This window comes from Gymnoscopelus braueri (genome assembly GCF_963280865.1).
Source record: "Gymnoscopelus braueri genome assembly, chromosome: 14".
Lineage (NCBI taxonomy): Eukaryota > Metazoa > Chordata > Actinopteri > Myctophiformes > Myctophidae > Gymnoscopelus > Gymnoscopelus braueri.
The window spans coordinates 27,931,089-28,003,177 of NC_137619.1; the positions used below are offsets into that span (position 1 = coordinate 27,931,089).

Sequence of the window (72,089 nt, forward strand, 5' to 3'; positions counted from 1 at the left end):
TCAGCAAAGTAGTAACTAAAGCTGGCAAATAATTGTAGTGGAGTAAAAAGTACAATATTTGCTTTTGAGTTGTAGTGGAGTGTAAGTATAAAGTATTGAAAAACGGAAACACTCAAGTAAAAGTACCTCAAAATTGTACTGTAAATGTACTTAGTTACTTCACTGCAGCACCACTGCTCTCTCTAGTGAATGAATGTACTTAACTTTACTGTACACCACTGATCTCTTTCGCTTTCTCTCTCTCTCTCTCTCTCTCTCTCTCTCTCTCTCTCTCTCTCTCTCTCTCTCTCTCTCTCTCTCTCTCTCTCTCTCTGGGAGTTGAAACTCAGGGGAGCTGTCATGGCTTGCTGCGCCCATACCAGGCTAGTTCTCACACAAGCCTCTCCCTGGGTGGGGCAGGCAGGGTGTGGGCCTCATAATAATGCATGACTCACAGCTGTTAGCACTAGCAGACAGGCGTGAGAGAGAGGACAGGGCGTGTAGCCTACACGTTATTCCTTATCAAAAGTAGGCCTATGCTTCACTGTAAAACCCTGAGTGTTCATTTAACTCAAATGTAACCAAATGGACTCTGAGTCTTTATGTTTACACATATACTGTAGTTACAAGAATGGATAAACTGAACACTGAGGATTTGTACTGTATTCTGTGTGTGTGTGTGTGTGTGTGTGTGTGTGTGTGTGTGTGTGTGTGTGTGTGTGTGTGTGTGTGTGTGTGTGTGTGTGTGTGTGTGTGTGTGTGTGTGTGTGTGCGCGCGCGCGCGTGCATGCGTTTGTGTGTGTTCTGTGACACCATGCCACAAGGAATGCAACCAGCATTGCTGTGACAAGAGCTACACTAACATAAGTGCTACAAATGCATTTTCAAACCAATCTCCCACAAGAGTAAGCAGTTGTTGCATTAGTTAAACTGTTTTTTGTATAAGAATTGACACTTTTCCAATCAGTGTGGGCATCTCTCTGCTATTGTGGGGGGCAGTTAGGAGCCAACTAAACCATATGAGGTCTGTTTTGTTCACGCTAAATCATTATTCATTCAGTCTTTTTTTAATGTCCTGTATGAGACAGCATGTAAACTGCTTTAACATCTATTTCAGTGACAATGGGCAGTGACCCTTGTAGGGCTTCATTTGTATGCTCTCATGAGATAAATTAACCCTGAGAATATTTGCCACACAGACATGAATGAAGACCCTATTTCTGAGAGGGCAAAAAGTATAGTGAGGGTGGTGCAAAGCAACAGTGCGACCAAGGTGCATGTAGCATGTGAAAAGTCACTAATTGCAATATTGTCCCTTTCCCTTCACATGATGCCTCTCTTTATCTCCTTCCCCCCCCCCCCTTTCTATTTCTCGTTTCCTGTCTCCTCCACTTCAATTGTAAACAGTGTATTTCACATACAAATCACTCGGAAAATGTAGTTGTCTCCAAAAAACTATCTTTATTGCATAAAAATACACACAGCTCAAAATAAATTCAAAGTACAGCAGAAAAAGAAAAATGGATGGTCTCAAGAAGTGGAAGGATGTTAATAATACATAGTAAAAATCCATAGGGTTAATTTATCTGCTGAGATTAACGGGTCCATTTGGTTATATTTGTACACTCTCTGACTTAAATTAACACTGAGGATTTTACAGTGTAATAACAATAATAGCTACCGTACAGCCTCACTGCCAGCATGGATGATTGCTGGTTTCACAGACTTCAATTCTATGTCACCCTTCAGCCTGTGTTGGTCAAGCCCTATTTACAGGTGTAAAAAAAAAAGTTACTTTAAAATCTAGCCTACAGGACTGAAGAGTGAATAGGCCTTAATCTGTTTTAGAATCTGCTCGGACCCGTAGATTTGAAGCAGATTATCAGGTAGATATTCCGTTTGCTTACAAAAATACAAATACTCTCTTCAGCTGGAAAAGATATTTGAAGCCAAAACAGTCACCTTTTTACACATATGAATAGGGCCTCAGACTAAACTGACAAATCTTAGATCAGTAATAATAATTACACCTTATTTCATTGTAATCCAAAATGCAAGCCCGGACCTGCATGAGCACAGCTTGTACGTGTGAACATAAAACCTTGCGATAGCTTAACATTTACGTTTCAAACGAAGACATCTTCTAATCTAGGGCATCGTTTCTCAAACAATGGGTTGGGACCCATTTTTGGGTTGCGGGCCAATTTGTTTTATTCATGATTAAATATCCCAAGTTTTTCAAAAGGATTTCATAAAAATAAAAAAAAGTAATCCATAAATGTAAATACATTTCTTTATAAACAGTGAAAATAGAAGATCTACAAGCTCACGACACATCGCATCGCGAGCTTGTACATTGGCTATTTCCACTATTAAATGGGGCTAAACAAGTTAATTCATGTATGTTTGTAAGTTTGGGTCCCAGAGAGACATCATATTTCTCTTTTGGGTCTCGAGCTACAACGTTTGGGAACCGTTCTAGGGTCCAATCCACTGAGTGTCAGTTAAACCAGGCCAATGAGTTTAAAATCTTTAAGCCATTTTAACAACAACTACACAACGGTCAACAAGTTAAGGCACAAGTTTTATATACAGTATACACAGTCAAATCCTTAGTGTTAGTTTAACTCAGTATACACATGGAAACATGTACCAGTCAGAGTTAAATTAACTTGATATTTAACATTGTGTATCGTGTGATTGTATGAAGCAAGGTGTCTTATGAAGTCAGTAGATAGATATGACAGTATGAGGGACACCAAAGCCCACAGAGGAATGAAAATATATATATTCATATGACCAGTTAAATAAAAACAATAGTACTTTTCAACTAAGGCCTCGGATGAAAAATGACTTATTGGGAGATGATGACAAAAAGTATGTCCATTAAACTGACTGTGAAATGTGTGTTGTTGAAGCATGAGTTCAACAAATGACATAAGTGAGAAAATGCTACACTCATGTAAATAGGCTGTTTTAAGGATGGACAATATACTAGACATTGGAAGAATTCCTATATTATTGACATCAATGAATATTGGTCGATGGCATAAAAATGGCTTTAAAACATACCCAAGGGCCATGAAGAAGCAAAAAGGAAATAAAAAAAACTTTTGATACCATTTACAAACTCACAATCATCATCAAACATCATATTTATCTATTTACCCATAGAGTGGGTAGTGTTCCCTAACAGACACAAAGACCACACAGCGATTAGCCACTGTCCTCCCTTTCATTTCTGAAGCAAAAAGACACTTTTCTGGATCAGCAGATATGAATGGGGGGAACACATAAAAAGCGTGGGGGTGAACAAACATCCAAATGCAGCCATTAAAATACGTATACAATTTCCTTGTCCTATGCAAAATATACTGTACGGATTACATTCAGCTTCCGAATCTATATCTTTTGTTCTGTGTTCCCTTTTATACAACTACCAACATAACACAAGATGTGTTAAGGATATATATGAGATTACGGAAAAGCTCCTCATAATACACTACACAAACTTAGCAAACAATCCAGCATGATCTATTTGTCCAGTCCAGTTACACAAAATATCTTACAGTGGGCTTTGAATGCGAACTGGACAGCTCTCACCAAGATCTCTACAAAGCTTGAAATAGAAATCATATTAAAGCTACAGTATGCCTTACGGAAATAAACTGAACCCTTATCTTAAGTGCACTTAGGTGATCTTGCATTGAAAAATTACAGGTAAAACCTATGCTATATGCTTATGAAAAAATGCTTATAGCAAAGACCAGAGATTTATGGGGCTGACTTAAAGAATATAAGAACAATTAAATCAGGCTGACATGACAACGTCCAATCACAGTCCAGTTCCAATAAGAGTTGTCTAGTACTTCTAGTGGCACTGCCCTCAGACAGTGGGGAGGGCTTTTCCACTGGCAAGCCAAATCAAACCGAACCAAACTGGACAGTGCTGTTCTGGCCAAGACACACATCCACCATAGCTCCTGGGAAACGGGACAATGAGAAGTAGAATGCTCAGTGGCCAGCACAGCACAGCACAGCACAGATCCAGCTCCATGTGAGAAGAGTGTAACTGACTGTGGGTTAGCGGTTTGAGTCTTTAGGCAGAAGAGTAAATGTATTTGGTCTTGGCCAGGCCTGTCAGCTCATCCTCATAGCGTGGCATGCAGCAGAAGAGGATGCCACAGCCGATGGACAGGATGGTGGCCCCCCAGCCGAAGCCGTAGGCCCAGGTGTAGTCGTAGTGGCCCTCAAAGATCTCTTCGCTGAAGTGGACTGGGTAGATGATCAGTGCAATGAACTGGAGAAGCACTGTATGGAAGGGAGGAAATAGAAAGGGTGAGAGGTGTAGAGCAACAGGAAAAGTCAGACACCTGACGTAGTAACCGATGTTACAATAATAGTCACATTGGGTTTTTGTTTAAAGTTCTACTTTTATTATGATTTTTTAAATAATCTTTTCTATTTATATTGTATTGTAAGAACAAGAATGGCACTGCGTGCAATGTTGCCACAGGTATAATGTAAGTGCATGTGACAATAAAAGCCTTGAAACCCTATGTAAACATCTTTCCCGACTAGGGCTGTCAACTTTCCTCAGAAATGATATTCGAATATTGGTCTACGAATTTGCAGATATTCGAATATTATTATTATTATTATAAAAAAATATATAAGAAATTTTTTTCAATTTTTTTTTTGGACAGAAACGGTACCAAAAACAATGTAGCGAGTGCTCGGATCCAATAAAACATATCTTTTGTTTGTTTTTATAACTTCATACATTGTTTTTTGTATTGTCCCTGTCAAATAAACATATATATTATATATATATATTTTTTTTTTCTTTTTATTCGAATATTAATTTTCATATTCAAATATACGTATTTTCCCAATATTCGAATATCGAATATTCATTTGACAGCCCTACGACTTATAGGCATAACCAACTATTCCCAGTATTTCCTATTTTGGTGTGCATGCAAACAAACGCAATGAGTCTGTTCATTTATTGTGCTTTAAGCACCTATTCGGGAGAATTTAACGACGCATAAAAGCAGCAACAGAAACTGTCAACCAGACAAACATTGAAGATGAACAAATAGAGGGGGTTATAACAGGCAGCCAATCAGAGATGAAGTCAGACAACATTAACAATAGTGCTCACAAGAGTACGGGAAATACTTTTGCATGAGAGTGTAACAGCAACATCCACACGTCAACATCTGTGATATCGAGGTGAGTCAGGATTCACCGACATTCATATGACTGCATCAGTATTCATAAGCATCTCTCCACGCAGCTGTTCCGGAGAAAGGTGTAATCTCTAACACCATGTCCTCCCTCATTGCCCTGTGTCTCACTTTTCAGTCGTAGAGAGTGGTGGTGACTGATTTATGATTCAATGCCTCCCTTTCCTTCCCTGGAGCACAGGTAGGGTTTAAGAAATGGTTCTTCTCAAAACAAATATTCTACAGTTCAATAGGGGCACATAATCCATATTTGGAACTGAGCACCATTAGATTGTTTGAGTTTAGCTTTTACTGACAATGTCAACCGCCATTCTTGACATAATAGTAGGTTCCAGAGAATGTTGTTCTGAATATGATAGAGTCTACGGAGACTAAATTGATATATACAGTGCAGGACTCACATACAACACCGGCATTACTTTGTTGTAGAGGAGAATGAGCAGTCCACTCCACAAATTAGCAGGAAAACAAAGAGAGAGACAGCATGGGGGCTCTGACAGGACTAAGTAGTCCTACATTGGCTTTACATGTAATATTTTATGTGCTGGGATGGTATAATAACATAATCATGTTTCGGAATACTTACAGTATACGTTCGGTATACTTTTGAGATTCTATCTAACATATGACATGACATGTTTTTTTGCCATATTTTTGCTACATTTGCCACAACTGCAAACACACTCTCTCTCTCTCTCTCTCTCTCTACACAATTTACTCTTGGCTCTTAGGTTGGACATTGAAATAACAACTTTTTCCAAAACCCATTAGGGTATATTAAGGCCCAGGTTACGGTTATGTTAAGCTTAGTCATAGTTTTGACATCATCGTGTGTGTGTGTCTTTCTGTTCCTATGATCTCACAGTCAGCGGGGTGAGTCAGTCAGATGGGCAGACTGCGTTGTTCCCATAGCAACGTCATATCCCCGTCCCTTTGCCTTTACACAGCAAACAACAGACTCCTCACTCCACTCCAATGGTATAGTGTACTTTACTTCTCTCTCCACTCCCTCGCTTCAGGACTCACCCACAATGCCTTATTCCCTCCCCTCTTTGTTCTCAGGATTGACGCTCTTCCTTACACTCATTACGTAACTCATTGCCCTCCTTCGCTCAGTTAAGCTTAAGATGCTCCCCCTTTTTTCAATCTAAGCCATGGCCTACATTCCCTTCTTCTTGTTCCCTCTCTCCCACTTTCACCCCTCTCAAAAATCTTCCCCTTCTTTCTCTGTCTCTCTCTCTCCCTGCTGCCCTCAAGACTCGCACTCCCTCGCAGTATGTCGCTCTCTCCTTCCAAGATTCACATACTCAGGTCAGCTAAGGCGATAAAACCGAGGAGCTGTTGATGACTATAAAGTCTGGTTTTGGTTAGAGTTGGTATGTATAACCATAGCTATGTTTTATTTTTGTACCATAGTTAACATAACTACATGACACTGTCTTTAAAAACAAACAGACAAAAAAGCTATCCTCAACACACTGATAGACCCTGTAGTCCATGCTCTGCAGGAAGCAGTGGTCAGGTCTGCAAGAGCTCTACGACGGTATGACACCAGAGCTAAGAGGAAAGACAAGAATAGTAAGGTGACACTTCCCACAAACTTAATGGATGCTTCCAACCGCTGCCCTCTGGCCAGAGATGCATTTCCTCAACTCACAACAATAGATGCAGGAACAGTTTTCTCCCAACAGCATGCTCCCAGTCTGCTCAACCAGGACATAATAACTGTCCCCTCCCTACCCCCCCTCCTCCCCGTAGGACAGATGACATTTATTGTACTCATTTTATTCTAAACACATATTTTTAGACTTTCAAACTGTGTTGAAATAAAACCTTGCCATGTCCTTGAAATTATTTTTTTCCCCCGCTAAAGCCCATTTTAGAACATTGCAGAGAAAAATCGTTGCTGTCTGAATCACCCTGTCGCAGGTTGGCTGACGCCGGCTGATTGAGTCTCATGAGATTACATTTGTCGAATTGCAAGCAACAAGTTTCAGAAGGTCACGGTCATTATAAAGATTTCTCTGTTCAATGATCTATCTGTCGCTCTCACAACGGTTACGTTCCCATATCCCTCACGGATGCTTTTCTAAAATCAGAGCACTGAGGTCCCAAACGGCATCGCTACATTAAATTAACATAGTATTTAGGAAACAATAGAACAGCAAAAAGACACAGTGATCTCTCCTCTGGAAATACAGTCAGATGTTTTTCATGCACGTTTTCTTTCCCATACCCGGGAGGGACAGGCCCATCTGCTGTTTATATCCCATAGCTCAGAGGGATTGTCCTGGAATTGATAGTTGGTTGGCTTCAATATAATATAAATAAAGCTGTATCTATACAATATAGATACAGTAGGAGAGGTTGTTATGCAGTCAGGTGATGGAGTTTGAGCCTCAAGGAAGTAGGTTGATGTGACATGAGAAGTACCGTTGCTATGGGAACGGAGAACAGTCTTTGTTAGTCGCTTTGGTGTGGACTGTCCAGTTTCAGAATGTAGCAAACCAGTTTTGGGGGGAGATTCTATTCCAAGTGTTTGCAAATTTCAACTCGCCTCATTGCGAATCTTTGTTCTGTACTAGGCTTGCTTAAGCTTACTCCTGATTGAATAAATATCCTCTTAATTTGCTTTATAGTGTTGAGGTTGTTTTGTGTCTGTGGCTTGTGATATCAAGGCTTTTACGCTGATCGTACAAAAACTATTTTCCACTGAATGTACATCAAAGGCTTTGAGTTGTTTGCAAATGACTGTAAATACAGTAGTTAGTTCGAAACACAGAACGCTACCTAAAAGCAACGCATGCATCAACACACTCGCTCTCTTGGTGACATTGTGAAATATTTCTCATGGCGTTCAGAGAGTTTGTTCTCTATGGGAGATGTGATGTTTTTGGTCTTATCAGAAACATGTGTGAAAAGCATGGTTCCGCTGGCTGGAGCCTCTAATTTCGTCACACAGCTCAAACTGCTGCTCCAGAGTGCAGATGGTTTCGGGTGGCCTGCCACGCTCCCTTTTCAATCCTAAAACTTTATTTCTTTCTTGTTTAATAAGACACTTTTTTTGACAACATCGGTATCAGCAATTATGGAGCCGACGTGTCCCAATTTGAACAATTTTCAACCTGGCGTCCCTATTTTATATTGACTTGTTTACGTGTTCATTGTGTAATTAAAGCTGAACGTTCTTTTCATATACTCGATTTTCAGGTTTGTGTGCAGTAGGTCATGTGACCGGCAGAGGAGTCTTTACCGTGTGTCAAGTGTGTGTTTGCCAGCCTTACCGACAATGAACAGCAGTAGTCCTACGAAGGGCAGAAGAGTAGTGTTGAGTGTGCAGCAAAGAGCCACGCAGGAGATGATGAAGGCCACGATGAGGATGAGGAGACCGATGATCATCAGAGCGGCCACAGCCTGGGCCCAAGCTGGAGACACACACACACAAAAAATGTAATTACATCAACGCACATGCCTGAACACCAACTGTACAGACTTCATCACACGTTACTCTACCTCGCTGTAGCATAGGGCCTGCTACATACTGCTACAGTCAAATTAGGTAGTTTTCCAATGCAGAACTTTAAATAAATCTATCCTTCCATATCAACCCAGGCACAGTAGGAGATATATCTGTAAAGCCTCAGTCAGCCTCAGCCTTCAGCAATTCTGCCTGTGTATAAAATAGGCTTAGCTAATCATTTCTGGCAATTAACAGCAGTTATCTGTGGTTTGTCCTGTTGTTGACATTCTGGACCGGTCAGCGCACTTAAGCAGAGTCAGTCAAAATAATCGAGAGCACATTCCAAAAGATTAGAACGTTGGTGTGGTGAAAGACAAAGACAGAGACAGCGTGAGACAGAGAGTTAAGACTGATTTATACTGCTATTTTCAGTGCGTGGCACAATGCACAACCAAGTATAAATCAGGGAATACAGTAACCCTTGGGAGAGGCCATGTGGTGGTGGCATTGACTGGACATACCACCCTAAACAAGATCACCTTGTACATGTAACAGAGTTAGTAATATCCTTGGATTAATTTCTATAAAATCGATGTGCTTGCCTTTGAATGTATTGTATAGGTTGCAAATTATTTGTTATTTACACACTTATCATGACCCGGGTAAAACTCTGTAATGATAAGGAAGGAGCCTCTGAGAACAATATATAATTTATTTTCAAAAACACGGCAGCACTTATCATGTGTGGTTTTAGCTCTTTAGCATGCCATGAGAAACACTGTGAATGCCCTGGCTGACATACAGCAACATGATGCAAATTATTCCTCATCCCAGAGATAATACTTAAAACCGGAAGATGGCTTTATTGTATTGGTTTCTGTCACCATGCTCTTTCCTGGGTACGGTATTCATGTAGGTTGTTTGTCAGTGTGAATGGATGGATTTATAAGAACTATGATCTATGATCATAGTTCATACAACTATGATGACTGGTGTGACAGGGTCTGTCAAAGTTATCTATGCAGTTATTTTCTCTTGCTCACAGGCAATCAGGTATTGTGTATAATTTATTGCTCTATATAAATGACAAGGGTGTGGAAACTCCTCCCTTAGAGAAAACTGTGTCTGGTTTGTGGTGTTTATGGTGCACACTTAAATTGTATTTTATGAAAAAAATTGCATCTGAACTCAAAACGTAGAGTTCTAATCTGACGATGCAAAAATGATTAAGCAAAACCCAAAACTTTTGCATCACAAGCCAGTGTGGACTTCTACAGTACGTCTCTTTCTCGTGGTATGCTAGCACCACTCTTTGATGAATAATAAAATTGCCTTAAATCTAGGTTTCATGGGCCCAAGGGTCACAAAACGTATCAATGAAAACATTTCTCACTGTTTCTTTTGTCAGAACACGTACACTTGTAACTAGTGTCGCTACAGTTTCAGCACACTGCCGTACACAAACTATTATATAGAATGCTCAGCTCAGCTAAATTATTCACATCCCCATGTGTGTGTGTCTGTCTGTGTGAGTGAGTGGTGTATGGCAAGAGAGAACATGATAAGTCAAATGCCTGAGGGTGGGGAGGGGAATGCTACCCTACCATGGAACACATACAGTACACACACACACACACAGACACACAGACACACAGACACACACACACACACACACACACACACACACACATACACACACACACACACACACACACACACACACACACACACCTAACTAGTTCAACTGGTTGACTTTCCTATGATAGCTGTGTCCTTCATGCTCAATAACACACATACTATCTCTTGATTCTACAGCCCTAACAACTGTTCTTAACCAAATAGCCGATCTACAAACTCACAACGCATTTCATGAAATTGTTTTTAAATATTTGAGCATTTTGAAATATTTTTGCTTATAATGCCCAAAATAGGGACGGAAAATACACACATGTATAGCCTGGGACCCAAACTATTAACCTGAATCTCACCGTGGGCCCCAAGCTCATTCAAATGTATTACTCCCATAGTAACAAGATTTAGAACCCGATCCACGCTGTTCTATTGAAATGCAAATGTGTGCAACGAAAGTGGTTTGTAAACACAATCTACAAGAGCGGCAGTCCTGTTTTATAATCAGCATAATGATACATGAATTATCCCACAGCTTTTTACAATACCAAAGTTTATTTTAAGATCCTTTACATCTGGCCACAAATCCAGACACCAAATAGTGTCAACACAGAAATCCACCCTCTCGTTTTTTTTGTGTAACAGACTACTGGATTGTGTAACAGACTACTTACACAATCCAGTAAGCAATTTTACGGGCAAATCTGGTAAAACCTTGTCATTGCATGTTTTTCAAAATAATAGGGTTTATACTGTTGGAGGAGTAGCATGGCAAACTTTAGTTTATCTAAAGAAATAAAGTCGCCCAAGTACTATACTGTGTTGCCTCTAGGGGTAACCAAACTAATAAACCGTATTATTACAGGTTAGTGTGATCAGCCCAGAGTATGTGCATGTTAGCATGAATGCATGAATCAATGCATGTATGTTTGTATCTGTATCTGTATCTGTATCTGTATCTGTATCTGTGTCTGTGTCTGTGTCTGTGTCTGTGTCTGTGTCTGTGTATGGGGGGCATTGAGGGTGACATATGTGCATTCTTAACATGACATTGTGTGTGTGTGTGTGTGTGTGTGTGTGTGTGTGTGTGTGTGTGTGTGTGTGTGTGTGTGTGTGTGTGTGTGTGTGTGTGTGTGTGTGTGTGTGTGTGTGTGTGTGTGTGTGTGTGTGTGTGTCTGTGTCTGTGTCTGTGTATGGGGGTGTGATTTTGTAATTAGGTATCATCTGGCTACATCTGTCTGTGCCTGTCACTCACTGTTTACCAGCTGTTGTCCCATTAATGATCAACTAAATATATTCAACTATACTCTCTAGTGACTAGTCTCTAATGGCTTAAATGTCCCTGCACGCACGCACACACGCACACGCACAGACACATTACATTACAGTCATTTAGCAGACGCTTTTATCCAAAGCGACTTACAATAAGTGCATTCAACATAGGTAGGGAACGAAAACTACAAATCACCAGAAGTCTTAAGTGTATTTTCTGCAAAAACAAGCAACCAAGAGTATACCTAGCGCTAAGGTAAGTGCATTATATCAGCTACCTATTTCCTTAAACAGATGAGACAAAAATAGCAAAATCAAATGAGCAGGAGCTAAAACAAATAAGTGTATCGACTAAACAAGATCCAATAAAACAATACAACAATAAAACAAGCGTTCGTACAACTAGTTAACAACAAGTAGGCCAGGCACACACACACACACGCACGCACGCACGCACGCACGCACGTGCACAGACACACGCACGCGCACAGACACACGCACACGCACGCGCACAGACAGTCACACACACACACACACACACACACACACACACACACACACACACACACACACACACACACACACACACACACACACACACACACACACACACACACACACACACACACACACACACACACACACACACACACACACACACACACACACACACACACACACACACATTCATTTCAATCATTTCCTTCTCCATACTGCACTATTGAGTACATACATTTCTATGGAAGACTTTGCAGCAGCTTCCAGGAATGGAAGGAACCACAGCGTCACTGTGATTCATGGAGAACTTTAGAAAGCACACTTATCTGCTCCCTACAAGTCACTTATACAGGTTCCAACATGTCAAATCAAATTTATTGTAGAGATGCTGGCATTGTGTATTTTATGTAGGTTACTTGGGGGTGGCCGGCGTGCGTGTGCATTATGGTTGTGTTCATGTGCAGTTTTTACAGCATGGCTCCTTAGAGGCAAGCCGTCTAGAAGAAGGTCTGTGTGTGTGTGTGTGTGTGTGTGTGTGTGTGTGTGTGTGTGTGTGTGTGTGTAGCCGACTGTTTTCATTGAAACGTCCAGCCACCATGGGGGATACGAACCCCAGTTTCTACGATGGTGGGCTGGGCAGGCTCTTTACCCCTGCAACACCCAGACATTTTCATTGAACTATGAATTTATTTTTTGAGCACAATTGTTTTATTTATTAATGTTTTTGTTTAACAATGTATTGTTTTAAATCCCCCCCCCCCCAGTCACTGGCAATTCCTTCCATGAGTCCATGTCTAAACCAAACGGTAGGAGGACACAAGTCCCTGCTGGCTTCCCACTACGGAAATCTACCAATTGTGTTCATTAGTGTGCCCAGCCACGCCAAAGCCGCCGCTACTGGGAATGGAACTATGGCCTCTGTGGTGGTGGGCAATGTTTTCACCTATACCACATGGACACCCCTCTCTGTACTTCGTTTATCAAATTCAAGTAAGGTAAAGGTAAAATATTTATCATCCCCAAAGAGGAAAATCGTCTGACGAATGCATTATTCTTCACCTGCACACTCATAAACTGTAGCACTGTGTTGTTTTCCACCTCATGCCTTACAGGTGAGTGTCTGCACCTCAGGCATGTGTCACTTTCACAACCAGAGCAGGGAGTGGCCATGAAACCGTGATAGGGAGGAGATTTGGTCTCAGGCCAAAAACTGTTAGACATCCTGACTCTATACGGCGAGGACGTAATGATATCAAAAACTCACAATACAATAATATCATAATAACAAGTGACCAGAGAAGACACTTGGCACATCACTTCCCAGAAAACCCTATTTATACAGTATATTGTGCAAAACATCCCAGTTGTCTCTCCACCACTTGAGTGGACAGTCATAGAGTGTAATAGATGTTTCTTTGCAGTACAAGTCTCTCTCTCTCTCTCTCTCTCTCTCTCTCTCTCTCTCTCTCTCTCTCTCTCTCTCTCTCTCTCTCTCTCTCTCTCTCTCTCTCTCTCTCTCTCTCTCTCTCTCTCTCTCTCTCTCTCTCTCTCTCTCTCACACACTCACACACTCTCTCTCTCTCTCACACACTCACACACACTCACACACTCTCTCACACACACACACACACACACACACACACACAAACTCAAAGATGCAAACACTTACAAGGCACACGTCCGCTCTCTCTGTCTGTCTCTCTCTCTCTCTCCTTCATGTAGGCCTACAGTCACACATTAACACACTCGACCACTAACCTCCCTCCCTTACAAATACATGGTTTTGCATCTTTGTTGCTTTCAACTTCAGCAGCCTGTTGAATACGTCCTGTCATTCAGGTCACACAGGCTCTGGAACCGGGAGTCCAACTTTCAATGTTTTAGGCTTTGTGTCACCTTAGCTTTTGTCTCTTCGTACAGAGCTGGTGGTAGCACTGTTTGACTCAAATACGGCCGCAATGGAATTTTATACTTCGGCTCCAGCGTGTTTACTAACCTCATAAATCCATCACAGAAAACAGCATTACGTTTTTGGCAATATATTCACAGATGGGTTCAAATCTATCCCGAGGCCCTTTGCTGCATGTCATTCCATCTCTCTCCCACCTCTCCTGTTTCTCTGCTCACGGTCACTATCTAAATAAAGCAAACATGCCGATAAAATGTATCTTTTAAAAAAAAACAATGAATCCATGATCTTTAGCGAGAGAGAGGTGCTAAGTGTTGGTGGGAAGGAACATGGGAGGTTGCAGCTTCTATGCCTGCCATGTTTGTCCAACCAACCCCTGATGTCCCACTGAGGTACAGGAAAAGAAAATCAATACATTTAAAAGGGGAGACTGACCAAGACACAGACAAAGAACAATGCTGTAAAACAAGCAAAATGAACAACCAAGAGATATGGTGTCCGGTTGGCGCAAGGGTAAAGTTCCACCAACACATTTTCGGAGGGGGAAACTAGGCAGGGAAGGAGGGTGCCGCTGCATTGACATAACACCAGCTTGGCTGGTAGGAACAACTCAATCATATCTCTGTGTGTTATCACATTTTGAAATCACTTTTGACAAACTACTAAAAGGCATCCATGTCTCCTGTGTACTGTTACTGCACCAAGGTGATAATCAAAGGTATGGTGACAGGTTTTATATTAATCATAATGACAATTACAATCGATCTATCAATCTATCTATCTAGTTTGGGGACAGTTTCAGCCCTATTAGAGCCCCTTTGACTTCACTTATTAAATTAAAGTCAAATATTTCCCAAAAGTATAAAACAAACAAAATATTGACGGTACTTCTGTGGCCTACTGGAAGTGTGCCCTAGAAATTTGGTGCTGATCAGTCCAGCGGTTTGCAAGATTAGCTCTGGACAGACACACATATCAGCTCTACTCTTATGGGTGCAGAACCGCACTGTAAAAACAATTAGTCTATATTCCAGAGTTTCTTTTCAACACAACACGTGATGTTCAAAAACAAAAGAAAGCCTAAAACATATAACAACTTTACTGTATTTAATGAGCTACCAATATATTTTATACCAAAAAAATATGTGGTAGCTAGTATACTAACAGTTGAGATATGTAAATGCTCAGTGTACTTTGGGCACTAATAATATATTATCATTATTATTATTATTATTATTACTATTATCATATCCATCAGTATAGTCAAGGAAGGTTGTCAGATACAGTACAATGACAACAGTAGTACTAAATGGTAATAATGATTTAATACAGCTCAACACATTTCATAGTCTATAGCATGCTGTGTGAGGAATGGTTAAGATAGGTCTTATGCAGAGAATTTCAGACACAATTGTGTCTGTGTGACCACCAGGTGTTGAGTGATGTGTCAGCTATAGGAAGCCAGTCAGTGACACATGGCAGTGGAGATAAGACAGATTGCTCTCAGCAGGGAATTGAATATCACTGCTGTCGGGAGAACATTTTTAATGACTAAAAAAATAGAAAATGGCCGATCTACACAAGCTCACAACACGTTCTGAGCTTGTAGATCTGCTATTTTCACTACTCTCATGCCACACTGTAGTATGATGAAGTAGGGCATTAATTTACAACAAAAAAGTTACAAACAAAAAGTTGAAATATGGAGATATGAGGTTTCTGCCCGATAGCAACGGTATGCGTGCTGGTCCAAATTAATTATGGTATCCTTGCTTTTTAAACAAGTTCGTGAAAAGTAAGACCAGTCGGAATTCTGGATGAAATTCCATCAATGATGCATTCCCTCAAAATGTTGGTGTTCTAGCGGTAACTTTCTAGAGCTATAGTCTCCCTGCTATGCTGGTTGACTTGAACAATAACGGCAACAATGCTGTCCCTTGTTGGTGACAGAGCAGGTTGTACACCCCCCCCCCCTCCCCCTTAAAGCAAAGTCAGTCAGAGCCATTACAGGTGCAGAGACAGAGAGAGAGAGGTTCAGTGCTCTGTGTGTGTGTGTGTGTGTGTGTATGTGTATGTGTATGTGTATGTGTATGTGTATGTGTATGTGTATGTGTGTGTGTGTGTGTGTGTGTGCGTGTGCGTGCGTGTGTGTGTGTGTCCTGCGAATAACCACCATTATAAAGCACACTCATTAAGAGTTTGTCTATAAATAGCATTGTCAACATGGTTTGTGGCAAGTATTCTATTGGCAGCCATCTTGAAGTCAGTATGGCATTCTTTTTGTGATCTCTTCTCACAAATTGTATAGAATCTGGCTGAAGATCATTTGAATACAGATGACAACAATAAACTGAGCTGAACTAAATTGGCTTGGGAGAGTATCTATTTTCATCCAAATTCCTAAACTATAGGTGAAGTTCTGCAATGGTTTTCTATTCACCTGTTTATGGTAATATTGAAAGTTGAAACCAAGTGGATTCCCAACAATGGAGCTCAAATGAAGAAATAACAATTATTATTATTATTAGGCTATTATTAAAATATAAATATGATTATAGTTTATTATAATAAATAGACACAATAACTAAAATTAAAGCCTTCAATTGTAAAGAGGACTAGAACAACACCAAAAGCAATGGTAACCAATACAAGGAAGAAAGTTAGGCTATCTCTTGGCTGTAAATGCAATATCTTACCATGATCTAGTATAAATCAGTTTGTTTAATTTAGTCTGAATTATTTTAGATTATGTGGAGTAGGTCTACACTCTGTTTTATTACAGTTCTGAATTAGGATTAGCTTTAAACTGTTTTTTTTAATGATAAATTATGAACAGGAATAGCGGACAGTTGGTTCAAGTTGTTCTCTCTGGAATAGAAGGTAGACTACCTCTACTTTGTTGCAAATATGTTGTTAAAATACCCAATTTGCCCGGCGACATTAAACTTTTTGTTTTCCTGGCTTGGGTCCCAGGTTGTGAAGACTGACTACTACTGAAGTTCAGTCAGTTCGTCCTGCCTCTTCCCGTAGGAGTACTCGGCGTAAAGTAGGCCCATTTCAAACAGCTTTAATCCCGCGTCCTTCGTATTAACAATGGACTGTGAATGTTTATTTTTCACACCGAACTCACCCAACAGACGAACATTGTCCTACATTACCATGGCGGTGTACATTACAACGTCTACTAGCCTACTTACAGAATTCCATAAGCGACTTGCAGTCCCAGTTCTCGTTCCTGCCTCGACACTGGCTCCACATATTGGCGTAGTGCGTCTTGGCGTCCTCGTCCTCGACCCATCCCGAACCGGCGGCGATGGCGACGATGTCGAAGATAATGGCGAAAAGCAGCAGCAGGGGTAAAATCCACCTGCATCTGGGATAGGCGATCCCACAGCGAAACATGACCGACCGATCTGGATCTGAAACGAGCCGAGAGAGAGATATAGGCTACGCAGCAGCGACCAGTGTATTTGTATGTATGTCCCGGGTTGCGCAGAAATAAAGACTACTGTATACAGTAGGTGTGTGTGTTGCCGCCTTGCCTTGCACCGTAAGATTCCTTAGAACTATAAAAGACACGGGCCCCACCCGAGTGCGTAATATGCGAGTCAACAGTGAACCTGTTTGGGAACCTGTAGGCTGGGCTTGCTGTCTGATCGGATGGGGCTGGCCCAGAGCCGAAGGTCAGACGAGCTGAGTCAAGCCCAACCCCATTGACTGTTTCATATTACACTGTAACTGTGACACATGCCATTTCATCAGCACTGCCTAAAAGAAAGTCTTAATAGTGTCGGCAGACTACATACATTAAAACGGACAATATGTGGGGAACAGGGTCAGGGAACCCCCTCCCCTAAAACCGTTTTCTTTATTATTAGCAACAGCAACAGGTATAACTAGAAAAAGTGCTCCTCGGAGCACAGGTTTCCGGCAGGTCAGGTAGGTTATTGTGGGCCTATTCGCCAATCAGGATTATGCAAAAATCTGCCTCCTGGTGGCGCTATAATATGGCAATTTTAATAGGGGGGCATTTGTTCCTCAATGTTGTGCGGATGTGCATGAAGTTTCACCGCAATCAGACGTTTTTTTCATGATTTGTGGCATTTTGTTCAAAACGGGCCACTCTTGCAAACTTTAGATGTCAATCTTAGCCAATCAGGATGGATTATGAAAAATCAAACAGATTCGTCAAAGTTTGACACTTATCGGTGCAGTTATAGTTAAAAACACAAAGGTGCAGTTATAGTTAAAAACACGAATCGGCCTGTTTTAGCGCCACCATGAGGCTGATTTGAAAAGTTTCAAGTGGCATTTCTTCCTCGGCCTAGTGGGAATGTGCTTGCAACATTTCACGGAAATCTCATGGCTGCGTTCATGATTTGGGGCATTTGGGGCAAAAAAATGTTTTACAAAAGTAGGCCTCCTGGTGGCGCTATAAAGGCAGATGTGAAAAATGCAGGGCATAGGTTTTTCCTTGGCCTCTAGGGATTATGCGTGCAAAGATTCACGCAGATCGGTGCCATTATAGGTAAAAACACAAAGCGCCACCTATGAGGCTGATTTGAAAACAATCAAGTGGTATTTCTTCCTCGGCCTAGTGTGCGTGCAAAATTTCACGGAAATCGCATGCTGCGTTTATGATTTGAGGTATTTTGTTCAAAACTGACTAATCCTGCAAACTTTGGAAGCCAATCTTAGCCTATCAGGATGGAATACGAAAAATCGGACAGATCCATCTTGATCACATGACTATAGAGATACTGTGACTTGTGTACCGATTTGGTTGATGTATGAAATCTGTAGGAGTGATATCAAAAAACGTGTTTTGCAAAAATTGGCCTCCTGGTGGCGCTAACAGGCCAATCTGAAAGATTTGTGCTCTGGCACCCAGGAAGTGTGCGTGCACCATTTCGCTGCAATCAGGTCAATGGTGCCGGAAATTAGCTGCTCGCAGACAGACAGACACACAGACTGACGGACGGACAGGGTGCAAAACATCTGCCACGCCTTCGGCCTGGCGGAGACAACGAACCGTGCATGTCGTGTGGGTTTATATTTATACAGTCTATGGTTTATACCTGAGGGTGGGTGGATGTTGGGGAGAGCAGTACATTGTATTACCACAAGGTGGCGGACAGGACATGCAGGTAATGGTATCAGGTGAGTCTCTTTGAACTCTTTCATACCAGCTCAAACTCACACCTTTACTGCATGAAGAGAAAATGCTATTCACAACGATACTGGATGTTTAGATTATAAAGGAATACATTAATAATGGACTCGCCTACAATGTGAAACTATTGTAATAGAATGAGAATGAGAGCAGATCTGTGTCAACAGAAATGTTGTAAAACATTTATAGGAAGTGTAAGGACTCCCTCTTGTGGTGTATACACAATCAAGATAGGCTACTGTTCACTATTAATAGTGCAACTGCAAGCTGACTTCAGATTCTTCAACATTATCTACTAACCACAAATAATTAGCTATATTTAGAGTATCATATTCATCTTATAAAATAACATTATCAAAACCACCACAAGCTGGCCTCATCGTGGCTTTCTGTCATCCCCTTTTCCTTTTAACTTTCCCCGTAATTTCAAGTGTCAAAAATCTTTTGAAATCATTTGGAGTGCTGTTGCATGAGCCTGATCTGGTTGCCTTGGCAAAGAGCAATCACTAATGTGGAACTGGTTTCACTGCTTTCTCTGTGCTAGGCAAAGCTCTATCATCATTCAGTGTCTGTACATGCCAGCCTGTCACAATATGTTTTCAGTGTGATTCACTTGGACTTCAACACCTGTTTCCTGATGTGCCCCTCTTCTGTCATCCCCTCAGTACCCCTATTGACTGCCTGTCTGTCTTTCTTTTCTTTTAAAGTCCTTTAATTATTTAGTTGATACTGTTGGTCCACTGACCACAAAAGACTGTAAAAAACATTAGATGATATTCAGGTATAAAAGATAGCATTCTTTTGTCCAATCAGCATTTTGATGCATCTTCTGGAGTTGACTTCTCTCATATTTTCTCTTAACAGAAGATTAAGAGAAAATATAAGAGAAATGTAAGAGAATTATGAGGCCCAATATGTTGTACTGCCCAAATGTCCTAAAAAGTTCAACTACTTTGAATATTCTAAATGATTCATTTTTAAATGAGGTCCAGACAGACCCAAGAGATAGTTTCTGTGAGATGAAGCATGAACTTTAAGCCAAGTGGTATGCTAGGCAGTCTAGGTTGGAATGTGAACATGGCAACCTGTTGAAATATGAGAAATATTCCCTGGCATTTTGTCTGGTCACAGTAGTGTAGATTGTTCATACATGTTTTGTCATACCAAGTAAACTACACTAAAGTGCTGCATAAACTTCCTACTCACTTTTAAAGCCCTACATGGACTGGCTCCCAGTTACATTGTGGACTTGCTAAAACCTCATGAGCCAGTGCGCCAGCTTAGATCCTCGGATAGGGCCCTCCTGCATCCTCCCACAACTCACTTCGTCACACGGGGGGACCAGGCTTTTTCGGCCCGGGCACATTTGCTCTGGAATGCCCTACCCTTGGATCTTTATTAGGTTAGCAGAGTCAGTGTCATCTTTTAAATCGCTTTTGAAAACACATCTGTATGTAAAGTGTTTTTCCTAAGGATTGTTTTATGGACTACAAATGCTGTTTTTTATGTTTGTATGTTTTTTATGTTTTCTTATTTTTTCTTCATATTTTTCTTATTTTATTCTTTCTCTTGCTGATGCTGCTGTTTAGGCATTTAACAGACACTCTTAATCCAGAGCGATTTACAGTAAGCAAGGACACAAGATAATACATCATAATACATCAATAATACATCAAATGCATAGAAATAGTAATCTAATAATAAAGTAATACATAAGTACACCAATAATCTAATAATAACTAATACATACGTAAACCAAGAACCTATCATCAGCCGACATTGAAACTATACACACTATAGGATGCCAGGTCAACAATGACCTGGCATCTGTCTACATAACATGCTATCTAAGTTACGTTTTAGCCTTTGCATAATCCTGCAAGGTTATCAAGGCTAGGGCAAGTGCTACGGGCTGAGGTGGAGTCTGAAGAGGTGAGTCTTCAGATGTGTAACTGTAACTTTTTTATGGAAGCACAGCACCCTCACCAATGCTACCACTAGGGAATGGAAGTCCTGGCATAATACAATCTGTACAAATTCAAGGTGAGCAGCAGGAAAATTCTTAATGGCAAATTGGAAGATGTTGACGTAGATAGCCACATTCCAATGCTAACATTTATGCCAAACTTGCTGGAGGACGCATATTTTAGTATTGGAATTCTGCTGCACCACCAGGAATGGACAATCCTGAATGAAGAGTGCCTCCACAATGGCCCAGATGTCCTTAATATAATGTCAGTAAGGAGACGCCTCCCTCTCCCTCACTGTGTGGCGTGGAGTTCACCACTATAGATGTGGAAGAAAGGAGGGAAGCACTTTAGACTATTAGACTATTTTAATTTTAGCAATTTTTACTTTATTAGAATGTAGGGTGCAGAGAGGTGGTCCGAGATAAGGAGAAATGTGAGACATGATGGAATTGGGATTAATACTCCATGCAGGCATGCACTAACTGGCTAAGCCTCCATGCATCCCTCCATTGGTGTTTTTATAAAGAGACCCTAAACGTCCCCATGAAACCATGGCAACTACTCAAAATGCAAATTGCCATTTCATCAATCCAAAAGTGTCAGGAAAATAAGGCTACCTTCCCAAAAGTGCAAAATCTGATATTCAGTAAAAAATCTGACAAAAATGAGGTCCTGCATGCAATCGCTAATGCCCCCACAGACATACATGAACTTGTATGCATAGTTGCATACTTATGTGCACAACAATGAGCAAAGTGCAACGGGTCGCTCATAGTAAGTAAAGTAAGTAAACTTCATATACAAAGCATCTTTTCATTGTGCACACAGGACAAGATGCAGAAACACAGGACAAGATGCACAAATGTGCACAGAAAAAGACACACACAAAATTAAGAGCAAAGTGTTAAATGCATAAGCAATCTAAGCATTTAAGTTAAGTGCTCTAAATTCTTTCAGATTGTAATTACCCATATATAAGAGCTTATCATTAGACATTACGTGTATAATTCAAACGATTGGCATTGCTTTTTCCTCCGGCAATACTTTTCTTCATTTGATTGTTCTTTTATTTAAGTGTTATTTAATTCCTTTCTTAATTGTTTTGATACATTCTATTGACTTTACTCGCCCGTGCTCTTTTCTTTCTTCATTATAATCATCACATTATCATCATCTTGCTCATCAAGCTCTTCTTCCTCATTGCCTTTTAAATGCATTTGTGAAAAATGCATACATTAAATCTTGTGAAACCTCAAATCTTGTGACCTATTATGTGTTCCCAACACGGCAGCAGTAGGGAGTCTCACATTCTTCTCCATCCTCCGGTACAATAGATTTCAGGAGGTCGTCTCTGTGTGCCTGTCTCCTGCCTGACAACAGCATTCCCCCAACAACCAAGCAGTGAGAATAGAGAGAGTCTGCAGGCCCTATAATCTCTTTACATAGCTGACAGATGAAACTCAACCACTGAACGATGTCTAAAAGACTGTGTCAGCGTTTTGAGTATGTCCTTATGTGCGCCCCTCCTGCATGCCATGAGCCATGTTGAGGGTTTGGTTGTTTGTGACAAATTGACAAACCAAGAAATAGAAAGAAACCTCTGCCTTCTTTGATGAAGTCATTGTGGTTTTCCCAGGAAGTGAAAACAGATGAATCAATTCACGTGAATAATTCAGTAAAGGTATAGAGCTAGAAGGGAAAGTGATATTGTTTACTCCGAGGACTGGTTGGGGTGTTGTAGATATTTCAAATGTTTTTCCACAAGGTGGATTGACCCATATTAGGTAATGTTAGAATAAAACAAGGCTACAACTGCTTAAAGGGATATTTAACTTTAAAACACTTCTGGGGTCATTTTAACATCTACTCTGGATTTTGTGTGCAACCCAGACAGTTTTTAAGTTGCTTGATTCAATATTTAGATATTTTATATTCGTTTGATCAGAAACGCCCCCTTCCTATATAAACTCATTGTAACTTCAAACTCAATTTTAACCATGTTAGACTCATTGAAAACACACATCCCTGGTTCTGGTGACTGATATTGTCCTTCTAATGCGTGAGAGGGCCCCTTTTTTTTGTTTTTCTTATTTTTTTCAATTACTTTTTTCATTTTATTTAAATGTATTATGTATTTATTTATTAAAATTGTCAATAACGTTTTTATCAAAGCCAGATGACATTGTAAGTTGGTATCCATTAGTTAATTACATTATGTCAAAAATAATTGCTTGGGGGATCCTGGTGGCTCGGTCATTTAGTGCACAGACCATTATGCTCCCAGCAAACACAAGGAACTGGGTTCGAATCCGACCCCCATTCTTGTCTCGAGGGTCTCTTCTCTCTCTCTGCCCTAAGTTTCCTGTCCCTCTACAATCTCCTTTTTAGGCACCACAAGAGGGAGTCCTCACACTTTATACACATTTTACTACAAACTTTCTGTGTACACATATGCTGGTAACCCTATTTACTTTAGGGGTCACGTAAAGTCCTGCCGGGATTCACTAACATTGTGTGGAGAGAGTTAAAAATTGAGCTGACGTGCTTCGCCTTTTTTATATGCAGCCATTCTAGTGTGAACTGTCGAAGGTTGCTGTTTTGTGCTCTGTTTGTATTAATTACTCCAGTGTCTCCACAGCCTTAACTTCTTCCAAAGTATCATAGTAGCTAGCCATGGTTCACATGACGCTTGTATACAAGCGGCATGGTGCCGAGTCCCCCTGGTCTAAAGTTGTGTTCGATTTTTTCACATTGCCATCTCTCACATAAACATAAACGTTCAGATTTCAAATATAAAGTGCTTACCACCGAGCCACGGATGTTACAAGGCGATGCGGACCGCGATGAGTACCCGTATCTCCCGTATTGTTCAATAAAAAGCATTTTAATCCCATCGCCGGCCATTTTCTCCAAATTGTCTCCGATACTTTCAACCATGCGACACTAATGGTTGGGAGGTGTATTGCACTCTTGATACATTACAAAACAAAAAAAAACAAAAAAAGAAAATGGCCGGCGATATTGAATTGATCAATAAAGGTTTCTCTTATCTGTAACATCATGTATACAGTATATAATATATAGTCATACACACAGTCACACACAGAGACACACACCAATTTGGAATAAAAAATAATAATACATATATATATATATATATATATATATATATATATTTTTTTTTTTTAAGAAATGAAACAAAAACTAATTATAGGCAGTTATAAGTTTATCTAATTTACACAGTACAGTGTACAGTGTTGATTTTGCTTCTTTAAATAACACTCTGTTGAAGTTCACTTGGGGTCAAGGAGTCATAATACTGATTCTTTGGCATTCTATATGCTAAAATGATCATTTTACAACACTGATGATGTATCCAAGTGCATCGGTCAATGTTTTATTGACTGAAAACTCTGGGTGCAGGAGTACCAGTGACAACCAGGAACAGAATGGGTGACGACCACGAAGAGTGTGGTGACATCTGGAGAGACAGAGGACGGCCGGAGAGACGGCGACCCGGGATGGAGAGGGTTGGCAGCCCAAACCACGTCTTCCGTGAGGAAGAACCTTTTTGCTACAGGCTGCGATGAAACCTGCAGGGAGAGTTTAATCCATCAGAGTGAGATGTTTGAGCCCAGCAGCAACGAACGACGACGCTACGCACAGAAAAGCTTCCATTTCTGGTCAGACGAGGGAGGAGCCAGGCCTGGAGCCAAACCACAGTGCCTAGAGCCTCCCAGTGCCATCTATTAGAGAGTTACGCCAACTCCGTTCACTTCTTCGGGCCAGGTCTTCTACATACACATACATTGGCGAATAGTGACAAATCCCTAAACCGGAAGTTCATGGAATGCATTGAAGTCTACGGCTCCTTGTCACTATTTCCAGCTACATGAACCACGTGACCGACGCTGTTTCTGACCCCTCATTGGCGCAACTCTCTAATAGAAGGCTCTGGAGCCTCCTAGTGTCGCCAACAGCTGCAACATCTCAACTTACCTGGCCTGGCATTTTCGGACCGATGGCGTGGATCCATGCATGTTGCAGGTTGTAAATGCAGCATGCATGGATCTGCGTAGTCAGTCTGGCTAGCACCTGGCTAACCCTAACCCCCAATTAGCACTGTCTCTTAACTCCCCTCAAGAGACAGTGGGGGCAGTAGCATGCCACTTGGACACAGGCCGGGGTCTGATCAGCCTCGGTCAGGTCGCCTGGAGGAGGGTGTCTGTTGCAAGACCCGAAACACCCAGTGACTCCAGGTAACAACACTGATGATGTGTCCAAGTGCATCAGTCGATGTTTTATTGACTTTAAAAGGATATATGTCAGGGACAAAATGGTGTAATTGTATTTGCAACATGAGCCTCCTTATTTAGCTAGCCAGCAATAATATGTAGGAAGGACACTTGTTTTTGCATGTTCGATGGTCATAGTCAGGAGACAACACTGGTTAACAGTGCAGTATGGAGACTGAAGATGTCTGATAGCTTAACATACTGTATGCTCATCCTTTTAAAATACTACAGAATATTAATCCAGACATTCCAGAGGTACTATATACCGTACATAGGCTAATATTTTGAATGTTACTGGGCTGGCTTTACCCTTTTTTAATCTTCACCCATTCAAAAAATAATGTATTAAGACTCTGTAGCCTTCACTACAACAAAATCCCATTTCAGTGTTGATTTAGTGTATTTTCTTTAATCCAAGAGGATATTTTCACAGTATTAACATCCTTCCTGCGTGGGTCGAGATGACTCGAGAGAGGAAAACTGATCTCTCCAATCTTTGCTTTCGTCAAAACCACCACAGGAGGGCCTTCTCATGTGTCCTCCCCTGTTGCTGTTAACTTGCCCCCTCATTTCCTGTCTACAGAACTTTGGGTCAAAACATCTTTTGAAATCATCTGAAGTGCTTAGAACTGTTGCTTGAGCCTGATATGAGGTGGTTGCAATTGGCTAAAAGCAACTACTAATGTGGAACTGGTTTCACTGCTTTACCTATGCTGGCAACTAGCTTGATCGTCATTCAGTGTCTGTACACGCCAGCCTGCCACAATATGTTTCAGTGGGATTCACTTGGACTTCCACACCTGTTTCCGGCTGTGCCCCTCTTGGGTCTTCCCCCTCAGTGTCCCTGTTTGACTGCCCGCCTTTCCTTTATTCTAACATCCATTCATAATTTAATAGAAATCCACCATATTCCATAAGCAGGATAAGAAGGCCTCATACATTATGCATTATGAAAAGCAGATTTTAGTGTTATGTATCGGCATTCGGCACAGTTTCAAACTCAATAAATCTGAGTTGTTTTCACACGCCTCGCTTAGGGCTATACGATATTGGAAGTACATTTTTGCAATATTGCGATACAAAAAATGAGTTACTTAATTTCAGGGTTACAGTTAGGGAGAGTGAGAGGGGCAGAGGGAAATAAAGGGTGTTTTGGAGGGAGAGAGGGAGCAAGAGTGCCTATAGCACCTACACGCAATAACATTTCGTAAAACAGCAACATCAGGGTAATTTTCTGCTTGTCTAGTTCAAATGTGAAATTGGCAGACCTTACTTTAAGAAAATGTGCATTGGTAATTTGTAGTTTGTTCATAAAAGTTTTGTCATACCAAGTAAACTACACTTAAGTGCTGTGCAAAGTTCCTACTCTGACAGTGGCATTTGGCCATCCCTTACAACTTTGGATGTGCAAGTGTAAAGCCCATTGAGGTATGGTAATGCCCCCCTCCTCGGTACCACTTGGCTTCCTCTTCTGTAACTTCTTTATGGAAGCGGAGTACCCTCATCAATGCCTCCTCTAGGGGCCCTGAAGTCCTGGCATATAACAGTCAATCTGTACAAATTCAAGATGACCACCAGGAAGTTCTTAATGGCAAAGAAGAGCAGCATCTGATGGAAGACGTTGAAGTAGGTCATGACGCAGAGTCGCACCACCAGGAAAGGACCATCCTGAATGAAGAGTGCCTCCACAACGGCCCAGATGTCAGTGCTGTACTTGGTCAGTATGGAGTCCGTCTGAACGCCTCCCTCTGCCTCAACGTCTGACTTGGAGTTCACCACTGTAGATGTGGAAGAGAGAAGGAAGGCACTTTAGATAGTGTATATGATATTCATTTTTGTGAATTGGAGGATTTCATTAGTGTTTTTGTTAATTTAGGCAAATTTTGCTTTATAATATAGTAATGTACAATTATATGACAGGGAATTGAGGTCAGAGAGAAGGGAAACAGTCAGCATGATACTCCGGTCCTCGTGACTCACAAGGAGCATGTGGTCCATACACTAACTGGCTGAGCTGCCAGGCATCCCTTCATTGGTGTTTTTATCATGTTTAATGTTTTTGATTGATTGAAAATTTTATTAGGCAAAAATCATGTAAAACAACACAGTTACATTTATAATACTTTTGTCTAAAAGGTCTGACCAAAAAAGTCTTTGCGGACTTGTTTATATATATATACAAAAAAGGGGAGGGGGGGGTCGTCTGTCTACAGGGAAACTGGTACTAGCTCCTCTTTTGGCCTCCAGAAAGATGAGTTTTTAGGGCTGTTTTGAATGGGCCCAGCAAACTGCATTTTTTGAGGGATGGGGTTAGACTATTCCATACCTTGGTGGCTGTGCTGTAGAAGGAGAATTTGCCCATGTTTGTTTTATGGGTGGGTAGTACCAGATTGTTGTTTACGCTCCATCTAGTTTCGTGACTGTGGGTGTCACTAACTTTTTCGAGGTATACTTCATCTCCACTCTCACATCCCCACCCCTAAAGCCTCCCTTCCTCCCTACCCTCCTCCCTTCCCTTCCTTCCCTCCATCATCTAATCCATGCATAACCAATTCCTTTCCTGACAGGTCCATCTCCTTCTTTTCTAAATAAAGAACGTTAAACAATGTTTGGTTTGAAGGCGTGGTCTGTACTCGTGAAATAGAGGGATTACTCTTGCCAACTTGAATTCTTGTGGGACGTGACACTGACTGAAGGATAAGTTTGTAATGTGGGCTACTATGGGAGCAATGGAGACCGCTGCGTCTCTGAGGAATCTGGTGGGGATGTTGTCAAGGCCGGTGGCCTTGTTTGGCTGTAGGACGAGGAGTTTGTTTTGCACATCATCAGTCAATACAGGTTTGAAAGAGAAGGAATCTTTTTTAGCCCCTAGTTTCTCATAGTGAGCTTGAATGTGGTCAGGGCCATACAGACCCGAATGCTAAGGGAGTTTGCTTACCAACTGGGTTGCAACTGTGGTGAAGAAACTGTTAAAACAGTCCGCTACCAATTACTTGTCGGTAGTGAGCGAGCCACTTGAGATAATGCAAATGTTTGTAGATTTTGTCTGAATTTTCCCGTTGCAGCCTAATTGTTTTAGTGCCTCCCAAAGTTATTGTGCGTGGCTTTTGTTTGCCTCTATGTTCTCATTTAAGACATTATTTTTGGCATTTCTGATCAATTTAGTAACTACATTGCGTAGTTGTCTGCACTTTTCAAGTAGCTGCTCACTTTTGTGAAACCATGGCAACCACTCTAAACGTAAATTGTCATTTCATCAATCCACAAAGTGTCTATCTGGAAAATAAGGCTACCTTCCCTTACGTGCAGACAGTGTATTAATTGAGAAAATTACCTACACACAAATACACACACACACACACGCACTCATACAAGTATGCATACTACACTGTAAATCCTCAGTGTTAATTACATTTTGTCGAGAGACTAGGGGTGTGTTTACATTCCTGTGCGCTCATAGTTGCCTGTGGGCTGTCTGTGTGCGGTTTGTTGGTTTAATTGTAAAACTGGTGTCAAAATCTTGCCAGAACAATAGAGCCCATATGCTGGACAGACATCTTGCACCAATTGCCTAGTTCCAGTCCATAGCCTCTGTGACATGGGTCTGAGGTGTTGTTTCACAGAAATATGAAATAACAAAGTTGTCAATAGTGCATTAGAAAATTATGCAGGGAGTGGTTCCTTGGCCTGCTGGCAGCGTGCACAAAAAGTTTGCCGTTGATCAGTCCATTAGTTTGTGAGATTTGCTCTGGATTCACAGACAGATAGATAGATAGATAGACAGGGGCGAGAACATAATCCCTATCCACGGCCTTTGGCCTGGTGGAGATCATTAAGAACAAAGTGGGTTAATTTGTAGAAGCATAAGCATTTTAGCTAAGTGCTCTAAATGCATTCAGATTTTAATGGTCCATATCTAAGCGCTTGTCATTAGACACTTTCACACTATATCTGCTTAAGGTTTATAATTCAAGCAATTGTCATTCTTTTTTTCCTCTGGCAATACGTTTCTGCTCCAAATTTAGCTGGGAAGCTGAAGCTGACGCTCCACAGGACGGTTCTTTATTCGAAAGTTTTTTTTTGTTGTCTTTTATTTGAGTGTTCTTTCTTTCTTTCTTTCTTTTATTTACTTTCCCTCCCTCTTCTCTTTCTTCATTATAATCATCACATCATCATCTTGCTCATCAACTTCTTCTTCCTCATTGTCTTCTATTAAGTGCGTTTGTGAAACCAGAGCAAATGCGTACATTAAATCTTGTGAAACATCAAAACTTGTGACCTATTCTGTGTTCCCAACACTGCAGCAGCAGGGAGTCTCACATTCTTCTCCATCCTCCGGTACAATAGATTTCAGGAGGTTGTCTCTGTGTGCCCGTCTCCTGCCTGACAACAGCATTCCCCCAACAACCAAGCAGTGAGAATAGAGAGAGTCTGCAGGCCCTATAATCTCTTTACATAGCTGACAGATGAAACTCAACCACTGAACGATGTCTTAAAGACTGTGTCAGCGTTTTGAGTATGTCCTTATGTGCGCCCCTCCTGCATGTTGAGGGTGTGATAAATCGGCATTTTAAACCAAATATAAGAAAGAACCCTCTGCCTTCTTTGGTGAGGTCATTGTGGTTTTCTTTGAGGCTCAGGAAGTGAAAACAGATGAATACATTTGGATGAATAATTCAGCAAAGGTGGAGATAGAAAGGAAAGCGATATCAGCTTGGCTGTTTTCCATTGTTTACGCAGAAGACTGGAAGGGGTGTGCTGACTTTTCTGATGTTTTTCGCCAAGTTCTAAACATGTTTTAGCTTGTTTGGATTGTCCCAGATTGGGTAAAGTTACGTACAATAACACAAGGCTATAACTGCTTAAGTAACCCTGATGCTTAATGTTAAGGACTTAACAGCGTGTGCACACACACACACACACACACACACACACACACACACACACACACACACACACACACACACACACACACACACACACACACACACACACACACACACACCCACCCACACACACACACACACACACACACTTACCGGCCAGCTGTAGAGGGAACTGTAACATGCTCCAGGTCCATACTGCTAAGATGATGTACACCAGCTGAGGACTGTCTCTAGAAACGAAACATATGGAAAGTACAGAAACATTGGGTTCTACGGTTTTCAATAAAATGTAATGGTTTGAGACTCATTTAAATGGAAGACATTGAGCTGACATTATGCCAGAACAGTTTCAAGGGTACTAGGCAAATGGGAAGATAGCTAAAGCATATAAAATGAACTCAAAACTGTGTGCGTGCGTGCGTGCGTGCGTGCGTGCGTGCGTGCGTGCGTGCATCCGTGCAAGCGAGCGAGCAAACGTGCGTGTTTTGCAAAAGGGTACAAAATAAATCTTGGTGAAATGAAGTGGCATTAACAGCTACCCACTTGACATCTAATAGCGTCTCGCTGGTGAACTCCAGGATGTCCGCTGCCGTGCCAACAAAAATGAGGAGGAGTTGAGACAGCTGATCCCGCGTGACTCCTCCCCCGATGGGGAGGAGCCACTTCCCCACAATGAGAAGGATGAGCAGGATCTGATGGAGAATCAGGATCCAGTCATTGGCACAGACTGTCGATAACGCCTGGTCAATATTCTAGAGGAGGGACAAGGACAAGAAAGTGTCATTTGGGTTAAGACCTAAAATAAGGGCAAGGGTATATATTATAATAATGGTAAATGGTGCATTTATATAACGCTTTTCTACAAAACGCTTTACCATGTGTATTACAGTGCATTCACACATCGATGGCAAAGGAAACCATGCAAGGCGCCAACCTGCCCGTCGGGAGTGTCTTGCTCATGGACATTTCGACACGAAGCCAGGAGGGGCCAGGGATCGAACCGTGAACCTTCCGATTCCAAGACAACCGCTCTACCTCCTGGGTCCTGAGCATTGAGTTAAGAATAATAGAGAGGGCACCCGGAAATCCCTGCCCATCCACTTGTATGGAGTTGCTCAACCAGCGCATATTCCCTTTTCACCCCTTCTTCCGGGTTGGGAAATGTGACGGGCGGGGGGCCTATGTGACACGTTTTGCGTCATGGAGGTGACACGTTTTGCGTCACCTCTGTGCGCAACCCCGTGCGCAAGCTTGTGAGTGGAGCACATTGGTCTGGCCCTAGCCGTAATAAGCTGCAGTACCTATGATTGGCCAGCATGTCCAATGCGCTTCATTGCTCCCTCTCGGTTCTGGGGGCTTGGTCCTGAGCATTACCATTGCCGTGGTCTACAATGTAGATTCTACATAGTAAGACACTCCCCCTGATACCATTTTTAATTGTGCCTTGAGGCCAATGTCACTGTTCTTGACATATGGATCCTATAGTTACTACAACATCATGACAGTGAAAATGAGGCTGGCTTGCAAGGGAACTACAGGATCTATAGGATCTGCAATCAACTGTAACAGTCATCCATAGGTGAGTGGGTAAAGAGGCCATCTTGAAATCAGATGGTCACCAGTTTGATCCGTGGCTTTCCCAGTCTATGTGTCCCTGAGACACTTCCTCCTGTCTGGTGGTTGTCTGGTATTCTCTAGTTCCCCCCCCCCCCGGGGAACAAGAGAATACTCCCTTTCCTTTCCCTATAGTAGATTGTTCTTGCCTTGACTGCATTTTCTAAATTTAGAACGTGAGATCATTTATAAAGGAAAAACAACCCTGTCTACAACACACAATAAAATCATCAGAGTATAAAAATGGACCCAGACTGACACGTAAGCATTCATTTACAGTGAGAAGCTGTTTTTTAAGAACTCATGTAACAGCATGTGTCATTGTGTTTTTGTCTCGTTCCCTCTATTTTTTCTCCTCAACTTAGAAATGACCAGTTAAGTGGAAGAAAAAGGGAGAAGCATTGTCTTTAAAACATGAAGTGGGTAGTTTGGCTTTATGCATTGGTAGGCATTCTTCAAACAACTCATTAATGCATCTTGGCTGTCTTTCAATGCATAACTGTGTTCAGGAGTGGAGGCATATGCTGAAATTGTCCGTCTGTCCACCTTACCTTCAGGTAGTCGCTGTAGGAGATGTTTTGTACCGTCCTATTACCCATAGTAATCACTCCTCGTACGTTCTCCCAAGAGTCCAGTTTCCTACACTGAAATGACAACATAGTGTCATCCAGTGAATGAACAAATGAATGATATGTAATTGTTACAAATAGTAGGTCTACTGTACATCTACCTACAGTAGTGGTAGACATTACCCGCCTCTACCCCACCAACACCCCATCAGCCCCTATCTCTCATATCTGTGTTAAGTGATTTGGAGCTATGAGAGAAATGTTTAGTAATACATTGACAGAGTGATGTTCTTCCATTTTTGTGGGGTACCTGAGGGTCGCTGGTTTTATTTTCCTGGTGGTGGAGCTCCAGAATCCAGATGGAGGGAATGATACTTATTAGAAACAGGAGGATTGCTGGAGAAAACCTGGAAGACAATCAACTGGAAGACTTTAATAACTGGGAACTTCCAGAGGGAAATAAAACATGATACACAGAGAATGGTAAATAGTGCTGGAAATAAAACCTCGGGATTAATTTAGACACCTACTGTAGGTGTCTCCCCATGCATCTCGCCATCTCTAAACAGAAAATATATTTTCAGATGGGTTGCCAATTTCATCCTACCAGGACAGAGTACATATTTATCACCTTCAATTTGATAGTGTTCCAGTTCCAATTTTGTCAGCTCATTTCTTTGTGTCATCACTTCCAATTTCACTTTTTTGTATCTGTATGCTGTATGAGCTCTCTCTCCTGATTAGATAAAATTGGTATCCTGGCCTGAACATATATTTTCTGTTTATTAGAGCAGGGGTGTCAAACTCACGTTTTGGGGGCCAAATGCAGCCCTCAACATGATTTTCAGAAAAGTTAAAATATTGATTGATTGATTAATTGATTGATTGATTGAACACTTTATTGGTCAAAAATGTAAACAGCACAGAGGTACAGTAAAAGACTTAGGCTAAAAGGACAACACAAAAAAGTCCTGGGGACTTGTTTCCATTGTGGTCCTATGTATTCAATTCATCGGAAGGAGGTTAAGAGGTTAAAGAGTAAAGACAGGGCAATTAATTTTAAATGCTGTTAACTCAGAGCGTATATCTCCGCCAGGCTGGGTTCCCTAGCCAGGGACAAAGAAAAATGGGGAAATAGCCTCTGTATGATGCGACTTTTTGCATTTGCATGGCCGTATGGCCAGAAGTGCCTCTATAGAGCTTTGCTCCATAGAGGCCCCTCAACATGCAATTCCAATTTGGGATGATTGGATGTTGCGTTCATGCCCATTTTTTTGTAAGAAACAAATCTTTTAAGCCAATTACAGGCAAAAGTATGGAATATCAAAATCCTGACGCTTATTTCACTCGATCATTTGTATCTAATTTGGTGGGGGAAATAATTGTGTTTCTGCAACAAACAGTGCACCACAAACTCTGGAAGCTAAGTGGAGTGGAATATGAAAAAGCCTATTAAAGTTTCTGATAGGTTCTTGATCGTTATCTTAAACCCCCTTGCTGTTTGATCACACACAGATAAAGAAGACACGTGACACACGAGATCTCTTTTACTCGTACGAGGATTGTAAACGACCATGTACCTCACTGGACACGATCCCAACTTACAATGGCGCATCCTCCCCTCTACCAAGCACTTTATTATCACAAGACAGGAGAAAGGAGGAGACTGGTGGAGTGGAATTCTACTAGCTGATAAGGACTGTCACACATATTACACATTGGATTAATACATTGCAGGAATTCCATTAAATGAATACAAATCAAAGAAAGAACTTATATACACACATTATAATATATATCTCTGTACCCAGATATTATAAACTGGTCCTAACATTCCCTCCTGTTGTTCATTTAATTAATACTTCTGAACATCACATTTCAAAATGAACATCATAACAGGATTTTTATTAATCAACCCAACAACTCAAACATTTGCCTCTTCGCTTCCAGTGGCCTTGGGACTAACTTTCTATGTCACTCTCAAATAGGGCTTGAAAGGAATACACACTCTCGTGTGGAGTGGAGCACTTGGGACAAATATCGTCATCAGTCTAAGACAACGCCGCATGTCTGCACGACCTTCTCATTGACCATACACTAATGGTCTTGCTTTGCGTCACTAACATTCTTGGAATTAATGTCATCTGAAATAAAAAAAACACCACATGTCCTTTTTATCAGAAACGCAGACCCCTCCACTCGCAGCAGTCAAAAGGTCAAGAGTCCATCTATTCTGGACGGCCATTAACGACGCTGACTCAAACTCACGGTTTTGGGCCTCTTCAAATTGTCATTGTAGCATTGAGGAACAGGCTACGTCTATAGTTAATTGTCTCTACACGTAACATAAGCTTTCCCACTCCAAGATGGGGAAAGAGAGACAAACCAACCTTATTGGCACGGGATTACCAGTGAGATTGTATTTTTCTTACAACCTCCAAATCTTAGTTGATCTAAACAAACACGGGGGAGTCAGCATTAATGTCTGTTGACAATTTTGTTCGTTGATCTGACCCTTCTTCACAGAGCCAGCGTGGACATAACAAAGGTTAGGCTTCCGAGTGACATACAGGCTTAACAGTGCTATTTAGGGCGTATTTCGACTGATGGTACGGTTTCATGGCAAATAGCTGCTGTTAGTTCAAAGTCATTTTCTCCCAAGGCTCACCAGCGATATTGGATTTCGAGGCATGTCACTTCTCATGACCAGTTGTGTGAAACAGATATATTTATATGTGTGCAACCATAAACATTCACATTTTAGTCTTAGCGATTTGATTAGCGTAAAAATATACCCAGCATTTAGATTTAGACGGTGAGAAACATTTTCGTCAACACTCCTCGATTTACGAGTAACTTTAATAATACAAATATATAATACACTCATAGAAATTATAAAACTCACAAAAATACCAGGGGTGCAATTCTAGGTGTAATAGGAATGGGGAAGGGGATTATTTTCATGGGAGTCTTCTCCAGGTTTGGGTCTGACCGTAGCGCTATCAGCTCGGCCCCACCCGCTGCTGGCTTTAGCACTCCTATTACTTAAATGTCTGATAATGTTCGAACCAATTTACAGTGGCCTTTTGTGGATCCAAATAACACGTTTCACAGCAATTGTGTTGGTGACCAGGACTCGGAACGGACCCTCTCAGCGCAGAGTTGGTCCTGGTCCTTTGGCTTGATGATCTTTATCACGGCATGCAGATCACCAGTGCTTCAGTCCCTGTAGGGAGAGAGAAAAGACTAGACAGATAATTTGCACTTTGGACTTTATTCGCTTTTAAATAAAGTAAACCTCCAGTTTCCAGTCACTATTTTCATGTATGGCTCCACTAATGTGATGCATTATGGCTATGGCCGTTTTCACACATCTGTACTTCAATCTAGTTTTACAGTAACATCACTTTTCAAGAAGTGGAAATAATAGTCTTACATATGGCCTTTCGTTACCTTTTCATTGTCTAAAAACATGTACAAAACTGTTTAGCATAATTTTGAAAATTATAAGTGTGAAAATGCTGCTTAATTATATATTATATGTGTACCATCCCTCCTGTTTGAGATATGACCTATGGTCATGACTCAACTTCAGATCCTAAGTGTGAAATGGTCTGTGTCACTGGTGGCAGACATAACAAATAAAAACTCCCAATGTGAAGCGCGACTAGGTTCCTTTTTATCTTATCTACATAAGCGTTTCCCAGGCGTAAAAGTGCCTCTGCTAGTCTACTGTGCAGCAAAAAATAAACAAAGTAGAAAATGCATCTTGGCTATTATTGTAGAGTCAGACATTTAACATCGATGCCCTTAGCGGCCTTGGGGTTCAAAAATACCACAACGAACTTTAGTGAGATGAGGTTGAGTACATATCAAAAATTTACACAGGTTCCAGGTCTTAATGGGTTAAGAGACATTTGGAGTAAAAACCTAGAGGCCTTAATATCTTTCAGTTTGGACAAAGGACTTAGTATAATCAGGAAGGGCCAACACAGAGACCAAAATGTGTATCATCTGTCTTAACTTAACAAAAACGTCTTCTACCAACGCAATTCAAACTATATGGGGCATACTGCAGGGAGCTCTCTCTTATTCTTGGGTTTTGGTGCTTGTATCTAAGCTGCTCTTCTATCTGAATGTAAACAGTGGCCTGCTACTCTTCCCCCATACTTTCACATGTGGGAGATTCTACTACTAAATCAACACACGAGATAACGTGAGACGAAACCTGACAACGTGGCCTTAACATTTAGCTATTTCCCTTGAGAAACTGGCTGGACTATTCACAAACTCTTGCTGATACTTAAATGACTAGAAATACTTAAACAATGAGTACAGATACTTTAAAGTTCCCAAACTGAGTAAAAATACTTTAAATTTTCGTTTGGGTCAGTCCCTCCTTTTCTCTTTCTTGGCTGGACTTCACACGCACACGCACACACACACACACACGCACACGCACACAGAGCCAGGCTCACTGAATTGCTCTCACTCTCTTATTCTCTCTCTCTCTCTCTCACTCATGCATGCGAGCACACACACATACTCACACGCGCGCACACACTCACTCTCCAGTACTCAGTCTCTGTCTCTCTGTCTCTCTCTCTCTCACGCACACATGTGAACACACACACACATGCAGACAGTCAGACAGACACACCCACTCCTCTCCCACACACAGTACCTGACACTCTCCAACGTAAGTGACGTCATTCCACATGCTTCAAACACACACAGTCTTTTCGGTACATGAACCTACACACATGCACGTATACAAGCACACACGCACGTCATAACCCATTTTTTCACACTACTGTTGCTACCCTACACACTTTACATATAGTACATATGTATTACACCCAAACACCACATTCACTCACAATTCATGTACACTAACACCTGAACACACATACATACACTCTTACACGTACAATTTCTCTCTTTCTTCCTCTTCTCTCTCACTCTCATTTAAACATCACTCCTTCCATGTCGTTGTGCACCACGACATGGAATTTTGAAATGTTTAAATGATTACTGCATCTATTTGGGGCATTCATACAGATCACAAAAATGCACATTCCACTCTCTCATTCACACATCTTTTAGACAAAACAAAACGTTTTCTTCTTACTACAATCTCTCTCTTTGTAGCTGTCGCTCTGATGCGCACAGCCTCCTAGCTTCTTCTCTTTCTCTCTTCTCTAATCATCCCAGCCAGACATATTGCATGACTCGCAAAGAGCCAGTCCGAAGAGAAGATGGCCCTTACGACCACATATACAACATGAGTTGGGGGCCCTTGGTTGGCCTTTCTCTTTCCTCGTATCATCCCATCCATGTACTGTTGTGCTTGATATACAATCAGCCACAAAATGGCCTAAACGACCACACCTAAAACATGATCTGGGGGCCCTTGTTTGGCCTTTCTTCTTGCCCTGCTTTGGCTTATCTCCGTCGTTGGTAACATCGACTACAATCACTTGTTTCACAGGAGCACCTGTATCTTCTTTTTCCTTCTCCATATTAGCAGTCAATTACTATTATGTGGGTGAAAACTTAAATATGTGTGGTTATTATAATGTTCTGTTCAATGTAGAAATTATTTTAATCACTGTAAATATCTTGTTCTTATCCTAACTAAGTGTATTTCAACGTTTCTAGGCACTGCTGTATACTGGTCAAAAACTGTATCACACCCAAATATTCACCAGTTCACCACGTGTTGGACTAGCCCAGGGGATCAGCTAACTTATCACATTCAAACCACACACCGTACACCCCTGAGAATGATATGGGGGTTATAAGATATATAGACTAAACATAGACAAAAGGATCTGCCCTGGAGGGTCCACTACGTGTCGACTTGCCCCAGAGGATAAATCACTAAATCCTCCGGAGGGAGCTATCAGACTCTTTATCTTTTAACTACCGTGACTCTCTCTTGAACTCACAAAACTCGTTCTCAGTATAACTCTTGCAGCTAATAAAATGCAGTGGCCCCCGCCACTACAACACAACTATAACTGTAGTTGCTTATCTATGCACAACTACAACACACTTGTCAATATTACACCTTAGTAATAACAACAATATGTCCACACAAGGACCACACTTACATGTTTCTTATAGGCGTGTGATCACGTTCAGATTTCGGCAGTCGTTCGTCGAAGAGAAGATTTCGGACTGGTGAACACCGGCCTGGTTTACACCCCAGGGCTTGCAGGACCCTCTCAGATCTCTGGCTATCGATAGACTTGCGATGCGTCCTCTTCTCCTCTTCCAAAAACGACGTAGAAATCCGACACGAAGGACCAGTGAAATGATAGGTTCTTGATCGTTATCTTAAACCCCCTTGCTGTTTGATCACACACAGATAAAGAAGACACGTGACACACGAGATCTCTTTTACTCGTACGAGGATTGTAAACGACCATGTACCTCACTGGACACGATCCCAACTTACAATGGCGCATCCTCCCCTCTACCAAGCACTTTATTATCACAAGACAGGAGAAAGGAGGAGACTGGTGGAGTGGAATTCTACTAGCTGATAAGGACTGTCACACATATTACACATTGGATTAATACATTGCAGGAATTCCATTAAATGAATACAAATCAAAGAAAGAACTTATATACACACATTATAATATATATCTCTGTACCCAGATATTATAAACTGGTCCTAACAGTTTCCCTAACTTTAAGCTTACATTTTTGCTCATTTTCCATAAATAGCCTATATTTCTTTCAATAATCTGACAAACATATGTATTTCCTTTCTGCCACGTTTACTGACATACAAAATCTGATTTTTCATCAGTACTTTAATTATACCCCTCTCTTGCAATTACAGGCTTATTCAGTAAAACAAAATCATATAAAGTATTTACATTGTAGGCAAAATAAAAATCATATAAAGTATTGAAACTGTTCTTTAGAAAAAAGTGATCAAGACAATTGATCATAAAAGCTTTAGTTTAAATGAATGCATGGAGGAAAGAGGGATCTGTCAAATGGGTTCCTATGATAAGAGAAAAGAGAACCACCCCATCCTCTATGCAGTAGCCTAGTAGGCTATGGGTTCAAATCAACAATGGGAGTGGGACAGGATACAGGCTACTATGGCTTTCTATGAAAGGGGGAGGGGTGCAGTCAGGGTCCAGTTAGTAGCGGGAGAGGGAGACTATATTTATATTTTAAAACCTTGTATTAAAATTATCCAGATTGTGAAATTAAAAGCACACACTTTTAGGTTTTCAAAATGTATGCCAGGGGGGAAAACAGTTAAAACGTGTAGCCTACTGTCAGTGTCCAACCACTGGCAGTGGTTCTCAAAATGTTTCATGTCAAGGACCACCAAAAATGTATTTGGCTGCAGACCCCCATCTCAAAAATATTTTGTGCCAGGGATTTAAAAAAAAATAGCAGATAAGCTCATAGTGCGGCAAAGTGACAATTGCTATGAGCTTGTATATCTGCTATTTTTGAATGGCCAAAGTATAAAATATAGTTAAATTGGTTAATGATTGTGATGATGAGATGCTATATTAACTAATTTTGCTGGCGACCCCCTGGTACCCCCCTCAAGGACCCCTGGGGGTCCCCGGACCCCACTTTGAGAACCAATGAACTAAGGCACACCTTTACATGCATAAAGAAATAATCTTACCATTTATAATCTTTTCCTTTACGTCTCTTCATTGTGATGATCATCTCACCAACAAGTGGCAGGAATAGGAACGTAAGGAACCAGTAAGTGCTGTCTTTCTTCACCCATGTCACTCTCCAGACCCCAATCAATGAGATCAGGACAAAAAGTGCCCTTGTAATAACTGCACATACAAACTTAAGCACCATATTTGTCTTGCAGGTTGGTATTATTATTGTGCAGGCTCTGGTCCCGTTACTCCAGGTCCAGGAGTTTCAGATCCCAGTGACAATGAACTTGGTCTACGTTTTCGAACAAAGTCCCCAAAAGTTTTGACCCCGCCTCTTACGAGGGACTGTACAATTGAATTGCTTGCTTACACACTGACTTGCACAATTCAGTCCTCAATGCATCCCGTTGTTATGCCTCACAACCCAGTACGTCATTGTAAAACACACAACAGAGAGCCGTTTCTTTTATCCTCGCTCCACATTACTATTCGGATATGAATCATGAATGACTGTCATCATATCACGATGCCGTCATTGAAAAGAGAGCCGTTTTCGTAATGTCCAGAAGAGGGCAGCATGGCACTGGCTGTAATGCTGACTAACGTGAACGGTTATGTCGATAAGCCTATCAGAATCATGCAGCAGGGCCAGTGGTGTGGTTTTCAACAGGTGGTCCGTGGACCACTGGCGGTCCGTGAAGGTATTGCACGTAGTCCCTGACCATGCATTTAGTAATGTAAGAAAGTGGAAGTGAATATTTTCTTCCATGGAACAGTGCAATAATGATCTGGTGATGATGCGTTAATGTTGTCAGTTACTGGGAAGTCGGAGGTCAAGAAACTCTACAGAAAATCTCAAGAAGGAGAAGTGTATGGGAGCCGTTATTATATTATGAGCCGTTATTACATTATGAGTTGCTACATGTCTGTCTGATTGAGTCATCATTATTAGGAAAAGTGCCCATATAATCACATGTGTCTGCTCACTCATACATAATTACAAAACATGAGTTTAGTGGAAGGTTGGATAAAGTAAGAGAATGTTATAAGGGTAGCTGTGGGGTAGGAATAGATCAGTGGTTCTCAACCTTTTTTTTTGGCTCTGGACCACTCACATATTTCAGTTAAATAATGCCTGGGCTTGATATAGTTTGTTGCACATAGTATTGTGCAACGAATTAAATCAAGCCCTTAACAGTCATTATTTAATTGCAAGCTTTTTCTCACACACCACACCTATTAATTCAATATATTAATATTTTCTTACATTTGATGGACTTATTAAATATTATTTTAATACATTTTACAAAGGTATTTTATTATTTTTACATTTATTCTACATGTTAAAACATTTTCCCATGGACCACCTGCAGGCCTATATGCCATGGACCACTATTAGTCCGTGGACTATTGGTTGAGAAACAGTGGGATGCAGACATGGGATGCATAGCAAGTGTTACCAAAGCACTAATCTTAGTCCATATCCCCACCCAACACAACAGTGGTCCCCAGGTTGATTCTTAGTCAGGGTGGTGGTCCCTGATTCACAATCAGTTGAAACCCCCTGGTGTAAAGTAACTAAGTACATTTACTCAAGTACTGTACAAGTACAATTTTGAGGTATTTTTACTCTACTGGAGTATTTCCAGTTCCAGTACATCTCAGAAGCAATTGCTTCTGAAATGTAGTGGAGTAGAGGTACAATATTTAAATATTGTACTTTTACTTCACTACAATTCTTTGAAAACTTTAGTTACTAGTTACTTTTTAGGCAAAGCACACTAACCACTTCAGACCTACTGTATATACATTTCGGCCATTTGAAAATAGAGCTTGTAGATCGGCTATTTTCAAACGATTTTTTTCTACATTTTGAACTTGTGAAATGGGACATTATGCACAATGAGTACTTTTACTTTTGTACTTTAAGTATATTTTGATACCAATACTTTTGTACTTTTACAATTCCGTAAATACATTTTGAATTCCGGACTTTCACTTGTAACAGAGTATTTCTACATTGCAGTATTGATACTTTTACTTGAGTAAAACATGTGAGTACTTTTTCCAGGCTATTTTGCATGTTCTGAGTAAGTTTTCGTGTTGGGCCCTCATTGTGGGCCCAGCACACTCATGTCCTCCTCACTATTTAGTATAGGCTAGGCCTATCTTCCCAAAACGTTGCCACACTACTAGTCCTACACACTTTCGCCTAGAATGCTTGTACTTTTCACTTTCAAATGTTTTATAGTTTTTTAAATATTGAACTTTAAGCACCCAATGCATTTCCAATGGGTTTTGCTAGTGGGTACTATACTATACAATGCACAGTACAATATTGTGGTACTTTTACTCTACTTTCCATTTTTGTTACTTCTTTCTACTCCACTACAATTACAGCATTTGACAGCTTTAGTTACTTACAGATTTTATTACAAAACATACATTAACCACTTAAGTCCATACTTTGACTATTCGTGAATGATCCGCAATGTGATCCGCAATGTGAGCTTGTAGATTGGAAAAGTTTGGTACTTTTACTTTGGTATTCAAAGTATATTTTGATGCCAAAAGTTTTGTACATTTCAAGCTCCAAAACTCCAACCCCACACACACCCCAAGTACTATAAACAAATTATGTACAGTACTTTCAGTATAAATATTAGGTACTTTAACTTAAACTCTATTTTTGTTACTTCAACTCCACTACATATCAGATGCAAATTATTGTCTTTTTTACTCCATTAAAATTACAGCATTTGACAGCTTTAGTTACTTGTTACTTTGCACATTAAGCCACTTAGGTCCTATGGCATACTTTGTCTATTTTACTATTTTACTTTTGACAGACAGACAGACAGGATGGAGGAAACAGCAGTAAAGGTCAGTCAGACCTAGGAAAAAAGACAGACTTTTCCTGTCTTTGTTCCAAATCATCTATAACCATCCTGCAGTTTGCATAATGTGAAATCACAACAAAAATATCAGCGAATGGGGGGGGAATGGAACTATACTTGAGTGTACTGTATACTAAGTTTCAGTGTCACTCACAGACAGACTGTGTATTGTGTACTACATTATGCATAGCATAGGTATAAGGCATAACTTGTGTGTTTTCCGATATACATACTGTTGCATCTGTCAGATGTGTCCCTGGTTGTTGTCCTGTTTCCTGGAATCTAAATCACTTGCAGTCTGACCCTGAAATGAACCTCAAACCAAGTTTAGCATCATGCAACTACAATGCAGTAGTTTGTTTCTCCAGACTGACAGGAGAGAAAGAATGAAATAAAAACAAACAAACAAACAAACAAACGAAGAGGTTGTATCTGCTAAAGAACGCATGGTTTTAAGTTATTCCATTTAGGAGTGCTGGTCAGGAATAGATTGTGGTGGTGCGTTGTAGTCTAATGAAAAGATCAGGGATCGTGGTCAGTGGTGATTCAGTGTGTTAATAATATTCCCCAAGCCCTATGTTTATTGTTTATGATTATTGTTTCTGCTTTTCTTCTAGATTTCTCTATTGATGTGTGCTGAGTGGACAGTAGTTGATTGCTCGTTTCGTTGCACCTTCTGTTAATTTGATTACTGATTCCTTGCACCTGTAATAGTTTGTCAGAGTGTCATTCTTTTAGTTTGTTGTGCAGAGAACAGCAACTTAAGCTGCAGCAACAAACCATTACTTTTTCCAGTGTGTGCGTCCATTAGAAGTAAGAAGTGTGAAGTTGCTGTCGGGCAAAAACCAGCTAACTCAATTCTTCCGCTTTTGCATTATATTCCATAAATCAGTGCTATTGAACACCCTTTACCTCGTGTTGATTAAAAAAATATTGAACCAATGAAAAGTATTAAAAAGCGCTTCAGACAAAACCAGCTAACTCCATTGGATCCTCAAACTTTCTGCTAAACCACCCATAGACCCCTTAACAGACGACGTCACACTGATAACAACCTATGCGTGCAACCAGTATGCACTCAATGAAACCCATTCTATCAGGTCTCGCTAGGACGTGCCTCACTAGCCAACACACAAGAGGGGGTTGGGGTGTGCTATTATATATATCATTTCCTGAAAAAAATACATTTTGGAGTTAGCTGGTTTCTGCCCGGCAGCAGAGATATGTAAGTTGTACGTTCTGTTATTTGTTTCTGAGTTTCAGATATGTTTAGTAAGAATTTGTTTGATGTATAGGCCTAAGTGAGTTTGTATTTGATGTGACTGTGATGTTTGATGTTACTGTGATACATAACCATGGTTAACTTGTTTTTCGTTCTGTATTCTTTAATATAGAAAACCACACACACAAAAAAAAAATTAACCTTTAACCCCATGCACAGTGCGTGAATAAACGAAGTAAAGCAGTGCATTTTTATTGATGCCCCACGGTGATCACACCTATACCGAACTTAAGTTCAATTTAACACAGTGATTGCTGTCATGCCAATAAAGCCTTAGTTTAGTGAACTGAAGCTTTTTGCTGCGTCAGCTAGGAAACAGATGACAGACGTCCGTCGTCTGTTCCATTTTTTAAATAATAGTAGCCTATTGTCTGGATATAGCTAGCCCTGAAACATGAATGTCATATATTATATTATCAGTCATGACGAAACTTCAACCTGGTGTTTGCACTTTCTCCCTTTTTGGCCCGTACATTTACATAAACATTCAGATTTCAAATAAGTGCTTCATGGCCACGGATGTTACAATTCTGTACGGGCCCTCAGAAGTACACGTATCTTCCCTATTGTTCAACAAAAAGCATTTTAATCCGATTGGTGGCCATTTTCTCATAGTTATAATGTATCAGAGTGCAATACACCTCCCAACCGATAGGGTTGCGTGGTCGAAGAAACTGAGAAATTGGCCACCGATCGGATTAAAGGTAGGTAGGTAGGACTACTTTATTCATTCCCAAGGGGAAATTGAGGTGTTACAACAGCTCTCATAGAGACATCAATAAAAACATCATAATAAAAAACAATAATAAATGCTTTTTATTGAACAATACAGTACAGAATTGTAACATCCGTGGCCATGGGGTAAGCACTTTATATTTGAAATCTGTTTATGTAGATGTACGGGCCAAAAGGGGGGAGAGTGCCAACACCAGGTTGAAGTTTCGCCATGACGGTTGTGACAGACGACCGTCGTGTGATCCATGGCTAGGATATAGCAAGCATTGCCACTGCAATAAGGAGGGTAGGCTAAGTCTAGTCTGTTGTGGAGCACATACAATTGTATACTGCGTCGTACGTCGGTGCCACTTGCTTAAAACCAGCAGGCCCGGATCCTGAGTCTAGACTATGGGCCCCTGGGCCTGCAGACCACCTCAGGCCCCCCCAAACACATTGGTGCCACTGTCAGAGCCAACCTACTCACTCACACGCACATCGAATGTGCACACAATCTACACAACTGTAGGAGATAACTGCTCTTAAATGACACTGATCATTTAAAACGTGATTAGCCTAACCTAAATATAAAAACTAATAAATTCAGCCTCTGGAACAGTGGGTATAAATCTGCCCAATTTTATAGAGGGCTCCCAGACATTTGGGCCTTTTGGATCCAGCTTTGAAAACCATTCATTTTCTGTGAGCTACACTTTAGTGTATAGTTTGGGCTCTGAATGATTATCTATCACGTAAGATATATGTTGAACTGAGGATGTTGCTATTTGTTTGCTGTAGCCTAGTGCTTATCAGTGGATCGGGATCAGCGGCCACCCACCACACATTTCTCATAATAACTGACCAGGCAGTTAACTCCATATCCATAAATCCATGTTCTAGTCAGCTGCATAGTTACCAGCATTGGCCAGAAGGTGGCGGTCCACTCCACGCCGTCTAGGAACATAACTCAAAAGCACATTACACAAGGTGAGTAGGCTGATAAATGTCACCCAGCAGTCAACCTGACACTGGTGCTACTGCCAAAAAGCAAAGAATAATGGGGAAAGGAAAGAGGAGGAGAAAAGAAGACTGTGAGGTCTGTTAAGAATTAGCAGCTTCATCACATCACTGTGATGCCAAGTTATTTCTTTGAGGGACAAATGTTTTGTTTCAACATTAATACCAATTCCCGCCACTTGATAAACATAACTCAACTTTTCCAAAGGACCACTTTTCGATGAATGCCCTTTTAAGGAGTTGCGCTGAATCCATCTGTCCTTTGTCTATTCACTTCATCATGACAGATGAGATGACCTGCGATGGAAAGCCATGTAAAAGACAACAAGAGAGATTTCTTTCCAAGAATATTAACTTTCTTTAAACAGTATCCTACACGCGAAGCAGGTGGGCAAGCACTCAAATATGCCTGGTCTTCATTCTCTCGCTCTGTTTCAAAACACAGTATATGTTTCAACTTTAGGGCCTGCAGAGTCACACATGTCACACATTTGCATGGGAGAAATTGGAATTAAATGGGTAACACATGACTCACCCTGTCTCAGCCCAACAGCTGCACAGAGCCCGGCACTTATTGGACAAATATGATTCGCCTCAGAGCAGAGAAGGCCTTCAAAGCTTTTTTTTTCCTATGTGGAATTTTTGACGTAAGCCGAAAAATAAAAGAGATATTGAAAGGGATTTAAGTGTGAAACATATTGGGTTGCCTTTAACCCATAATATGGGTGTTCATTTTCCTTTCACTCGGGTGGATGTGTCTGAACTTAACTTGACAACTGTTATGAATTCTGCATTAGAAAATCAAAACAAAAGGCTATTATGCAGCTCGGGGCTGGGCTCCGCTCGCTACTTGGCTCACATTCATAGTACAGTAAACAGCCCACAGATGTTTTATATTGATATTAACGACCTAAATTTGCCCCGTGTAGAAGGAAAGGCCAAGCATAGCACAGGGATTATGTTCTCAGCCATGTATCACACACGGCACAGACAGCAATCTCATTTAGCTTCAGTGAAGTTTACAATGAGTGTTTTTTGCATAGGTCATTAGCCGTCTCAACATACCCGTTACCATAGCAACTTCAAGGGATTCCGAAATTGCCATAGCCTATAAGATGAGATAAATTATAAATGCTAGGAATACTGTAGGGTGTGTGTGTGTGTGTGTGTGTGTGTGTGTGTGTGTGTGTGTGTGTGTGTGTGTGTGCATAAGTGTATATATATTACTGTATATCATATATTCACTTACATATACTGTAGTGCTGTGCTCTGGAGAAAATGATGTAGCTACAGTACTTTCATCTTCTCTGCTACATATTTCAAAGCGTTTCCTTTGTCTCCATTCCCAATGAATTGGCCCATTGGCCATTCATGTCCCAATTTAGAGATTGCATTAGAAAGTCCAAATCTAGGGATTGGAATATGAATGGGATTCACATGGATTAAACAGATTCAAATTTACACAGACATACAGAATACAACCTAATGCTTCAGTGGTTTTAATGTGACCCATCTAAAATTCTGTGATAATACTTACAGTATACAAATTGTACATAGCCTATAAATGCAGAATCCGCACCAGATGGAGGATAACATGGATTGGTGGATAATCTGATAATCGTTGATCGCTGACATTTATGACTCATAACAATTCAGGGACTGAATGGAAAATTCAGTGATAATGTATTATACAGGTGCAGAGTGGTGAGATCACTGTCCTTTGTGGCTTCATAGTTGATTATAGTTTGACCACTGGGTGCCATATAGCCTCAGTGATGTTTTGAAATGCATTTGGACAAATGGTAAAATGGCAAGCACAGATTGTGTGATGTATTCCTCAGATGTGGAGATGCTTTGACCTCTTTCCTTCAAAAAGGCTTTTTTAGATTCACCAGTGTTCACTTTCCTGACTGCAGTGAAAACATCCCTAACCCACAGGCAGCTGTAACTCAATCTAACAAAATGCCTTTTCAATCACCCTCATCGTTTATAGTTATACCCCACTGGTCTGGACATTTGCATAAATACATTATTCATGCTTCTAATCCTGGTTTCAGATGGAAAGATAGAGTGTGTGTGTGTGTGTGTGTGTGTGTGTGTGTGTGTGTGTGTGTGTGTGTGTGTGTGTGTGTGTGTGTGTGTGTGTGTGTGTGTGTGTGTGTGTGTGTGTGTGTCCTGAACTCCTGTATGCAGATGGCAAGGGGGAATGAAGCAGCCTATTTTGTTTGTGGTTTGCACATTTCTGATTCAGCTGAGCACGCTCTGTCATTGAAGCAATTTACATTTGCCAGCCATAATAACCTTAAACCCATAGTAATGTTAACACTTGTATACACTCAAACCCACGTTGCTGTGCCACATGATTACATTTGCGTGATGCTTAATAAAATGACTCACTTGACATTATCAGACAATTCAGCTGTAATAGTGGCCCATGCAGATGTGAAATTGTGTTTCGCAGGCAATTAGCTCATTGTTATGGCAGCCATTCAGACTAGGCCAACCAATGTTTGCCTTGTGAATTATGATGACTAGTGCACATATAGATATATGATATTAGGCATGCACAATGACCACAGCCACTAATGGATAAAATAATGGCTCTCTTGGCGAATGAGTGCACTTGGTTGTTGAATATTGTAATTGAAAAGGTGGAAACTGATGATTAAACATGAGGTATGAAGTGAAATTAGGAAAAATAGCTTGCATGAATTTAGATAAGAGTAGAAAGGAGAAAATGTGTCTTGTTATTGTTTCAAGACGTTGTATTGTAACAGTTATAATGAGAACTTAGTAAAGCAAAGCAGCATACTGTACAGCAGCTACTTCCGTTTGTGAAATACACACAAGACATCACAGAGTGACGTACTGTATTGTCTGCCAGTGATAGGATTGTACTCCACTGTTAAGAGTTAACAGATCTGATCAAACAGGAAACAACTTCTAATATCAATGGAAACAATCTTATCAAACTCCCTTTGACTATGTCTGACCCAAGTAATTAAAAGTGTCATTTTTAATAAAGTAATTGGATTTTTCTTTATCTGTTTATGCACTGTCTGCTGTAGGTGGACTCCAGTGTCACTGAATGGGGGAAATGTAAGACCATGTTATAATGAGGTGGAGAAGCTAAACATAGCCCAGTAACATTACTCAGATCTCGTTACCTTTCCTAAAGTCATCTTGCAGAGCAAGCTTTTGTCATGTGATAATGGCAACAAAGACACAGGTGTAAAGTTACAATTGAAACGTGCGCCCGGGAACAAATTTACCTGATGGATTTTTAATGGGCCACGGCTTTCCATTGTTGATAGATGGATCTCCACTGTGTAATATAGGAGTGGCAAGAGATAGTGAGATAGTGTAGCTATGTTGACCTAATTTCCCTGAGGCTTTCTTCTTCAAGTGTTTTGTAGATGCACTATAATGGTGCTTGGTAACCGAATCGCTCGCCCCCAAAACACACTCGGCCCCATTTATTACGTGAAACTCACGGCCCCAGTGGTGGACCACTCGCCCTGTTTGGCGCAGATCGCTTGCCCTCAGCGGGGGACCACTTGCCGTGGAACGCTCGCCCCCAGTGAGGCCTGCTTAGTGAGAACAGACAGCCCCTAATATTAAGTTGGGAAGTAGTCAGGCAAAAATCTGTTACGACAGAGGCGCGCCATCTGGAAAGGACTTGAGCCATGAGAGGCACCGCTGGGCGAGCTATTAGGCGAGCGAGTCGCAGTGCCGAAAGTGGCGAAGTCTGCTTCAGCCGACTCTGCGCCGTTCAAGTTACGTCCCGATCGCTCACCCCCCCCAAGTCCCCCCTGTCCCCCCGAGACATCAAACGTGGCCGAGTAGGTTCTGGTGGCCAGAAATACCTGGTGGGTCCGACCGTTCTGAGCTGAGGTCACTGGATTTGTCGGTACGACCGTTCAATCGTCGCCAGATTTGTGGGTCCGACCGCTCCGAGGTCGCCAGATTTGACTGGGGTGAGTGGACTTTGGTGGTCAGAAATGAGTGGATTTGTCCAGGGGCGAGCGTTCTAAAATTATTAAAACTTGCACATGGGACAAAGTGCATTATTCATGTTATGACTAATAACAAATGGGAAAAGGGAGCATCAGTAAATGCAAAAGACAGAATTCATTAGGCTACTAATGTCCCAAACAAGACTAGCTCCTCAACCCGATCTCACACGACTTAGTATACCATTGCACGGAGTGGTCATTCCGTGCATAGACAACTGGAAAACCCGAAAATCTGTGAGCTCCTATAGACGAGTTAGCCAAAATGGCTAATAGTAAGCTAATCATTTTGCTCTTACTATCTCTTTGCAGTCAATCGCGGTAATGTCCGTGCTCCATTACTTGGCGACCAGAGTTGCGTTGCATCCCAAAGAAAAAAATATTAAACACATTATCGTGTTATGATGACTTGATTTATAAACAACATAGGGGATAAGTTCCGCAAAATTTCTTCTTCGTTGTTGTAAAAAGTTGAGCTCCGTCGAGCTCCGATCTATGATTGGTGATCACGTGGCGTAAGTGTATCCTTCCGTAGATTTTTTTTTTATGCCCACTGTGGAACAAAATATTTGTGTGTGTGTGTGCCACATGGCTGGTATTTTCGGCGAATTAGTTTCTTTTGAAACTGTTAATAAAACTGTAAATATTCACAATCAATCAATGTGTAGCCTATTGAGAAATGTATATGGCAACACAACAATATCTGATCCATGCGCACATTAAAAGTGAGTAGGCAAACACGCAGAGGGATCTAATAATTTGTCTCTAACTGAAAAGGAAAGAAAATCGGTTGAATTTGCATCATGTCTATAATATGCATGCAAGCAATAGATCGTTTGACATATTTTTTCTTTCTTTTTTTGTGTTGACAAATGTTGGGCACATAAATATTTTATTTGAGGTTTGGCACATTCTGATGACATACGCAAGCTTTGGTCCCATGTAAGTCTGCCTCCGAGCAGACGTGAGAAAGAGCGGATGTCTGTCAAAATTCACAGACAAAAAAATATTGATGAATCAGACTTTTCGTAAATGCCGATAAGTACAAAATATGGGTGTAAACAAGCTTAGTGAATGAGGCCCATGTGTGCAAAGTTTGTATTTTGGCCTGAGGGTTGTGCCAGAGGAAAGGTCATGGGGTCACTCTAGTGGTTAGGGTTCATACTCTGGGAAGCATGAATGCACTCAGAAAGTTTCATGGCAAGACATGTATTAGTTAATAGATATCCAAATGAATACAGCTCATCCTTATCTTCATGTATAGTCACTTTTTCTGACCCATCCCTTATAGGACCATTAGACAACATTTCATTTCATATGGATTTTTTTGTATGTATGTACAAGCCAAGTTAAGTCAATCAGTCGGATGGACGGGTTAGGCACTTTACAGTCAGACACAGTTTTCCTGAATGGACGGACGCACGGACGGACAGACGGACAAACGCAAGGCAGTTGGCAAAATCTGCGATATACTGTACAGTACTGTAGGTACACAATATATACAGTGCAAATACACCCTTTCTGCTTTTTTGTCAGTCCTAAAATGAAAAACATAAAGCACCCACATTAAGTGAGGGGGTAAAGCCTAGCCACTATCTTATCCTTCACATAATATAGGTGTCAAATGAGAAAACATCATATATCATAAATCATCCCATAATTAAGCTAATTTAGTTAAAAATTACCCTAACCCATAGTAAATGGATATTAGTACTCGAGTCAGACATTTTTCCAAATTCACTGCTCAGCTTATTTCTATCAGCAAAGTAAGTAAGGCCCTGATAAACATGCTGACAGTGTTCTGATTTCATAAAGCAAAAATTGCTAGAGTAAAATACTGGCTACAAGCAATCAAAGCCCATATTAGAGGCTGCTAGACTCACTGCTGCTTTCATATTTTCTAGATATTTGAAGATTTTTATGAATACATTTTGAAGTTACAGGGACAGTGCACGTGAATAAACATTTGTGTAACGTGCCAGTTTAGTCATCTTGGGCAAATTTTCAACTAGTCCCATGGGCTGTGGCAATGACCAATAAAAGACAATAATACTGTAGCTACAAACACGCTTCATAAGAACACAAAACACTTTAAAACGAGGACAAGAATACATACACTATGTTCTTCACACACTCGATTGTCTTTTAACCATTATTTGAAATACATTTTAACCACATGAACCCCACCGTGCCTATTCTATAGGGAGAAAATTTAGCAAAAATAGCAGACAGCTATTGTCTGGAAATAGGAGCGGACAAAGTAGAGAGCCCTGGGGTACCCGGTCAACTAAGTAGGCTATACATGGTTGATATGATCAATCAGTTGTTTTCTGCTTTTATAAAAGCACTTTAACAACATATAATGCATAATACTAACCACAGTCCCTTTAACTACTTAATACTAACCACAGTCCCTTTAACTACTTAAAGGAGTAGTTCACCCAAAACATTACTTATTTTCCATCAATTACACACCCCATGAAGCCTTGAATTCATGGAGATTTCTTTGTTTTTGTCGCATTACTAAGCCAATAATTTGATGACCTGCGGAGTCTCCAACTGAGTCTCCTATTGACCGATGACCCGGTCATCAAATTATTGGCTCAGGAATGCGACAAAAGCCCTATACCCTGTATATTTTGTCGTACAAATAGCGTAAATAGCTGTTTTTAAATATATTTTAGAATTTTTGGGGAATCTTTTGCCTATAGCCAAGTGGCATGCCCAAAATATATGGATGCCTGGTTGAAAGTGGTTAATGGCTTGAGCTCCATCCTTTTATACACACACACACACACACACACACACACGCGTGCGCACACACACACACACACACGCACGCACGCACGCACGCACGCACGCACACACACACAGTAGCCTACATGTAAATGTATACTTATACAGTGTATATATACACGTTATACATACAGACATACAAAATCTTATAATGTGTGCGTGTGGCTATATCACATCTTATCTTACATTATTTCATAGAAATTAGTGCTAATACTAAACACCAACACGTTATCTCACCATCATGTTCTCATTATGAATGAATAAAGATTTGTCCGTGTGACTCAATTCATATCAAGCAGTGTATTTGCATCAAAATGTTACTATCTGCTTGGCTCTTCTCTTTCTATTGACAAGCAAGCACTTCCAATTACCAGATAAGAGTTTGAGTAGTGCCATTGATTGACTAGGGACTTAATTATGCTGGCTGCCATTAACAATGCAGCCTCATTGATTCAGTCATTGAAATGGCTTAGAGAGAGAAATCAGGGTAGATAATAGTAATACTCGTTTTCTGCTGTATGGGGTTCTGTCAGTCGAATATACACTGCAGGAAACCTACTTCCACAGCCCACACCACCAAAGTGTTTCTTATTCAGTGTCCACTTAAGGAGAATTGTTGCTATTATTTAGAAAGCCCAAAATATGCACATGGCCTGCTGCATACAACACTGCATATGCAGTGTATATACAACCCTCCCCCTCCCCTCCCCGAACTTTTCATTTTTTTCTCTTGTACATATTTTTTATTTTTCATACAGGTAACCTGTAAGCTGATTGTATGACGTTCTGTATAGTAGTGTGTATATCTGTCTGTCTCTTATATGTCATCATGATTTGTGTGCGTGGGGATCTCATTTTAAACAAGCTTAGTGCTTTATGAGCCTTCCAGTTTAGTAGACCTTGTATTGTGAATTTGTACTTCCATGTACTGTTGTTCTCATGTCTTACTAAATAAAGTACATCAATCAATCAATATATGTATGTATGTATGTATGTATGTATGTATGTATGTATGTATGTATGTATGTATGTATGTATGTATGTATGTATGTATGTATGTATGTATGTATGTCTATGTATTTATTTTTTATTGTTATTTATAATTATTTTCTATTTATTCTAGTCATATTACATGTAGGACTTTGGGCATTAAGGATTGAAAAGTCTCCACTTTAGAGAACACTGAGTCTCCATCACCCTGTGTTTTCCACATAAAAGACAGCATCATTCGTAGCAGCAACAACACGAGCAGCAAAATGTGTCAGTTAATCACTTGACTGGATGAAAATCACTGCGCCTGCAATCTCGACCCTATTATATCCGTCAGAGAAGGCCTATTGCGTAACACGGTCTACTTGAAATAGCCAGTGTGAGAAGCATGTCGCTGTTGCATGCTCTGCTGTGTGTGGCGGATACAGTGGTGTAAAGTAACTAAGTACATTTACTGAAGTACTGTACTTAAGGACAATTTTGAGGTATTTTTACTTTACTGGAGTATTTCCAATTTTAAGTACATTTACTTCTACTCCACTACATCTCAGAGGCAAATATTGTACTTTTACTCCACTACAATTATTTTAAAACTATAGTTACTGGTTACTTTGTAGATTTAGATTATTATTACAAAACATACATTACCCACTTCAGCCATTTGAAAATAGCCGATCTACAAGCTCACAATGCTGGTGGCGATGCGAGTCATGCGACGCATTGTGAGCATCTAGATATGCTATTTTCAAAAGATTTTTTTATACATTTGGAAACTTTCTGCATAATGAGTAGGCCTACTTTCTACTTTTGGTATTCCATTTCGAAAACCAGATCATTACTACGTGATTTCTACATCTGTGAGTATTTCTACATTGCAGTATTGATACTTTTAAATAAACAATTTGAGTACTTTTTCCACTACTGTGGATAAAAGGAGGACATGGGTGGATGGTTGTGGAAAACAGTACCCCGCTGTGGACTGTATGGGTATTTTCCGATCGATCAATAACCCTATGCATGCACCTGATAAAATGTTGCCGACGGCAAAATGACTAAACGGTTGAGCAGCTTTCTTTGTTAATGACAGTAGACCATTGATTTTAAATGTCTGTCTTCTACACACTATCACAGTAATGATTTAATTGAAATTGAATCAATAATTTAATTGAAGTTGACGTTAATGAATGCCTTTGGTGAGCTTTCGTAATTAATCCTAATAATGTACTAACTGAAATTCTGAACCTTGAGCAGGAGTCAGGACTGATTGTCCAAATAGACAGAATTTTATATAAATATTCAGTGTAGGCTGCACACATGACACACCACACGCACGCACGCATGCACGCACAAACAGACAGACACTGGCATGCACACATGATACAGACTGATAGTCTTCTATATACTGTATATATATATATATATATATATATATATATATATATATATATATATATATATATATATATATATATATATAAAATGTATGCATAAACATGATTTATCTCGGCATAATGGACCGCCTATCCCGTGACGCGTAGTACTAAACTCGGCCAATTTCTTTCTTTGAATGAAAGCTTTCTTCATTTTTATAAAGGCCATTATTTTTCAATAGACCTAAATAAATCTAACATGTAGCACGCTACGTTAAGGCTTTAAGCCATATCGTGCTCGTTTGCTCAAAGCAAAGCCAATACCTCATGGGTCCCACATTGCCTTTTGAGGAAACATTTGATAGTCCTATTAACTTTGATGTAACATTGTTTCTTGAAGGCATCCACAGCACAGCAAAGCACCGGGACTCCCTCTTTCTTTGGTGTTTCGCCCAGGTGGGCGTGGTTATATGCCTAAACCTAACCCTCACAGAAAATATGCCTTTAACCCAGTGGTTCCCAAACTTTTTTTGGTCGTGACCCAAAAGAGAAATTTGATGTCTTCCCGGGACCCAAAGTAGTGAAAATAGCAGATCTACAAGCTCACAACACATCGCATGCTATTTTCACTACGTCTTAAGTTTTTTTTAAATTTATTTTTAATGAGTAATTGTGAATTGTTTTATTTTAATCATAAGTAAAACAAGGGATATTTACTTGCGAGTCGCGACCCATAAAAATTGGTCTGCGACCCACAAATGGGCCCCGACCCACTATTTGGGAACAACCTAACCTCAAAACCACACCCACCTGGGTGAAACACCTGCGAAAGAGAGAATCCGAAAGCGCACCAGTATCATTACTGTGAGAAATGTGCTTTCATACTGAACGTCTTTTACACAAGTCCTGCAAGAAACATACTGCAGAAAAGACACAAAAAACTACTTACAAGTCTACATAGAGACGTAATAAGCGTGGAGTCTTTACCACAATGGTAAGTCATAGTTTTTATACAAATATCTTTGCTCAATGATCTGTAATTCTTGATCATATAGGAGTTATATCGCTATATTTTGCTCGGATCTATGCGGTAGTTCCATCGACGTGCACTTAAATTATGTATTACACATTTTATGTGTCTAACGGATAAATGTACCGTATCATACATAGTCTTGCACTAAATTAAGCCATCAGAAAAAAAATACGCGAGTGTTTATTGACCAAAGACAACATGTTTTATCTGTACAACCAATATGGTCCTTACAGGACCTTCGGCAATCCATTCAAGCCAGCAAGTTTTGGAGAGCGTGTTGAGTTTAATCAATTCATATCGTCGAGATGGAGCCGAACTCACTGAAGGTAACGTTTCTGATCAACAATCCCTCTATTGAACGTTCACGTTCTACCAATCGTCAAGTACCGATAGTTGTAATTCTACGTCCATTCCGGGTTGAAACTTTGACATATTTCATTGTGTATATGATGATCACATCTATCCATGACATATTTTGAACAGCTAAAAATAGTTAACATGCTTCTAGATGTGTGCGAAAATAGCGATAATTTACAACGTTGCTATTTGAGCCACCAGACTTTGTCTCTCCAGTATCTTGGGTTTATGTGTCCTATCTTGACTGCGAATTGTTTTTAACCGAACGTTTTATTAAGGCATTCCTTAATTAATTTGATGTATTGGTGTGTTTTTTTCCCCCTCCACAGTGGGTGGGCTCGTCTTGCGGTTTACATGGATCATATATATTTTACAAAGCCTTTAAATTCCACCACCGGGACGACGGTAATAATAAAGCGAGGATTTTGTCCCTGGGAGACTTTTTCCTCGTCAGATGTAGACCGGAGGATCCTATTTGCATAGCGGAGCTGCAGCTGCTCTGGGAGGACAGGACGAGCAGGCAACTTTTATCCAGCTCCAAACTTTATTTCCTACCCGAGGATGCTCCCCAGGGACGTACGGTCAGCCACGGAGAGGTAGGAGGAATAAGTGACCAACAATGATGATGATGCTGCTGTCGTTTAAACGCTTTATGTCGTTTCCCCCCCAAACAAACGGGGATCGGGGTTGTTTGTTGTTGATGTTCTTGCATGTCCATGCCAGTGTTGCCAGGTTTGCGAGAGAAGTAAGCAACCAGGTGTTATCAGACTCAGTATCAGACTTATATCCTTCAACTTCTTGTTTATGCCCCAAAATGACTGGATATACAGGTTTTGTAGTAATTCTTAGCAATTGTAGAAATATTAGACATGTATTGTTGAATGTTTAAGCATGTTCTAATCAATGTATACTTAGCTTTACTCAAGAAAGACTAATTTTCAAATATTTTGCAGATATTTTTAGATGGGGGTCCGTGGACACATATTAATTGGGGTGGGGGTCCTTGACATGAAAAACCACTTGTTTAAACAACATTTAGATAACAAGCCCAAATAAGCCACTACACTTTAGAAACAAGCCCAAACAACCCGCAAACAAGCAACTTTACAGAAAAAGAATCCCAAAGTCGCTTATAATAAGCCGACATGGCAACACTGGTCCATGCATGCGCGCTTGATTGAATCACCTCTTTATGCGTTTAGTGTTGCCAGTCCCTTGTCTGTGTTTGACATTGAGGGCATTCTGATTAATACACCCACGCATTGATTGATGCACCGACATTGATGCATTTTAAACCATTGATTCTCAAAGTGGGGTCCGGGGACCCCCAGGGGTCCTTGGGGGGGTTCCAGGGCAGGGGGTCCCCAGCAAAATGAGTTGATACAGCATGCATCACAATCATTTCAACCACTTTATCCATTTTTACGTTGGCTATTCAAAAATAGCAGATGTACAAGCTCACAGCGCGTCACTGCGAGCTGTACATCTGCAATTGTTTTTGAAGAATTTCAAAAATGTTTGGGCATTTTTGAATAATTTGGATTTTCCTATTGTTTCCCTTTTTTTTTTTTCTATTTACAAAAATCTTCTCATCTGGGGGTCCCTGCCTGGCACAAAAACAATTCAGATGGGGGTCCGCGGCCAAATTCATTTCAATTTGGGGGTCCTTGTCATGAAAAAGTTTGAGAACCAGTGTTTTAAACTACAAGAGGAGAGCGTTTGACCTATAGAGAATTGTTGCTAAGTCTACTTTCAGCCTGCTTGTTCATTGTGGTGTCAACGTGCTGAATGTGCACTTGTCCAGCTGCGCTCAATAAGGCTGCCGCTGCGCTCTATGGGGTTAATTGTATTATAGAGGGGAAAATCCGCAAGAATCCAGCGCGTAGGCACTGTCATTTCATTTCTTCATCATGATGCATGTCAAATGCTGACATATGGGCGGAAATTGCAAAATGACAATGAATATATATATGGGATCAGATCGCCCTAGATTGGTCGGTATGATAATTATTAAATATCTTGTAACGCTGCCTGGCTGCGCTGATGATGAGAGAGTCGCTTCTTAACAACCGTGAGTCCCCCAGGGCTCAATACTGGTGTATTTTCTGTTAGTGTGGGGAAAGCTTTCGCTGAAAATAGCCGATCGGCAAGTTCACCATGGAAGCAAGGTGAGCTTGTCGATCTGCTATTTTCAGCGAAAGCTTTCCCCACAATATGGATTCTGGGGTTCAAGTGGTTAAAAGCACAGCGAAGCAGAGACACTGAGTGCTGACACGTCTTAACACTCCACGATTTGCATAATATTCTGTGTGGACATTTTTTCCATCCATGATTTAATAGATGTGATATCCTCGTCGCCTCACATTTACTGAGCCACTTAAAATCTCAGTGTTACATGTGGCTGCTGGCATAGAGGCAGTAGTTATGATTGACTGTCATCCAGTCGCACCGCCTCCACTGAACGGCATTACTTTGATAAGTTGGTGGGAATGCTTTTCTCACTGGCCATAAAACAAATAATCTGTGCTTATATGCCATCATTACTCCGCATTGACATTCCTCATCGACCGACAACAAGGCTTTCATTTCGACCCTTTGAATCACTTGTGGTTGAGATGAAAATTATTCTCTGCTGTTGTTATATTGTTTATGGGGAAGGAGGACAAAGCCGGGGTTTGTACTTGACTGTTCCGCTGATGGTTTACTTACATTCTTTCCTCTTGAGTAATAGAGCGGCTATCACATTTCCTTTTCATGAGAAAGGTGGCTATTTATGGCCTGCTGCTTAGACAAGCAATCATGTATGATGGCAGAATTCTTCTATCAACGGCGGGCATCACCTACTACTAGAGAGCCCTCTCGTTTTAGCATCTAACACGCTGTAATTATTTAGTCATTACTTTGAGTGCATGCATCGTCGATTCAGAGGCCATGCTTGCGCAATAGACTTGTCAGCTCCGCCCCTTTCCCCAATACTCATTTGCATTGCAAAGTGCTTACATTCCAGCTAATTGGCTATATGAAAAAATATAATATTGACCAATTCCCCAATCAAAAGGGCATGGCGGCTTAGGCAAATCTAAGGAGTATTTAAATGAATATACTACTATAACACAGAAAATCACATAAGGAAAGAAGTCTAAGCTGTACCATTTGCTAATAGAGTTTCAAATCTAATGAGAAGCAGAGGCTGAATAATATAACAGCTTGCACCACCAGAGGACACATTCCTGGTATATGCTGATAGGTTTGTCAAACAGAGCTGAATTGGAGACACATTTTGGTCATAGAATAAACTGTAAAATACTATCATTTGGTAATGATATGTTTAAGGGCTGTGTGCATGCCTGCAGATTGCCCTCAATGAAAGGGCTTGTCAAACCTTATGCTCTCAGCAAATCGGCCTACTTATATTACACAGTGGAAATTACCTTGACAACTCTAAGTCAGTTTATGACCTTCACTGAGCCCATTCACATTCTCGCTGACTTTGCCCCATAACACTAATCTGCACTGCATGAGTCAGCTAGCAGTGCTTAAAGTTGCAATCCATAATCCAAAAACAAGAAAAGAAGAAGCCTGTCTCAAAGAGCAATGATACCATGATAATATTGGACTTGGGTCACCGTTGAAATCATAGACATGGTCCCTCTAAGTGGCAGACACTGATGACTAATTTGAAACAAGTATTCAGTATGTGTGGAAAATGTTTATTTCTGTGTTCAGTGGTTGTAAACACTGGAAGAAGAAAGAAAATATGAGTGAGTTGCAAAGGGACTCTTCTTAACTGATTCATTGAAAATCAGGATCTCACATTAGTCTGCTGACAGTGAATCATCGGGACCCATTTGACCTATGGTTATGTGGAAGTATACCATACTGTATTTACAGGATTTATTTGGCAGCTTTTTTCATGAGCTCAATATTATTTGTGTTGCTGTCATCATGTTCTCTTAATTAGATTTGAGTATTTTTACACCACATATACTGTAGCTGACATTCAGCGTTTGGCCACTCGGTTCATTTGTTTCTGTAACATTAAAGAGTACATGCATGCAGCTGTGTCTCATACCTTGTATTTTGAGATAGCAATTATTTGAAGCCTGGAGCCAATATCCCCAAAATACCAAAGGGATGCTTACCCCCCCCCCCCCCAAGACATAAACATCAAAACAACCTTTATTGAACTGGCTGTCCAGAATCACATTACTGATTCACTTGTGTTCTCAGCATTGTGGTATGATGTAATTTCCTGGGTATTTCTCAGGTATTTGTTTGCTCTGCCCCTCCCGAGACGTGCTTTACTGTGCTGTTCTGCGGAAGGCAGGCAGTGACGAGAGGATTCAACCCATGACCTACTGTGCTTGTTTTTCTGCTGTCGCAGGAGCTTGAGGTCAATTCCCTTTTCAACCCTGTCAGCTCTGAATGGAATAAAAAAAATTATTGAAATTGTGATTTGGTAAATAAAAGATATTAAAGGGATACTTCACTTTCACATAAAATAAACATTAAAAATATATTTTAAAAAAAATGAAAGAAGTTATGGCAAAATAAAGCCCCCCTCACACATTAGTAGGACACTCTAATGCGTGAGGGGGCCATGAATTTTCCATTACTTTTTTCATTTATTTTTAATATATTTTTTAAATGTTTCCCCGACCCGAAAGTGAAGTATCCCTTTAATGGATAAAACATTATTCTCAGGCAGCGTTGAAACGTATTTATCCTTGTTATTAATCCAGGATTTTTAAACAAGACATATTCCAAGTTAATGATTAAGTCCATATGTGCAGGAGGCTCTATTTTTCATTGTATCTCCATCTGACAGGCAGTGTTTACCCCAACCAGTTGAGCTCTGCTTGCTCTTTAAACAGGCTTTGTGTTGTGCTGCTCAGCCATTATGACAAACCCTCTATTGGGGCCTCTGCACTATTTGTCCTCCTGCAAAATGCCACCAACCAAACAGGCACATGTGTTTAAAACGCATTATTGAGTGACACATTATTCTATTTTGCACCAAATGGCCTTCTCCTCCTTCCGGCACTGCTTGCTGGCTGCAATGCTTTCTGTTGTTGAACAGATTTTCCAGGAGAGAGCTGTTTAGATAACAGTTAACTGCACAACACCCACTTATTGTATACTCTGCTTCAGGGGGTTAATTTTCCATGCTTGTGTGTGTCTATATATATATATATATATATATATATATATATATATATATATATATATATATATATATATATATATATATATATATATATATATATATATATATATATATATATATATATATATGTGTGTGTGTGTGCTGTGTGTATATATCTCCCCTGCTTTACTGCAAATATGGCAAGTCAGTCTTATTGGAAATTCACAACCATGCAAAGTATTTCTGGATCATGTTATATTAATGTGCTATTATCATCACCTCTGATTTCATCTGACCTCGCTTCTCCTCCATTCCGTCCCCCTAGCTGACAAGGCTTTGGCACACATGCACAAACACACATGCACACACTGACAGGCTGGGGACTGCAGCAGTAGGGCCAGTATTGATTGCTGTGGAAAACACTTTGGCACAGCTCCAGAGCCATCTCTTCAGTGCATGGCAGTAGTCCATGCATGTGTTCCAGCGCTCGGAAAGCCAGCTTGTAGGGAAATTAGATTGTATTCATTTGCTGCTTCTTTGATTTTTCCTAAGGGAAAAAGCCTGAATGGGTAATTCAGGCATCTGGGATGCTAGTTGAGTTAAGTCTAAGTGGCCCAAATATGTGACTGCTATTGCAGTGGATGGGGTCATCCTGCTGAATGACTTCAGTGTAAATGTGATCTGGCACATTTCATATTGTGTCCTTATTTACTCACTCATACTGGGCACTTGTCTTGGCCAGTATGTGCATTATACCAGCTCTCCCCATTCGCACAACAATGGCAGGAATTTTTGCGGTGGGGGCTAGTGTTGCCTGTATGTGTGTGTGTGTGTGTGTGTGTGCATGTGCAATGGCGCATGCATGTGTGTCCCCCTGCTGCAGAACAAGTCATTAACTCTGAACACTGCCCTCCAGTGAATTCCTCACCATCACTGAAATAGCATGTAAATTATTGCCAGCTTTTTAGGATAGTGTAATTTAAAACCTTTTTAAATGGAATACGCTGGACTTCAAAGGCTATAAAAAGCCCCCACTAACATTTCCCATTGGTTTTTAAGGAGTTGTCATTCCTAGCCCTCATAATCTTTTGATTCCCTCGACCAAACTATTTTGTGACTCTGCAGACTAAGTAATGATATGTTGCAGGCAGTGCCTGGTTTGTCAACACATGAGAGACTTCTGGTGCTCTCTCTAGATTGGTTTTTCCACTTTGTCATTGACAAACCACTTGAACAGGCAAACATTTGCCTTGATGCATGAATCCAGCGCCCCCAGCTACAGCCGATCGTTATTATAACCTTTGAGGAAAACGGAGCCACAGACAAGCTGCACTTACTGATGCTCTCCAGCCAATATTTTTCATTCTTCTTCATAGACGGAATAATTTCAGTAACAAACAATAATGCAGTATTTCTGTTTTCACCTAGATCTTTTGTGTGCATTTGTTGAAATACATCAGTACAAAGCAGCAGTGATCCAAGCAAGCTGACGCAGCTGTTTTGCGGTGTTATCTTACATGATGGATGCCTCCCCGACTTTAAGAAAGGCTCTGAGAATGCCTATTATTGAGCTATTTTTCACCATCTTTATGTCTGTAAACTAATGCTGAGTTCACAGGGATCACCATAGCTCATGTAAAAGTAATCGCTTAATGGAAATCGGTGAATAAAAGATAAGCTCACTACCCTGCAGATATTAAAGCGGCTTTGTGCATATGAATAAACTGCATATGCTTAAGTAGCCGAACACTTCGTACAATCTCGTTCACCTTTTAAATATTGCATGGTGAACTCTATCCAGTCTTAATATGGGCTCAAAGGAACATTTTATAATTCAATTGTCCCCCTGCTTCCTCCCTAGAGCTCCTTTTTAATTCCCAGATAAGTTTGTTTTGGGACACCAAAGCCAAGGTCAGTCATGTGGAGGAGAGATAGATAATGAACTCATATTGCATTTCTCTCTTTCTCTCTCTCTCTCTCTCTCTCTCTCTCTCTCTCTCTCTCTCTCTCTCTCTCTCTTCCCCCCCCCCCCCCCCCTCATTGTTCATGTCACCATGTCCATTACTCAATTACTAATCTCCTTTGGCCTCAGGAATTCCTGGGCTGACCCCTTTGAGGCAGCAGCCTGAAACCTTCCCAGCATGGAGCACAGTGTGTGTGTGTATTCATTGCCAGTGTCTATGTGCACTTGTGTCCACAGGATAGAAAAACACCCACCCACTGGGATTTCTCCCCTGACTCCCAAGCTGAAAGCCCTGTCCTAGCGATGTGACGCTATGCCTTAGCACAGTGACATTCAACAATGTCTCCCTTACCGTTCACCCAGGATGCACCACTGTGTGGGTACTCAATGGGAATTGTTCAGACCGATATGGGATAGCGTTCTTTCTAACGGAATCACAGAATACGTATAGAATTGTGACTGGCAGGCCATCTCGCCATATGACATCAGCACATCATGCACTGTTGTGTCCATTGATAATTAGAATGATTTGTTAATTACATTACATTACAGTCATTTAGTAGACGCTTTTATCCAAAGCGACTTACAATAATGCATTCAACATAGGTAGGGAACGAAACTACTAATCACCAGAAGTCTTAAGTGCATTTCCTGAAAAAACAAGCAACCAAGAGTTTACCTAGCGCTAAGGTAAAAGTGCAATATATCAGCTACCTACTTTCTTAAACAGATGAGACAAAATAGCAAAATCAAATGAGCACGAGCTAAAACAAATAAGTGTATCGACTAAACAAGATCCAATAAAACAATACAACAATAAAACAAGAGTTCGTACAACTAGTTAACAACAAGTAGGCCAGGCAAAGAGGAAGGGTAGTGTTTCCTGAAGAGGTGGGTTTTCAGCCTGCGGCGAAAGATGGGCAGTGACTCCTGACATCAGTGGGAAGTTCATTCCACCACTGTGGGGCCAGAACAGAAAAAAGTTGTGACCGTGTCGATCGACCAGATGGACCCTTGAGTGACGATTGTTATTTGTTATGAGGTTGCTGATGTTGTTGGCACATAAACGTTGTTCAAGGCTGTTGGGTCAATTATGTACAGTCATTACACATAAAGCAACAATATACTGCATTTTACTACAGCACAAAATCCTAAAATAGCCAGGTAGACTATATAATTAGATTATTATTAACCATTTGTGGAATCAAATATTATTATTGCGCTGACACTCATTGACATTCAATTGTATGTCAGTATAGTGCATCTTGGTTATGGAGTGCACAGTAAAATCCTAAGAATCTGTCCCAAAAGGACACATAAGGGACTTAAATTAACGCTGAGAATTTTACAGTGCAGTTATGGGAAGTGCTAAAATGCATTGTGGTGGCTGATGTCACCACACCAGGCTGTGTGTGATGTAGCTGATGTGGAGTGTCATCTCTTGGCTTTGGGCTTGCAGTACTCTGACCTATATTATCAAGTGTCCTGCTGGCTCCATCTGCCCGGCCGCTAAGCTAGCAGCCTAACTCATAGTGACAGCACCGCATGGCGCGCCTGGGCTGTGCCTACAAAGTCAAGGCCCTCGCGTTTCCCAAATCACGTCTCTGAAATTGAGTCTAAAGTTGTTGGTATTAGGCAGGGTTTTTCCTGCATAGAGGATTTTTTTGGTGGCCCCCAAAGAGGTTTTAGGTGCTCCCAAATGAAAATCACCAGCACCGAAATGATAAGAATTGAGAATAAAGTATCCCTTGATGCCCAAGTAAGAGGATCTCCCCCATTCCAATCCTATATGAAAATTTCCTATGCCTAGAGGGTGGGTTGATCGGCCGTGGACTTTGGATGTCACAAACATAACATCCGGACTTACAAGGTGCACCGTTGCTCCAAACCGCACTAAACTTGGCAACAAACGTTTTTCAGGGGAATGCCATGAGAAGAGTCTCACCTGGGGCCACGTGGGCGCACCATTGCTCCAATCCGAACAAAACTGTCCACAAACACTGTTGCCTTTGACTCCGTATATGTGCATTTGAAGGGGCCGCGGTTTCTGTTGTGCCTGATAATCAGTGCTGACGGGGGCCAATGTGACTCTTTACTGTATCACCTCACCACCCATTTTAATAGGATATATATAATACCATTTTGTTAATTGTCTCCGCCAGGCCGAAAGGCATGGCGAGAGAGTATGTTTTCGCCCCTGTCCGTCCGTCCGTCCGTCCGTCCGTGTGTCCTGTCTGTGTGTTACCAGCTAATCTCCGGCACCGTTGGCCCGGTTGCTGCGAAACTGTGCCCACACACTCCCTGGATGCCAATTCAGAACCTCTGCCTCAAATTTTTCACATGGGCCTGTTATAGCGCCACCTGGAGGCTGATTTGTGCAAAACCCATTTATTTATATTACTCCTACAGATTTTATCCAAACGTCATGCAAATCGGTACACAGTATCTCTATAGTCATGTGATCAACACGGATCTGTCCTATTTCCCATATTCCATCCTCATTGGCTAAGGTTGCCTTCCAAAATTTGCAGGATTGGTCCGTTTTGAACAAAATGCCTCAAATCATGAACGCAGCTTGTGATTTCCGTGAAGTTTCACAAACACATTCCCACTAGGCAGAGGAAGAAATGCCACCTGACATTTTTCACACATCAGCCTCATGGTGTTTTTAACTATAACTGCACCGATCTGCGTGAAACTTTGCACGCACACTCCCTAGAGGCCAAGGAAAAACATCCGCCCTGCATTTTTCACATTTGCCTTTTATAGCGCCACCAAGAGGCCGACTTATGTAAAACTCATTTTTGGATATTAAGCCTTCACATTTTATCCAAATTTCTCACAAATCGGTACACATGATCTCTATAGTCATGTGATCAAGATGGAACTGTTTGATTTTTCATATTTCATCCTGATTGGCTAACAATGACATCTAAAGTTTGCAGAAGTGGCCCGTTTTGAACAAAATGCCACAAATCATGAACGCAGCGTCCGATTGAGGTGACACTTTACAAGCACATTCGCACTAAGTTGAAGAACAAATGCCACCCTTTAACGTTGCCCTATTATAGCGCCACCAGGAGGCCAATTTTTTCAAAACTTTTCTTTGTTGTATTACTCCTACAAATGTTGTCCAATCATCATGCAAATCGGTACCCATTATCTCTATAGTCAAGTGATCAAGATGGTTCTGTCCGATTTTTCATATTCCATCCTGATTGGCAAATTCCGAACATTGTTGGCCCACAATAACCTACCTGACCTGGCGGAGACCTGTGCTCCGAGGAGCACTTTTTCTAGTTGTTACTCAAACATGATAGGCTACTAGAGGGTCGGTGTGTGTGCACAGTATGTGTGTATTTTCCTGGAGCTAAGTACTGCTGGACTGATTCTCGTACACGCTTGCCCAAATTTGGAGGCATACCTCATAGCTATGTCATAGACGACCATCATCACAGGCTGGTCACATGAAGTCTGAGATCCACATTTGAGCCATGCCATTCCCATGTTGATCCTGAGATCTACATGATTCGATTTTTGTTTTTTAAATGGTCGGAAGTAACAGGAAAATGCATAGATTTCTGTCGAATAAGGAATTTGACAGACATAGCATGCATTCTTACTTTCATATATGGCACATTAATTTGGTACGTACGTTCTGATGTTGTTGTGAGGTCTTATTCCGCATTAGAGATAGTGTTTTGATAGATACTTTGCTTTTTCCAGTTGAGGTGGAGTTGATGTTTTAGTTGCCCCCCCCCCATGTAAAGCGACTTTGAGTACTTAGAAAAGCGTTATATAAATCTGAGGTATTATTATTATTATTATTATCGTGTCTTTAGCTAAATTCTTACACAAGCCTGCCTGTTCAGTCAGGAAAATCAGCAGTGTTAATAAAGTGAACAAATGTACAAATGTACACTCTAACAGTAAAACTTACACTCAGGATTTTACGGTGTGATAAGCTCAAACAGCTTATGGCAGAGCTAATGGATATAGCCTGTTTGTAGATCTGTTGCCCTGTTCATAGACTGATTATATTCTCCACTGAGTTGACAGCTGCTGAATTGCTCTCACCTGTTGTGCTTAGCTCTCAAACAGTGTTGCCATGTCCGCTTATTATGCGACTTTTGGCTTTTTCTGTAAAGTTGCTTGTAAATATTGGTGGTTGCGTTTTTTTCTCGAGCTTGTTTCTAAAGTGTTGTTGCTTGCTTATTTGGGATTGTTTCCTAATGTTCTTAACCCAGTGGTTCTTAAACATTTTCATGGCATTGGCCCCCAGATTAATATGTATTTGTCAGTGACATCTTGTAAGAAAAAAAATATTATAATATTTTTTTATAGTGATGCGACACGCTGCGAGCTTGTAGATCGGCTATTTTCAAAATAGTCGCTTCTTTTGGGCTTGTTTTCATAGACCTGGTTGCTTATTTCTCTCTCAAAATCAGGCAACACTGCTCTCAAACAGAACAAGTCCCCAAACAGGATCCTGTGACACTCACACAATGCACGGTGCCATTCAAGTGATTGATATAGAGGGAAAATGGTTGTGTTGCTGTTCTGCTGTTTTCTTTGCTTTTTCACTTGGTTGGAAAAGCTTTAGTGTACCATTGAGGCACTCCCTTGCCATTTTGTGGGACAAATTCAACATTACAATATTCCATGCATTTATATTTAGATTGCACTCAATGGTCTAAGGAGATATGTTGATATTGTTTATCTGTGTTCCGGCGGTAGATTGCATCTAAGTACAGTAGTTATTTCAGAGGAGATACAATGTGGAGGGGTTTTTGGCTGCGGGGTGAACCCTATTTGCAGTTGCTCTGCATTATTCAAATGGCCTCCTTTTTTTTTCCAAAGGGAGAAGCGGGAGGGAGTCCGTTTTTCATTGCATGGAAAGCCGGTTACAATCACCCACCACCACTTGACAGCAGAAGACAGCTCATTATAAAACAACCAAAAACCCATGTTTGATGTTGCTTCTTAGTGAGGGAGGCACAGCTACATCAAGCTATCTCTCGCTGGACTCTCCTTTATAAGGAAATACTGTCTCCAACTGGTGGGGATTTGATATGCCTGTAGTACCAGACGATGAGGGAAATGGATTTTTGCTGAATTTATCAATGCCATAATACAATATATGCAAAGGATATGAAAAAAATGTGTGTGTCTCATTTAGTTTGTTTACACTTTGAGCTGTGTATATACTTTTTGTGTGTGTGTGCGTGTGCGTGTGCGCGGCGTGCGCATCTAGAAAAGAAGATGCACAATGAGAAAAGGGAGTATTAGAGAAACATTCATTCATATATAGGTCTAGTTATATTGTATTATATTGTATTCGTACCTCAGTCAGATCAACTCCTTACACTTGATCTGGCCCTATATTCCAATATTTACTTTTATACTTACGTTTACTTTGCTTATACACTCCCTTTCATTTGATGTTTTTCCCTTATCGTGTGTGTGTGTGTGTGTGTGTGTGTGTGTGTGTGTGTGCGTGTGCGTGTGCGTGTGCGTGTGCGCGTGCGTGTGTGTGCGTGTGTGAGAGCAGTGCACTAAGTCAAATTCCTGAAAAATTGTTGGCAATAAACAGATTCTGTTTGTGATACCTGTGTACATCTGTATATACAGAATACATTTCCAGAGTGGGGAGAGTGTTTGCAAGATGCTAGCTTACAGGCTGCTTGGCCTGCAGATAGGCACACAAAGACACACACAGATGTTTGGTAAATGGTATATTGAACTAAAGGGAGACTACAGTCCCTCTAATGTCTGCATTTTGCCTCATAGACACATCTGTCCTCCAGATTTCTCTGCTTGTGTAATAGCCTGCTCCCAGCACTCCACTCCACTAGGTAACAAGCACTTTAGCCATTAGTCCTTCAAATGGAAACACTTTTCAAACATCTCTGCTTTGCTCTCTTTCCACAGAAAATGAAGTTCCTCAGATATGAATGTTAGTTTCAAATCATGCTTTAAGGTGATTCAATCAACCATAAGAAAGAGAATACAAAAAGTTGTAGTAGATGCCAGGGGTGGAGCATAACTTGATATGCAAGACAGTCCAACAGAATGCTGCTTATACTGAACTAACCGCTGCTAACCTCGATTTGTTTAAACGCCTGTTGTAAACATGTACGGTAGCATGTCAAAATGTTTGTTGTATAAACATTTGTAGGACAACTATTTCATTGGATTTCAATAAAGTGCTGTGGCTTCAGAACCGGTATTGTTACACAATTTCTATAGGCTCCAACTCCTTTCTATAGGCTCCAATTCCTATAGGCTCAATTTTTTTAAGCCACACAATCTCATTGGTAGATTCTTACCTTGACCTTAACCACACCAAATCCATGCCTTAAACTTAACCCTCTGTAACACATTGTCTAAACACAACAATTGTAACGTCTTACCTGTCTCAGGTTGACTCCGTTTACTGTAGCTCTGCTATGACACTGTCGGTTCAGGAGCCACTACCAAAAAAAAATTGTTGCTTATATAAAGGGCTTGTTCACTGACTCACTTGCTATTATGAATTCCTTTTATATACACTACAGTACCAAGGCAATTTAGTTATTAAGTTTTCAAAAACACAAACATATAAAACAAAAAGACAAACAAACAATAGACATCACACATGTTGCCAAACATCATCTTATATAATAATAAAATAAAATAGAAGGAGGGTACAGGTGCTGTTCAATGTTATTAAATGTTAGTACATGAAAACTGAAAAAAAAAAGTTGTTCAAAAGGTTTTAACTCGTTCAATTCTTACAAACATTTTCATTCATATCATCTCACACATAGTACCTTCTCCCTCGATCGTATTTATTGATGCATTTTTAACACAATTTTTTATCATTAAGATGGCTCAAAGACCCACAGCCACAGTCACACTTGATTAACCTCCTGCCAGTTTGCCAGGAAATTATCTCCCATATCAGACGGCTCCCACGAGCCCCCAAGTGTTTATTTGCATTTGAGTGTATCTGGTTTTACGATGCTGCTTGACCATATCTTGTAACAGAGCCTCTAGGCACATGCAGTACCACTTAAACCCATTAAGACCTGAGGCCGATTCTACAAATTTGCCTTCTTTAAATCAGTAGTTCTTCTCACACTTTAAAGATTTTTCAAAAATGTTCAAAAATAGCAGATGTACAAGCTCGCAGCGTGCTGTGAGCTTGTAGATCTGCTATTTTTGAATAGCCAATGCTAAAATCTAAAAATGACACCGATGCTTTCCCGGTTTTAATGGGTTAATGGGTTTTAATGGGTTAAAACACCTCTGTGTTGAGTACTAGATCTGATTTTCATAAAAATTCAGAACTAGTATAAAAGCAGTATAAAAACTATAAAAATTCGGATCATTAAATTATTCCATTTATCATTCATATACCAACCTTTATTTATTCTATTATGATGTGTGTATGAATTGCATTTTATTTCTCCTGGTCTCCCTCGCAGCACGAGGTGATAGCGGTGTCGGAGAAGGTGATCGTGCGGTTGGGGGACCTGGTGAAGTGGACGGTACAGGACTTCTCAGGATGGGCCCACGGGCTGCGGGCAGAGCCCCTCAAGCCCTCCGTGCTGCGGGAGCTGGGGACCAATGGCAGGAGAGAGGCCCTGCATCGGTACCGCGAGAGCACCCTCACCAGCGGGCTGAACTTCAGGGACATCCAGAAGGAGAGGGCACAACTAGGTGAGGACCAATTACAGTAGGCTATTTTCACCCTCCAAAAAGGCAACCACAACCAGAGAACACCTTTCTATCGTGGATGGGTTGTTGTTGTTTTTTTTTACCATGTTTAGTACCATGTGTAGCCCAGCAGCACATCCATATGTCTCCCCTATTTTTTGCTGTGGTTGACATATTTTTCAAGGATGTTCTACTTTATATACCGTATAAATTGACACCATGAATACTTTAACACGCTATCTTAACCATACAAAACCAGTAAATGCTCTTGTATACTCATGTCTACTCGTGTCTTCTTCGTTTAAAAAGCATTGTGTTGACTGGAGCAATTCATTAATTTGTGTTTGGGATTCTTCCGGTTATAATGAGCTGAGAATGACACCAATAAGACAAAAAGGCAGCCTGGAGTTAATGCTAGCTCATCTGACAAGACAACACATGATACCACTACAGAATATTACCGCTCGTGCGTTCCGAGCGCATGACAAGACGAAGACGCTGTGCTAGAAATCTCATAATTCTGCTGGCAATGACTTTGTTGCATTTAAATAATTGACTCATAACAAACAACGGGCCACTATAATCCAGTGTCTACTCATATTCATCGATTCTGATCGTAATTGGGTGTGTATCTCGATGGGAT

At 40.7% G+C, this 72,089-nt stretch overlaps 3 protein-coding genes across 3 annotated transcripts in view; 1 reads left to right on the plus strand and 2 right to left on the minus strand.

Moving 5' to 3' along the window:
- Positions 1-2,769: 2,769 nt before the first annotated feature.
- perp (p53 apoptosis effector related to pmp22) lies at positions 2,770-17,626 on the minus strand. The gene is made up of 3 exons (XM_080449893.1): positions 17,197-17,626; positions 8,516-8,656; positions 2,770-4,290 (listed from the first exon to the last, which is right to left on the minus strand). Exons 1-3 carry the CDS (start codon positions 17,399-17,401, stop codon positions 4,079-4,081), a joined length of 558 nt encoding a protein of 185 aa, XP_080306019.1. The 5' UTR covers positions 17,402-17,626; the 3' UTR covers positions 2,770-4,078.
- Positions 17,627-25,616: 7,990 nt separating this feature from the next.
- Positions 25,617-40,578, minus strand: LOC308100793 (transmembrane protein 26-like). Its single transcript, XM_080449904.1, has 6 exons — positions 40,179-40,578; positions 32,817-32,913; positions 32,489-32,581; positions 30,867-31,075; positions 30,477-30,553; positions 25,617-27,215 (listed from the first exon to the last, which is right to left on the minus strand). The coding sequence occupies exons 1-6, from the start codon at positions 40,364-40,366 to the stop codon at positions 26,920-26,922; spliced, it is 960 nt and encodes a 319-aa protein (XP_080306030.1). The 5' UTR covers positions 40,367-40,578; the 3' UTR covers positions 25,617-26,919.
- Positions 40,579-56,115: 15,537 nt separating this feature from the next.
- LOC308099949 (AT-rich interactive domain-containing protein 5B-like) overlaps positions 56,116-72,089 on the plus strand; it is an 86,801-nt gene continuing 70,827 nt past the window's right edge. Inside the window, exons 1-4 of the mRNA XM_080448838.1 lie at positions 56,116-56,240; positions 56,513-56,605; positions 56,966-57,232; positions 71,215-71,449. Of these exons, the coding sequence (XP_080304964.1) occupies positions 56,585-56,605; positions 56,966-57,232; positions 71,215-71,449 (523 nt within the window). The 5' untranslated portion in view covers positions 56,116-56,240; positions 56,513-56,584. The remainder of the gene's footprint in view (positions 56,241-56,512; positions 56,606-56,965; positions 57,233-71,214; positions 71,450-72,089) is intronic.

Excerpts from the sequence above, each read along its gene's own strand:
- perp (XM_080449893.1), bottom strand. The coding sequence starts at position 17,401 with ATGTTTCGCTGTGGGATCGCCTATCCCAGATGCAGGTGGATTTTACCC. Across the intron at positions 8,657-17,196 it reads CAAGTCGCTTATGGAATTCT|CTTGGGCCCAGGCTGTGGCC; the intron begins GTAAGTAGGCTA and ends GTGTGTCTCCAG. Across the intron at positions 4,291-8,515 it reads ACTACTGCTGTTCATTGTCG|TGCTTCTCCAGTTCATTGCA; the intron begins GTAAGGCTGGCA and ends CCTTCCATACAG.
- LOC308100793 (XM_080449904.1), bottom strand. The coding sequence starts at position 40,366 with ATGGTGCTTAAGTTTGTATGTGCAGTTATTACAAGGGCACTTTTTGTC. Across the intron at positions 32,914-40,178 it reads AAAGGAAAAGATTATAAATG|GTTTTCTCCAGCAATCCTCC; the intron begins GTAAGATTATTT and ends ATTGTCTTCCAG. Across the intron at positions 30,554-30,866 it reads GAGACGCTATTAGATGTCAA|AGACAGTCCTCAGCTGGTGT; the intron begins GTGGGTAGCTGT and ends TTTCGTTTCTAG.